The sequence below is a fragment of the Zingiber officinale genome, chromosome 2A (assembly GCF_018446385.1).
Source record: "Zingiber officinale cultivar Zhangliang chromosome 2A, Zo_v1.1, whole genome shotgun sequence".
NCBI lineage: Eukaryota > Viridiplantae > Streptophyta > Magnoliopsida > Zingiberales > Zingiberaceae > Zingiber > Zingiber officinale.
This window is the reverse complement of record NC_055988.1, coordinates 113,051,467-113,123,555: the sequence shown is the minus strand read 5'-3', so window position 1 is coordinate 113,123,555 and position 72,089 is coordinate 113,051,467. Positions and strand designations below refer to the sequence as shown.

Genomic DNA, 72,089 nt, shown 5'->3' with positions numbered 1-72,089 from the left:
TAGGGAAATCATAGAGCCATCACCTTCATCGACTATGCTCCATCCACCTTTGGCGCAAGGAACAACTCTGAAGACTTCTCCCTAAGCATCTCTTAACTCTATTCTTTGATTTGAATTATATGAATGCTTTCATTTGTGTCTTTGGGCTATAATTCTATTGTAATGGAGTAGTTCTTTAGATCTAGGATGTAGGAAGTAATTGTGACATATGTTTAATGTATGGACTATGTATTTGGACATTTTCTTGTGCTATGATATCACATGTTTATTGACATGTTCTATGTGTGTTTGTGTCTTGTATATATGTGTCTGACGAAATGTGTGTGAGGGGCAAATACATATAGATGTAGAGTTTTTGTCACCATACAGAGAAGGTGCTTTATATTATATAACTAGAAACCCTGTGATAGAGGGTATCCTTACTTTCTACAGCATCCCCTTGAAATGGAGGCCAATTCCCTACAAGGGAAGCTAATTAGAGTTGTAAGTTTTTCCCATATTAATGTTAAGAAATGATTTGTGTAATCTTATGATTGTATGACTAAGGAACCCTTAGTGACAAATGGTGACTCTTTAACCAGACTTTCTAGGTTACCTCTTCCACTTAATGTCATTAATCTATCGTTAAAAAGTAAATAGGATAACTCTAGCAATTGTATAACTAGGGGGCCCTCGTAACCCTTTAACCAGATTTTTTATGATTGCTTCTTTACTTAATGGCATTAGAACTTGGGTAAATTCTCCGATGCAATCTTCGTAAGGTTGTGCCGGACTTTAGTTAGAAGCCCTACAAGATTATAAATATGGAGTTAGGTAGATGAACAATATATAAGGGCATTAACTAGCATTATAATGAAACTAAAATCTTAGGTCATCCCCAAATCCAATTTCACCTTCTCCTACTGTTTATTTGCACTCACACTTTTTCCCTCTCTCTTCTCTCTCTACTTTATATTCTCTCTCTCTCTCTTTCCTTCTCCCTCTCTTCTCTCAAATCATAAGTTTTCAAACACTCGTGAACCAACCTTTGAACGTCTAGATAATTTAACGTATGAAATCAACTAGTGTTTAATCAACAGTCTTTGTGGATTGATATTTTATTACTTGATGACAGAATCATGTACTTGCGATTTACCACATCAAGTTTTTGACGTTATTGTCGGGAACTATTTCGATTAACATTAGTTGATTAGCATATGAGTTACTCTATATTTATTAATAGATTTTTTATTTACTTGTTTATTTTTATTTCTGTATTTTTCTTTCTTACAATTTAAATTCTATATTTTAGTTTTTCTAATAATTCTATTTAAGATACAATGAGCACTAACATGTTAAGCAAACCTTTAAGAGAATTTTTCATGCTCATTTCTAAAAGATTCAAATCTCTCATTATGCAACCTCAAATTGAAGCAAACAACTTTCAACTATACCCATAATTAATCTTCATGATACAAGGTTACAAATTTGGAGAAGAAATTTTAGAAAACTCATACATAGACTTGAGGTATTTCTTGAATTTTGTAATATAGTGAACTGTAAAGGAGTTTCAATAAATGTCATTCTGTTGATAACATTTCCTTTCAGTATCAAGGATAAAGCAAGGACTTTGTTGTATTCTCTCCCTCCACAAAATATAATAAGTTGGGAATAATTGGAGCAGCGATTTCTGAATTATTTCCCTCCAAGAAGAACTATGTACATGAGAAATTACATCACAAATTTTGCTCAAGCTGATGGAGAATCACTATTTGAAGCATGGAACAGATTTAAGGGCTTATTAAGACAGTGCCCCCACCATAGTCTAGAAAGATGGTTAACAGTGCACATATTCCACATGGGGATTTCATTCTCAGATAAGTTATTGTTGGATTCATCTGTTAAAGGCTCTTTGATGAACAAAAGTTTGAACAAAGCCCACACTTTAATTGATTAAGTGACATTGAACATCCAGGAATGGTCAGAAAAAAGTTGGATGGAATCTCCCCCAATAATTCTTGAAGTGAGAGCAACTGTCACACAAGAATTTGTACAAATTCCCATGCAAAGAGAAAACTTCATCAAATCATAGAATGAGGAGTCAAAAAGAATAGAAAAGTCCAGTACAAAATGTAATGTTACCAGGTTGAGTAGTGTCAAGAACTTTAAAGAACTTTTGGAGAATTCTCGATGTGGATACAAAAAAAATTATAGAAGAAATAAAAAAAAATCTAACCTCCATCATTCCAGAAAGTGTCTATAGGCCATTGATATCATTCTCTCAGTAGCTGATGCAATCAAATTTAGACAAAATATTTGAACCTCCACCAATCCCTTTTCCCTTAGTGGCTGATGCAATCAAATTCAACAGTGATGATAATTTGGTTGCATACAAGTTTGTTGGTTTAATTCAAGATGATGAATTTTCATATGATGATGAATTATCCACTTGCAACTTTATTGGACTACTTAATGATGAAGATTTTTCTAATAAGAGGGATCAATTTGAAATTTCTGATGAAGTTGTCAATTCTCCATCTGATGATATTAATGTTGGTATATTTTTTGATGTTTGCGATGAAGATGTTGTAAAAGGAAGGGTAGGGAACTATGTGGTGGAAGCAGTATCTCATGAATCACTTCCTATGTTCCCACAACCACTCGATAGGATGGAAATTACAGAAAATGATCAAGTTATGGATATAAGTATAGGGACTCGTGTAGAGATGACAGAGCCCAAAGAATCACCACTTTTGGTTAAGCTACTTGTAAGTACCCCGTGGTAGTTTTAATGTGATCAACCAAGTCAAATTAGGTCCTATTATCTTTTGATGCCTCGTGTCTAAATGTGTAGGAACTTAGGAACACAAAAAGTCTAGCAAAAGATGCAGCTAGCGAGAAGGACGGTACAGGAGAGAGACAACAAGCTTGGTGCTTCCGAGGGACGAGGTGCTATAGAAAAGTATGCTGGTGGACAAGAAGGAAGCACGTAGAGTTTCTGAGGGACGAGAAGCCAGAGCGGAAGACTGCTCGAGAAGGCCAGAAAAAGGGTTCGAGTGAGCCCTATTCTAGATGACTAAAATCACCCAAGTGAGCGGAGCCAGAATGGAAGCCCGACCAGAAAGTCAACTTTAAGTTGACTCTGGTGCAGGCACCCAGAGCTACTCTGGGCACCTAGACTAGTTTGGTGCCATCCGGGGCGCCTTGACCTCTTCATTGTTGTGGATCAAATTTGCAAGGATCCGGGTGCCCAGACTGGAATAAAATTTTATCTCGCGCTTATTCATAGCCATTTTGCCGATGATAAGATTTGCCACGTTGGAGGCGCCAAGGGATGGTCCAAGCCCCCGGACCATGCCACGTCAGCAAATGGTCGTTTTCCACCAGTGGACTATAAATAGAGCCCTAGTCTTCTCCTTTTAAAAAAATGCACTTTGTACTTTAAGTTTCATTCTATTTTCCATTTTTGAGCATTATTTCTATGTACGAGGCTTCTCTACATCTGACATTTTATTCGAGAAGGTGATCTTCATAGTGAGCTCAAGTGCCTTGGAGTAACAATCCTCTGATTGCCAACCAAATAAAGTGATTGTCTCGTACTTCTCTTTTATTCTATAATATTTCTTTAAGTATGTACTTGTTTTAAAGCCTAATTGTTTAATAAAGGTGTTTGCTATTTATCTGTGCAAGGTAGTTCACCTTCATCTTACCGATCGCACTGGACTTACAATTGGTATCAAAGCGAGGTCACCTCAGAAGGATTAATCGCCAACTAAAGCGAAGACGATGGTCGAAATAAGCATCCATCCATCGAAATTTGAAGGAGACTTCACACACTGGAAAAAATAGAGGTATATTTTAAAATCGATTTTAATATATTTTAAATTTTGAAAAATGGTTTTGCAATACCTACCGATAACAATGGCGAGTTGAAGAAAGAAGAACACTGGACAAAGAGAAACAAGCAGAATTTATGGCAAATGGAAAAATAAAATTCCATTTACTAAGCGCTGCCACCACAAGAGGTAAACCAAATCGGAGTCTACAAGTCTGCAAAAGACCTTTAGGAAAAATTCCTAGAGTTTCACGAAGGATCATCCGAAGCCAAGCTCACAAGGAGAGATCTACTTCGGAACCAATTGACGAATCTGCGACTAAAGGAAGTGAAGCAGTTCCTCAACTGCACGCCAAACTAAAAGAGCTAGTCACTGAACTCAAGAATCTCAGAGAAAAGGTAACCACTCGAGATTCACTAAGGTATGCGCTTAACGCTTTTCCTAGAACTTCTAAATGGTCAACTCTAATAAATGCATATTATATCTGTAGAGATTTAGATGCAAGTAATTTAGAAGAACTATTTTCTACTTTTGAAATTCATGAATCAAGATGTGCAAATTTAAAGGAGTCGAAGCACATCATTGTCTTGAAGGCAAAAATGGACGAATCAGATTCTGAAACATCTCTCGATGATGACGAAATGATGTTTATGGTAAGAAAGTTCAAAAAGTTTATTAAAACTAATAAATTCAATCAAATGCAGGATAAAAGAAGAAAAAGGAAAGTGAAGTGTTATCATTGCAATGAAAAAGGGCACGCCAAAGACAATTGCCTAAAACTGAAGAACAAGGACAAGGACAAAGACCAACCCAGAAGAAGCACAAAAATCTAAAGGCGACTTGGGACAAAACTGTTAGAGTGTATACTGAAAGCCTAAGCTTTTGTAGACATTTATTTTGAATAAAAAATCACATTTGGTCAAATTTATCTACATTTATTTGTAGTTGTTCAATTAATTTATATTGTAGATAACATAGTATGTGGTGTCACATACAGAAGATAATGTTATCAGTACCTTATAAATTATAAACAGTAGCTCACGACCAAGATGGAAAGGAACAAACCATTGGAAGGTCGTAGTGTAATTAGGTATTAGTTTATCTTAACTATATAATTACACTAGTACACTTAGAGTGTATTGAGTAGGACCATCAGAGGTCGTTTCTTTTATACTGACTTTATAAATGAACAAGACCTCAGTTATTATGGAAGTGTGTGCTCTTAATCCTAATATAATAACAAGCACATATATTTGATATTTATTTCTTTAATTTATCAATGGTGATATTTAGTTCGATAAATCAATAAGCCGATAAGTTGGGAAATGATATCACTTATAATGTGTGTTGTTGATTATAGAAGGAAACTGTGTCCTAGTGATCTAGGTTGATAATGTCCCCAAGAGGAGCTCATAATGATTGTCATGTTAAACCCTGCAGGTGGACTTAGTCCGACATGACGATAAGGTTGAGTGATACTACTCTTGGACTAAAATATTAATTAAATGAGTTGTCAGTAACTCACTTAATTAGTGGACATTCGACATCTTAAACATAGGGAGACTAACACACTCATAATAAGAAGGAGCCCAAAAATGTAATTTGGGATTGGTGAGGTAGTTCAATAATAGTTCTCTAGTGGAATTAATTATTATTGATAAAATTAAGTTGTATGTTCGGGGCGAACACGGGATGCTTAATTTTATCGGGAGACCAAAACCAATTCATTCTCTCAATCCCTATCGTAGCCTCTTAGTTATAGAGTACTATACCCACATATACCCACCTTTATACCCATGTTATAGGGGTCGGCCAAGCTAGCTTGAGGATCAAGCTAGGGTCGGCCAAGCCTTGGTCCATGGGTGGCCGGCCCTAGCTTGAACCCAAGCTTAGGTGGCCGGGCCTATTAAATAAGAAAAGAATTTTAATTTTAAATTTTTCTTATGTGGAAGATATAATTTAAAAGAGAGATTAAAAATTAAAATATCTCTTTTATAAGTTTCTACAAAAGATTAAGAAAAGAGATTAAATATTTTTCCTTATTTGTAGATTGAAAGGATATTTTATTTTTCTTCTTTGTAAATTATTCACATGTTGAAAAATTAAAATTATAGAAATTTCTTTTTATCAACCATGAAGGGATTTTAAAGGGAAATTTTATTTTTTAAAATTTCTGGAAACAAATAAGGAATTTTAATTGGTTGATTGAAAATTGCCTTGTTTGCTCTTCCATGAGGTGGTCGGCCATGACATGGGTTATTAGGAAATTTTATTTAATTTTTCTTAATTAATTCATGTTAAGGAAATTTTATTGTAATTAAATTTCCTTATTTGCCAAAGCTAATTAGGATTATGAAAGAGGGGGTTTTGGGTGCTTTCAAGGTGAACAACCTCTATTATTTTTCTCCCTCTTTTCTTCCTTGGTGTGGCCAGCCTCTTCCCTTTCTCTTCTCTCCATCTTTGTGGCCGAACCTCTTCATGCTCTTGGAGTCTTGTTTGGTGGCCGGATCTTAGCTTGGAGAAGAAGGAGAGAAAGCTTGCATCCCTTGGAGTTTGGTTGGTGGAAAAAGATCTTCTTCCTTTGGAAGTCTTGCTTGGCCGAAACTTGAAGGAAGAAGAAGAAGGTGCTAGGTGGTTCTCATCTCGGAAGATCGTTGCCCACACAACGTCCGAGATTAGAAGAGGAATACGCTAGAAGATCAAGAGGTCATTATCTACTAAGAAAGGTATAATTAATATTGTTTTCCGCATCATGTTAATTTTATCTTCATGTAAAAATACCAAATACAAGAGGCATGCGATTCTAGTTTTTTCGAATTAGTTTTCGAAATTATGTTCTTTTGTTTTTTTTCTTTTCCTTGTGATTTGATTGTTCTTAGAGGTTAACATAGGGTTACTATGGGAAGGTTAAATATTTAATTTCCTTAAAAGGCTTTATCTAGTCGGTGGTGGTTGCTCCCATATCCAAGAAGGTCATGTGCCTCACCATGCAGTACTGGAAGCTGATTTTGGAAATAGATATTTAATTGTCTTCGTGACCTAGGTGATTTGGATTGAATGTGTTAAGTTTCGCAGGATATCCAAGTCTAAACCTAAAAGAACAAATAAATTAAACTTAGGATCAAACGTGTTAAGTTCCGCAGGCGATCCAAGTTTAATTTTAAAGAACACATGGTACCTAGGAAAAGGTTCAGACCTTTGTACAAAAATTTTGTACAGTGGAACCGTTAGGTTTTCCAAGTAGCAACCAACAATTGGTATCAGAGCTAGGGTTTTGCCTCTGTGTATTTGGTATTAGTTTAATTATGCACATGTCATACATAATTTAGGCAAGATAATAGTAGGATGTGCTAACTTTGTGGATGCAGGATCCAGCTATTATGACTTATAGTTATTATGTGTGTAATTGGACCCTTGGACATGTCAAGGGTATTTTATTGTGTGTGCATGATTGTATTATAAATACAGCAGGAGCTGTATTTAGTTTTATTAGGATTTTATTTTTTGATTTAGATACATGTATATTCCTTCGAGGAATATAGGATCAAAAAATGTAAAATTCTATTTATGTCGCGAATCGAATCTTGCAAGGCGTGGAACCTTTTGAGGACCAGAGACGCAGCGGAACAAGGTGCAAGATGGATGCGACGACTAGATCCGGTGGCGGTGGCCAAAAATGGCAGCAGCTAGGGATGACGACATACGGAGGACAACAATAGATAAAAGTCATAATAGTTGAAAATTAGATTTTCTATTTATTGCTTTTATGTTGTGTTGTGTGTGCTTGTTAGTATACATGTTAAGTAGGCTAGCATAGTCAAAATTCCTCATTTTAAATAACTAAGTGGGAGAGGGATTTTAAATAAATTCCACGGTCTCCATTACTGGTTTGTAAGTGATGCAAACAAACTTGCGTGTTGGCTCTGAGTGCCTTCCTCCATATCGGATGAGTTTGTTTGTGGATCACTAGAACAAACTTCCATTTTGGATGACTATAGGAAATTAATTAAGAGTGTGTGATCTTCCCCATCGGAAGGGGCACAATCTTATTAATGGACTTAGTGTCAAGTAATAGTATACACTTAGGCACGTCTAATAGTATCCTCCCCATCGGAGTCACTGCTATTATTAGTGTGACCAAAGGAAATCAACTATTAATTTTATTTGTCAAAAAGTTAGGTTGACAAGATAATAAAATTAATGGGTTAAACCCTCCTTTTACAAATGTTGAATTTGTATACGTCCACACTATCGTGGCATACAAAATTCACGGTGTTTTGAGGTGTTGGTTAATTTAAAATAGTATTGTTTGAGGAATCAATATTATTCTAAATTTAGAGTTCTGACCAAAAGTTATTTGTGATTCTTAGGATGACTTTCAACCCACTGGCCATCATACTAAAAGATAACAGACTTACTAGTCCTAACTACATAGATTGGAAAAGGAACCTGGACATTGTTCTTACTGCTGAAAGCTATAAGTTTGTACTGACTGAGCCTTGTCCTGATGCACCCACTAGTGAATCTATCCAAGAGGAGATTGAATATCATAAGAAATGGGTAAAAGTAGATGAGATGGCGCGGTGTTACATTTTGGCTTCAATGTCAAATGTATTGCAACATCAGCATCAAGATTTACCAACAGCTTATGATATTATGAACAATCTCAAGGAACTCTTTGGTCACCAGGATCGGGCCTCTAGGCAAGAAGTCATGAGAAAGATAATGACGGCCACCATGCAAGAGGGTACTCCCGTGAGGGATCATATCCTAAAGATGATGATTTATCTAAATGAAATACAAATCCTTGGAGGAGAAATTGATGGGGAAACCCAGATCGATATGATCCTCCAAACGCAACCTAGAAGTTTTGAGCAATTCCGCCTGAATTACAATATGAATAAAAGGGTATATTCATTGGCGGAACTACTGACAGAACTTCAGGCAGCAGAAGGTTTGTTTCTTCATAATTCTCAGATTCACTATGCTGAAAATGGTTCTACTTCTAAATCGAAAGGAAAGAAGAAGAAGAAACAAGTTAGCTCAGCAAAGAAGGTGAATAAATCTCAGAGTACAGGAGTTAAAGCTGGAGTGAAAAAGCCGAAGGGCAAGTGCTTCATCCGCAAGCAGTCAGGGTATTGGAAGGCGGACTATCCTCGTAGGAATCAAAACAACAAAGGTATATCTCATGCTCTGGTTGTTGAAATATGTTTAGCGGTGTTATCTACCAGCACCTAGTGTGTAGATACGGGAACCACTGATCATGTCTTCAATTCTTTACAGGGGTTCCAGGAAACCCGATGACTATATGAAGGAGAGATAACCGTCTACATGGGCAATGCTACTAAGGTGGCGGCTGTTGCAGTGGGAGACATCTACTTATCTTTTGATAGAAATAGAAAGTTGGTTTTAAAAAATTATCTTTATGTACCCAGTTTTAGAAAGAATTTAATTTCAGTTTCTAAACTGTTTTTGGATGGATATTCTGTTTCATTTAATAACAATGTAGTTATAAAGAGAAATAAAGTGATTATCTGTTCTGGTGCATTAGTTGGCAATTTATATACTTTAAATCCAATTTCTCCCACAAAGTAAAATATAGAAATTTATAACACATCTTCTAACACTAATAAGAGAAAACAACATTCGGAAATGAACCAAGCATATCTTTGGCATCTAAGGCTTGGTCATATTAACTTAAGTATGATTCAAAGGCTTATAGCCGATGGACTATTGGGTTCATTAGAGTTGGAAAATTTTTCATATTGTGAATCTTGCTTGGAAGGTAAAATGACCAAGAGGCCTTTTAAGGCCAAGGGGTATAGAGTCAAAGAAGCGTTAGAATTGGTTCATTCTGATTTGTGTGGTCCTATGTCTATCCAGGCGAGAGGTGGTTTGAATATTTTGTCTCTTTTATAGACGATTATTCAAGATACGGATACATTTACCTAATGCACCGCAAGTTTGAGTGCTTTGATAAATTCAAAGAGTACAAGGCTGATGTGGAGAAACGACTAGGTAAAAGTATCAAGACACTACGGTCTGATCGTGGTGGCGAATACCTCTTAGGAGAGTTTAGGAATTACTTATCAGAGGCCAGGATTCAATCCCAATTATCCCACCTGGTACACCCCAATAGAATGGTGTGGCAGAACGAAGGAATAAGACTCTTATGGAGATGGTTAGATCGATGATGAGTTATTCAGAATTACCAAATTCGTTTTGGGGATACGCTCTGGAAACGGCAGCGCACATTTTGAACTTAGTACCTTCTAAATCAGTATCTTCTACTCCCATAGAATTGTGGAATGGGCGAAAGCTCAGTCTAAGACATATTCAGATTTGGGGTAGTCCAGCACATGTGCTGAAACCAGATGCTAATAAGTTAGAATCTCGTACAGAAGTTCGCGTGTTTGTGGGTTATCCCAGAGGAACGAAAGGTGGTTTATTTTATAGTCCTAAAGACCAGAAGGTCATTGTTAGCACCAATGCCTAGTTTTTAGAAGAAGACTATATAATGGACCACAAGCCCAGTAGCAAAGTTGTTCTAGAAGAACTTAGAGAGGACACGTCTACTTTAGTACCAATAGTACAAGATGAAGTACCACAAGAGACTGCAACACATGTCACACATGTTACACAACCACAGACGGTGCCTCGTCGTAGTGGGAGAGTTGTGAGGGAACCTGAGATATTCATGTTTTTGGGAGAGTCTTCGGACTTGATCTCAGGTAAATATGAACCTGATCCCCGAACATATGACGAAACACTCCAAGATATATATGCAGTATCTTGGCAAAAGACAATGAATTCTGAAATACAGTCTATGTACTCTAATAAGGTCTGGGAGCTTGTAGAACCACCTGATGGTGTAAAATCCGTTGGATGCAAGTGGATCTACAAAAGGAAAAGAGGGACAGACGGGAAGGTAGAAACCTTCAAAGCTAGGCTTGTTGCGAAAGGGTACACTCAGAAAGAGGGAATCGATTATGAGGAGACCTTTTCACCGGTAGCTATGCTTAAGTCTATCCGGATACTCTTATCCATTGCTGCTCATATGGATTATGAGATTTGGCAAATGGATGTCAAGACAGCTTTCCTTAATGGAAGTCTTGAAGAAAACATCCATATGAAGCAACCAGAAGGGTTCATTGAAAAAGGCAAAGAGCATCTAGTGTGCAAGCTCAATCGGTCCATTTATGGACTGAAGCAAGCTTCAAAGTCTTGGAACATCCGGTTTAATGAAGTAATCCAGTCATATGGATTTATTCAGTGTCCGGATGAGTCTTGTGTATACAAGAAGTGTAACGGAAATGTGGTGGTATTTCTTATACTATACGTAGATGATATTTTGTTAATTGGCAACAATGTCAAGGTATTATCGGACGTAAGGGTATGGTTGCCCAAACAATTTGATATGAAGGACTTAGGAGATTGTGCACACATTCTTGGAATCAAAGTTATAAGGGATCGCAAGAAAAGAATATTGTGTCTATCCCAAGCTCATAAGGATTGTCATGTTAAACCCTGCAGGTGGACTTAGTCCGACATGACGATAAGGTTGAGTGGTACTACTCTTGAACTAAGATATTAATTAAATGAGTTGTCAGTAACTCACTTAATTAGTGGACATTCGACATCTTAAACACAGGGAGACTAACACACTCATAATAAGAAGGAGCCCAAAAATGTAATTTGGGATTGGTGCGGTAGTTCAATAATAGTTCTCTAGTGGAATGAATTATTATTGATAAAATTAAGTTGTGTGTTCGGGGCGAACACGAGATGCTTAATTTTATCGGGAGACCAAAACCAATTCCTCCTCTCGGTCCCTATCGTAGCCTTTTAGTTATAGAGTACTATACCCACTTATACCCACCTTCATACCCATGTTATAGGGGCCGACCAAGCTAGCTTGAGGATCAAGCTAGGGCCGGCCAAGCCTTGGTCCATGGGTGGTCGACCCTAGCTTGAACCCAAGCTTAAGTGGTCGACCCTATTAAATTTGAAAAGAATTTTAATTTTAAATTTTTCTTATGTGGAAGATATAATTTAAAAGAGATATTAAAAATTAAAATATCTCTTTTATAAGTTTCTACAAAAGATTATGAAAAGAGATTAAATCTTTTTCCTTATTTGTAGATTGAAAGGATATTTTATTTTTCTTCTTTGTAAATTATTCACATGTTGAAAAATTAAAATTATAGAAATTTCTTTTTATCAACCATGAAGGGATTTTAAAGGGAAATTTTATTTTTTAAAATTTCCGGAAACAAATAAGGAATTTTAATTGGTTGATTGAAAATTGCCTTGTTTGCTCTTCCATGAGGTGGTCGGCCATGACATGGGTTATTAGGAAATTTTATTTAATTTTTCTTAATTAATTCATGTCAAGGAAAGTTAAGGAAATTTTATTGTAATTAAATTTCCTTATTTGCCAAAGCTAAGGATTATAAAAGAGGGGGTTTTGGGTGCCTTCAAGGTGAACAACCTCTATTATTTTTCTCTCTCTTTTCTTCCTTGGTGTGGTCGGCCTCTTCCCTTTCTCTTCTCTCCATCTTTGTGGCCGAACCTCTTCATGCTCTTGGAGTCTTGTTTGGTGGCCGGATCTTAGCTTGGAGAAGAAGAAGAGAAAGCTTGCATCCCTTGGAGTTTGGTTGGTGGAAAAAGATCTTCTTCCTTTGGAAGTCTTGCTTGGTCGAAACTTGAAGGAAGAAGAAGAAGGTGCTAGGTGGTTCTCGTCTCGGAAGATCGTTGTCCACACAACGTCCGATATTAGAAGAGGAATACGATAGAAGATCAAGAGGTCATTATCTACTAAGAAAGGTATAATTAATATTGTTTTCCGCATCATGTTAGTTTTATCTTCATGTAAAAATACCAAATACAAGAGGCATGCGATTCTAGTTTTTTCGAATTAGTTTTCGAAATTGTGTTCTTTTGTTTTTTTTCTTTTCCTTGTGATTTGATTGTTCTTAGAGGTTAACCTAGGGTTACTATGGGAAGGTTAAATATTTCATTTCCTTAAAAGGCTTTGTCTAGTCGGTGGTGGTTGCTCCCATATCCAAGAAGGCCATGTGCCTCGCCATGCAGTATTGGAAGCTGATTTTGGAAATAGATATTTAATTGTCTTCGTGACCTAGGTGATTTGGATTGAACGTGTTAAGTTCTGCAGGAGATCTAAGTCTAAACCTAAAAGAACAAATAAATTAAACTTAGGATCAAACGTATTAAGTTCCGCAGGCGATCCAAGTTTAATTTAAAAGAACACATGGTAGCTAGGAAAAGGTTCAGACCTTTGTACAAAAATTTTGTACAACGGAACCGTTAGGTTTTCCGAGTAGCAACCAACAGAAACGTCGTCATCAGATTCAGAAGTCGTAGCCTATGTCGGACTTGCACTGATGGCAAGTCACCAAGAAGATAACGAAGCCAGCTTATCCAAAATGAGCATCAAGAGCATCGATGAAGGGGGAGTCATTTCATAAGGAAGTAGCAATACAAGGGAGCATCAGATAATGAGATCGACAGGATAAGTCATGTACGATCTCTACCTCTTGATAAGTTATATAAGTTTATAAAAATACTTTCAAAAAATTCTTGTCATTTAGAAATTGAATATGAAAATTTGAAAAATGAAAATAAAGAATTAAAAATAACTTTAGCAACATCTTGTCAATTAGAATATTTCGATAAATTAAAAAAATTAAATGAAAAATTGAAAGAATAAATAGAACATTTGAAGAATTCTGCATGTTTGAATTTTACTACTTTTAGAAATTATTAAGAACTTAATTGATATTTTAGATATAATGAAAGCTAAATTAGAAAATAATTATCAAAATATGTTTCAAATTTTTTTAATTATTCCAATAGGTAGAAACTTATATTAGGATCTAAAATCATACTTAAATTAAAAAATCTTTATGCATGTCTTACTTTTTATTTGATTTAATATTGTTTTTTCTTATATCATATAATTTCTGGTTGAAATTAATTTGATTTTAATTTTTTCCAGAAATAAAAGTTCATTACTTCTCTATATAAAAGATTTTAAAATATTTTACCTTTGAATTATTTTTTATGAGTTTTTTAACAAAAATTGTATGTTTTTATTTAAAAATATTTCGCAAAGTTACTTTTGCAAACTTTATTTTCTGTGAACATTTATTATGTTCTCTATCCATGAAAATATTTTTAAAATTTTTTGACTGTTATTGAATTTTATATGATTTATTTATCCAAATGCTAACTTTTAATATTAAAAATTCTCAAAAAGTTAATTTTTTAAAATTTATTTTTTTCAAAAATAATTTTTAAAGATTTTTTGAGCTTAAAAACTATTTTTAAGTAATTTTTTTATAAATATACATCTTTTTGTAGAAAATAATTTTTTACTACTCAAATCATTTTCAAATTTTTGTAAAAATTTTATTACCCTTTGGATATATCTGTTTAACTGTTATAAAAATTTTAAAATTTTTAAATAATTAAAACTAATTTTAAAATTAATTCTTTTAAAATTACTTTATAAATAGCAAAAGTTCACAGTATTAAAATTTAAGAGTTCATAATTTTTTTATCAGATTCTTAGTAAATTTTTTTCATACAAATAATTTCATATATTTTTTTTAAAGTTATCTTCCAAGATTTCTTCTATTTTTAATATGATCAAAGAGGAGAATTAGATATTAAGTCTAGGGAGAGGGTATATTTTTTTAATTGCAAATTATGTACCTATTATTTTAAATGTTATTTGTTTTGATTTACCTAAACTTAAGTTGAGTTGGTCACATCAAAAGGGAGAGATTAGAAATACCCTGTAGTAGTTTTGATGTGATCAACCAAGTCAAGTTAGGTCATGTTATCTTTTGATGTCTTTTGTCTAAGTGTACAGGAACTTAGAAGCATAGGAAGTCGAGCAAAAGACGCAGCTAGCCAGAAAGATGGCACGGGAGAGAGTCGGTTGGCTCAGTGCATCCGAGAAACGAGGTGCTATGGAAGAGCACACTGGCAGATTTGAAGGAAGTGCGTAGAGTTTTCGATGAACGAGAAGTTAGAGCCGAAGACTGCTCGAGAAGGCCGGAAAAAGAGTTCGGGTGAGTCCTATTCTAGATGATCGAAATCACCCAAGCGAGCGGAATTGAAGCAGAAGTTCGGATAGAAAGTCAACTTTGAGTTGACTTTGGTCCAAGCACCCAAACCAGTTTGGTGCCATTTGAGGCGCCTCAACCTCTTCGGTGTTGTGGATCAAATTTACAAGGGTTCAGGCGCCGAAGAGGATCCGGGCGCTCGGACCAGGATAAAATTTTATCTTACGCCCATTGTGTAATCATTTGCACGACGATAAGATTTGCCATGCTGGGGGCGCGCGGACCATGCCACATTAGCAAATGATTGTTTTTGACTAGTGGACTATAAATAGAGCCCTGGTCTTCTCCTTTTTGAAAAACACACTCTATACTTCAAGGTTCATTCTATTTTTCATTTCTGAGTGTTATTTCCATATACGAGTCTTCTTCGCCTCCGACATTTTGTTCAAGAAGGTGACCTTCATAGTGAGCCTAATTATCTTGAAGTAGAAATCTTCTAATTGCCAACCAAGTAAAGTGATTGTCTCATACTTCTCTTTTATTCTGTAATATTTCTTTAAGTGTGTAATTGTTTTAAAGCCCGATTGTTTGAGAAAGATGTTTGTTGTTTATTTGTGCAAGACAATTCCCCCTCTTGCTGACCACAAGAGACCTTCATTACCACATGAGCCAAGGCCTGAACTATCATTTGATTGAGAAGAAGTCTCATTCACTTGTTTCGTACTTTCATGTACACTTCAGCAATGCAAGGCCAATATTTCTTGTGATCTTTCAGAAAATTTCATAGGGTATTTAAAATTGATTTTGTGGGATGTGATTCATTTTCTCATTCTTGCTATATTAAATTTAATATGGTTCTATTCTATCTTATATATTATGTTTGTAAGAGGTGTGTTTTTCTTTTGGGTATGTAGGATTTCACAAGTTTAGAATTTGGAAGTTCACACTGAACCATCTTTGACAATCAGAAAGAACTTGTAAGGAGATGAAGATGAAGAGAGCAACGCTACACTACACTAATCATATGATTATAGCTCCCTTCATAATAACATGGGTAATTAGAGGGAAAGTCCGGAAGTATTCTACTCCGGCCAGAGGCTGATTTAGATAAACTAAATAAGGGGTTGAACTAATGACCTAAAACAAACACTTTTTAGGAGGCACCCTAAGTTCTTTCTTATTCTCATTTCTCTTTTACATAACTCAAACTCTCTATTTAGTTTTTCTTGTCTATTATAGAGGATTCAAAGATTGGGAGGAGTGCAACCACTAGAAGGAGGGGTTAATTACTTAGGTATTTGGCACACACCACTTAGTAACCTCTCTAAACTTTCCCCCATAAGACATGTTGCAATTATTGAAGACATTGAAAGTTTAGATCTGGGGATTTGTACATACTTTGAGTTATTAGGTCTGGGCATGGGAGTGTTGCTCACAGAAGCAAGCACAACTAGGTCGTACCATCGGGCACGATCATGCCATGTCGCAAAAAGGGTTTTTAAACCCTTTTTCTCCTATGTTCTCTCCCACACCCAAGTTGTGCCTATCGTCCCCTCTCAAAATCTTCTTCTTTCTCTTCTTTTAAATTGAGATCAAGAGCTTCCAAGACTTCCCAAAGCCCTCAATTTCACATTCTTCCTCCTTCACATATCAAGAAGTTCTTTCAAGAACCCCTATGTTTCTCTCCTTAAATCCCTTTCCTTCCCTTTTCAAGCAATTACTCTCAAATTCAAGGAAGTGATCTTCTTCCTTGATTGATTTTGCCCACCCTTCTTGTTCTAAGCATTCAAGAAGAAGAATCTCTCTTCTCCTCCACTCTTTTCTTCTCAAGGAACCCCTTTTCTTCCATCCTTAAGAGAAGAGTCATCCTTCTATGTTTCTTCTTTTTTAACCCTAACCCATATTTAAATTTTTCTACTCCAATCCTTTTTACTAGAACTCAAGATGTGGAAACACCAAAAATGGGGGAGAAACCTCAAGCTTCAAGGACGAGGGCAAGCACAAGACATGCGACGAGGGTAACGACAATCCTTATGATATTATTTTTCATGATAATGATCATAAATTTCGCTATGAAATCCTTGCTAGTTGTAAGATTGTTAGCACTCGATACATAGATGATCATATCATGGAGACCTTAGTAGGGATTTGGGATGATGTTAATTGGATGATTAATAGAATAGGGTGGGATGACTTGAGGAGTATGAAATATTTCACCTATCCTAGAGTTACCCTCGAATTTTTAAGTTTCGTAGAAGTTGCTATCTTAATAGGTGAGGGGTTTGGTGAAGGGAGGATGACTTTTTAGATGTTTAATAAGGATTACACTTGGACTTTGGGGGGAATTCAATATGTGTTAAGAATCTCCATGTGGTTGAGAGAAGAGGATTCCCGGAAATTTTCATGGTAGTTCCTTTTAGAGAGAAATTGTCAACACAACAACCTACGACCCCTCCCGATCTAAAGCCTTAACCTTTCAAACCATGTTTTTTGATATCTCCATCGAGTTATGAATCATACCATCTTTGACTATTGAGATAGCAACGATGTGGTACAATAGAGTGAGTTATTATGTTTATGGCCATGATTAATAATGTAAATATTGATATAGGATTCCATTTTATTTGGCACCTTGTCAAAATTGGAAAAGCCATGATGGGGAATATTATTTTCTATGGACTGATCTCACACATAGCTATGACCTTAAGATGTGATCTTAATGGACTTGAGGTTGTTAAAGGTAGTTCGAGGATTGATCTTGAGGCTTGTTTGGAGATGAAGATAATTGTTAGGGAAAGAGAGAGATATTGTCTAATTCTAAGAGACTACCTACCCCTTCCATTGCCTAATCCCAAACACACCACTGTCCAAAACCAAGCAAATTGGCTAATGAATAATATCGCATCGATCCCTGCCCCATGGAGATTCCCGAACCACCGTCTGATATACCCGACCCTGCTAGGCATTCTTTTGTTTTTGGCGATTCTTCTACAAGACACTCTGGATTTGACTTTTCAGATTTTTGCACATCCATCGAGGTTATCCGAGCTGAGTATGCTAAGCATAGAGGCATTTGAGAAAAGAAGAGACATGTCTCACATGAGTGATACCATAGAGTGGAGCAGTACTTGTAGAGGGAGGATGAGTTCTATGAGTAGGCTGGCAAGTATTCATGCCGAGGTGACACATTGATGTCAAGAGGACCAATGAGTAGATCAACAACATATATGACTAAAACAAATATTTGGGTGATTGTCCTTAATTATCTCCTTTTTCCTCCTCCCCCATATTAGATGTATATATCATTGGGACAATGATGAGTTCAAGTATAGGGGTGTTTAGTTAGTTTATTTTGATAGTTTTTAATTAGTTTTATCATGTTTCTTTTTTCATTATAAAATTTTCTTTTTATTGCATTATCATGTCATGTCATGCATTATTTATTTGTTCCTTATAGCATGACATTAGCATGATAAATTTTATGTTTTTGTGATAGGATGTTATTTCTTCTATCAATAGCATGATTTGAACATTATTTAGTAGCATGATTTGACTTAGTGATCTGTTTTCTTATATCAATATTAGCATGATTCGAACATTATTTAGTTGTAAGAATTTTGATATTGGTCAACTTGTTTAGGATATCTTTTCACATCATGCTTGATCTTGAATGTTAATATATATTTGAAAATAATTATGATTTATAGAATTGGACTAGTACTCTTGTTTCTTAGGTGACTCCTTCACTATATTTTGGTTATTGGAGAAAATTTGGATCATGGTACTCATTAGAAAAAAATCAAAATCCTAAAAGAAAAAAAAAAAGATTGTGCATGTGATAGAAAAAAAAGATTCTCTTTGAGCACTATGAAAATAAAGTATAAGATAAAAAAATAATTATCATGATTGGAATAATACCCCTTTGAGACCGAGTTAAGTTATTAAAAAAATATCTATCATGTTTCTCTTGATTCTAAGTACTTTTTTAAGGTCATGTGTAGACAGTGCATAACACTTTAGGGGAACGAACCTTGTATGTGGCAGGTAAATGTCTATCATTGGAAGCATTAGGAGCATGGTTAGATAATGACTTACCTAGAATTGGGGTTGAAGCTTGAAAGTTAAGTTACTTTGTGCACTAAACATAGAGAACTTTTAGTTAGGCCGTATTAGGACAATTCGTTTGTCTTTGCTCATTAGTGGAACTATATAATAGAATTAAACTAATTTGTTAGGGATTATGACATTATTCACATACATAGATTTAGATTATATGTTTTTATTGAGGACAAGTAAAAGTTCAAGTCTAGGGGTAATTGATGTGTGTGTTTTGTACATAGTTTTTGGTATTGTTTTACATGCATTTTATTTCATCTTATGAGCATATTTTGCATACTTTTATCTCTTTTGCATCATTTTCATTCTTCTAGTTTGAGAATAGTTCTTTGTGCTTTTTTGATTGACGGGACATGAAACTAGAGCTAAATTAGAGCTAAAAAGTCTTGAAACGTGAATTCACAATAAGGAACATGCTCTAGCCATGTCCCATGACACGGGCGTGTTCCTCTAGCCGAAAGCAGACATGAAATGGAGCAACCATGGAGTTAAAGAGTCTAACACGGGCTGGTCGTGCCCACAGGCATGGTCGTGCCCCATTCTATCGTAGATCAACCTTAATTAGTCTCTAACACATCCAAGTTGTGCCCTTTGACACGATTATGTCTTCTGTAACCTATATAAAGGAATTTCCAGAGTCAGAAATGGTTTAGCCATGCCACCTAGCATGGTCGTGTCCGGCCCTACAATTTTGTTGAGTTAGAGTGGCATGCTAGGTCGTGCCTCCCAGTACGGTCGTAGCTCGTGGGTGGCACCCCTATACTTTTTGAAAGATTACAACGAATTTAGACGTATTTGGAGGGCTAGAAAAGGCCTGAAGAGGTTATTGTTTTAGAGAAAAAGTGTTTCCCTGTGACAGAGAATTCTAAGAGAGTCACTCATCGAAGTTTCCGTCCACTGTAGAGATAGGAGTTCTTTCGAAGACACCAGCAACCATCACGACTAAGCTTCCTCCCCTCTTTTCTCTTTAATTTGAGTTGTAGGATGTCTTACCTTTTGTATTTTGGTTGTAACTCCATCTTCATAGAGTAGTTCTCTTAATTCTAGAATAAGAGAGTAGTCTGATGTATTGTTGACATTTATTTTAGATATCTATTTGTCTTTTTTTTTCATATGATATGTTTATCCATAATCCAGCTTTATTGTGCATACATGATTATGATACTAACAATGCATCTTCATATCCCAAGGACACAGGGAAAGACTGAAGGGTGAACCTAATTCTTTGACCCATAAATCTCTAGACGTGAGGGGTTATTCACGAAAGTAATCCAAAACTTCACAAGAACACCATTGGCCATCACATGGCCTAATGGGTTTACCTCGATTTGGTGTCATGAAGTAGGGGATAGTACCTAGAGGATTGTAGAGCATCCTGATCAACCTCCCTGAGAAAATAGTCACTTTAGTAAGACTACCTTGACAGTAAATGTTTAGTTTAAGTAATCACACTGGTATAATTCCATAAGTTTATATTAATTACCTCAAGATAAACCACCTGCATGCGAATAAACATTGAGGTAAGAGAGTAAATAGTATTTAGAGTGTCAACAATTATCGTGGCGAAATAGAAATCCTAGAATTACTCTCTAAAACCAAATTTCTCCTAAGATTTCTCATGTTTTCTCATTTCATTCTTTCTTTCTCAATTCTTGTGATTTTCAATAGTCTAAATAACTTGCTTAGTGATTCTGAGTGACTCTTGATTTTATAATTCATGTGGAATCAATCTCTTATTACTTGACGATAATCGTGTACTTATGATTTTTGTTCATCATCAATCGTGATCCACTTGAACTTCTCTTTTACTAACTTCTAGTTAAACTTCCCCATCGTCAAGTATTTGGCAAAGCCTCAAAGTTAAGTTATGTTGTGATATAATGACTTAGATGAGTGTGCAGGAAGCTTAACTTGGAAAGTCCTAGTAGATCAGATGAACTAGATATTAGATGACAAAAGTTTTAGCAGATTAAGGGCACCAGACGTGAAAGTCCAAATGAGTTAAGGGACTGGCTATCTGGCAAGATGGATTTGATAGGTTAGTGAGGACCAGATTGTTGGGACTTTCGGGCCGCAAAAACTGCTTTTTGCGTTGCGGAAACCCCAAAGTCTTGCCACCGGATCCGTGCGAAGATTAAAATAAATTCATGTACTTGTTTCTATTCTAGATCTACATGGTAGAGATTTTATACCTTTGATGCGAAGCCCTTCACTTATCCCGCTCATCCAAGGTTGCCGGATCTCGAGAGTGTCAAGTGAACACTCCTCTATATGTATCCACACGAACAACGAGATGGAGAAAAGACACTAGAGTGTGATAGCACTCTTTGTGGCTCATGGCAATGGAGGAAGAGGGAGAGTAGAGAGGAAGAGATGAGGAAAAAGAAGGAGTGAATGAGCACACAATTGCATTCACTTGCAATCAAGTGGCCGACCACTTCATGGAGAGGTTATAAACCTCCATGGGATACCAAGAGTCATGGCTCTTGGTCTCCCTCATGAGGTGGCACACACATAAGCCAACCTTGATGATGTGGAACATCATCATTGGCCCACCTTATGCCAACACACAAATGATGTGGCATTGGTCAAGTTAAACTTGACCTTTCATCTTCCCTATCAAGTCAAGTCAAACTTGACCTCTTATCTCCCATGGTTGATCAAATCTAACCATTGGTTCAAGTCAATTTGATTTAATAAATCTCTATTCATTGAATTAAATTGACTCAATGAGTCCAAGTCTAAATTAGACTCATTTAACACATGAATCAAATTGAGTCTAGCTCAATTAGTTTAATTTGGATTACTCTTAATCCAACTTGGTTCATCACATGAACTTAATCCTCTTGGTTCATCAAATGAACCTAATATCCATCTAATTGCCCTTTGTGTGTGACCCTATAGGTTCTTGTAACGTTAGCAATGCTCCTAAACTCATTTAGAAGCATAAGTAATGAGTGGTATCTAGCAACACATCATTACTACCCAAGTTACAAGAATGTTGAGATCCAACATCACCTTTGTAACTACTAATTGTGACTCTCACAATATGTGACAATGTCCTTCTATCCTTGACATCTAGATTGATTAATATGAAGCATAGTCCGTGTCATCCTCTAATCAATCTAAATCTTGAACTCCAAGTAGACTTACTCTAATCAAATGAGTTCAATATCTCATATTGACTCATTTAGGTATGATCATGCACTTAGTGGTCTCACTCTATCAAGAATAATGATGTCACTCCCGTCATATAGGAGGGATATATCCCATCTACATCACTCACATCCCTCCACATAATTTGTTATATACCTAGTAATCGCCTTTATGGTCCACCCAGTTACGGGTGACGTTTGACGAAGCCAAAGTATGCAACTCCTTATGTAGGGAACCATGGTGACTTCAGGTCCAAGGACTAATAGTCATACTAATAGCCACATGAGAAAGTATATGACACTCATATAACGATCCATGATACTTTCTTATGGCGGGTCATTCAGTATACATTCTCTAATGCATACCCATGTGTCAACTTGATATCTCTATATCCATGACTTGTGAGATCAAGTCATCGAGTTGACCTACATGCTAATTTCATCGCATTAACATTGTCCCTGAATGTTAATACTTGACTAGGAATGATTAAAAGTAGTGTTCTCTATATCATCTCACTATCGATTCAACCAATCGATTGATATAGATAAAAACCTTCTACTCAAGGATACTATTATACTTAGTTATTTAGTACCAATACAAGTAAGTATAATAACCATAAAAAAAATATCTTTATAAACATATAGGAATATAATACATCGAGTCCGTACAACAATCATCATATGATTGACCCTAGGGCTCTAACTAACACAGATATCAAGTCAAAGAAAGACCTGACAAATCAAGTAATCGAACACTGAGCAGAGGAAGTCCAAATAGATATAGAGGACTAGATATTTGATAAATGGTAAGTGAAGGTAAGCTTTTGGAATGGAGAGGTTATTTTGAAAAGAAAAACAAGTAAGGTCGAGTCCTCGTTATGGGACAACCTTAGGTGATGATGATGTATGCCCAAAGGCTGAAGATAGGAGAGATCAGTTATCACTTCCAGAAGGCCCAATTACAAGACTACAGGCAAAGCGTTTCAAGGAAGCACTAAATGGGCTAATCAAAAAACATTGGGGGACTATGAGCAAGGAGAAACCAAGATAATCGCAACTGCTAGTCGTGGCCTAATCCACGTAATCGGGCATAACCATCCATGACTGGTCGCGCTTAACGGAAGAACGCTAATAAGCATGCAAAGCATGGGAATTCGTTCATGCATGAAGACTTAAGTATTTTAGATTATTTAATGAAGCATGCAACTTGGGACTCTAATTGTGCATGCATTTATTTTGTTTTGGGTTTCTAGATAGCTTGCATGAGGCATGCAACATTGGGACTCTAATTGTGCATGTACTTATCTTGTATTTTTCCCTTGTTCACTCCCATTATATAAGGGAGAGACATCTTAGTATGAAGCAACTTAGTTTTTTGGTGAGATTGTGTGCTCTCTTAGTTCTTGAAAGAACTTGCTGAACTTATCGAGTCTACTCTCGTGGCGTTCAACCCATCGAAACTTATCACCCCTAGGTGTGGCGTTTCTTTCCTTCGTAGGCTTGGTTCGTGTCAATTCTTGGTTACGGGTCAAGGCTCACACTCTTGTCGTTTAGTTCTTGGGGTTCTATCCACCTTTGTTTCGTGTTCCATCACATTTGTTGGTGGGGTTCGTATCATCTGGTATCAGAGCTTCGGTTCAAAGGCAAGTGCAAATTTATCTTTACTTGTTATTCAGCCAAAAGCAAAAAAAAAAAATTGTGGAAAAAAAAAGAAAAAAAAAAGAGTGCATCGAAAAGACAAAAAAAAGAAGAAGAAGAAGAAGAAAGCGCAAAAAAAAAAAAATTGCTTGTGAATCGAAGTAAATTGTCTTCAACAATTCTTTTCTTATTTTCCTTATTCTCAAACTTTTACTCTTTCATTTTCTCTTAAAATTCTGTCATCATAAGTTTTGGTGGTATCTTTTGAATTGCTACGTGATATTCTGATTTGTTCTAGAGTTTGATCAAGAACTGAGAGATATCATCAATTGAGAGCTACCACCCAAACGTGAGTTGAGTGCTTGTGAGGTTTTCTTTCATTTTGCAGCCATGTCCAACAACCAGGAGGATGGAGCAAATGAGGGGACTAGGCCACTTCCTAACCTGCAATTACAAGCATTGATGGGGGAGATGCAGCGGATGATGAGGGCAGAATTAGAATCTATCCATGAGAGATTGGATCAGGTGGAGGATGGGACACCAAGAAGACATCAACAAGACCGTATTACTAGACCACAACGAAGACATGCCCAAGGGATTGATGTCGAAGAAGATGAAGAGGTTATTGTGGAAGACTTTGATGAGCAAAACTACAATCGGGGCTGGATTGGACATCGAGGAGATATAAATGGAACTAGAAGAAATAATGATTTAGGAGGGATTAAGATGAAAATTCCAACCTTCCAAGGAAGAAATGACCCAGAAGCTTACTTGGAATGGGAAACTAAAATGGAAATGGTGTTTGACTATCATGAATTCTCAGAGTTTAAAAAGGTGAAGTTAGCTGCCATTGAATTCACTGATTATGCTATTGTTTGGTGGGATCAAGTGGTGATGACTCGAAGAAGGAATAGAGAGCAACCTGTGTCCACTTGAGAGGAGATGAAAGTGCTCATGAGAAGGAGCTTTGTACCCAACCATTATTATAGAAGCTTATATCAGCGGCTTCAAAGGTTATCTCAAGGCTCCAAAAGTGTGGATGAATATTTCAAGGAGATGGAGTTGTCCATGATCCGAGCTAATGTCAATAAAGATCGGGAAGCCACTATGGCCAGGTTTTTACATGGTTTAAACCCAGAAATTGCTGATATTGTTGAATTGCAGCATTATGTTGAACTGTCAGACATGGTCCACCAAGAACAAAAAGTGGAAGAACAACTCAAGAGGAGAGGATTGGCTAGGAAGGGACAACCAATGACTACTCACGGCACATGGCGGACAGCTCCAAGAAAGGAGGAACAACCGCAAAATAAGCCAAAGTTTGAACCCTTCAAGAAGCCCAAACCTACACCATCTACTACTCAAGGTAATCGCGAGCCCATTTCCTCCAAAACTTGTGATATCAAGTGTTTTAAATGTCAAATGCATGATCATATAGTTAGTCAATGTGTGAACAAAAGGGTGATGATAATAAACGCTCAAGGTGAACTTGAGTCGGAATATGAGAATGAAATAGTTGAAGAAGTGCCACAAAAAGAGGACAGTGATGATGAACAACATGCTGTTATTGGAGACTTATTGGTGGCCCGACGAGTTCTCAATCTACAAGCTAAGGAGGAAGAAGGTAATCAAAGGGAGAATTTGTTTCATACCCGTTGCTTTGTCAATAACAAGATTTGCAGTGTTATTATTGATGGGGGGAGTTGCACCAATGTGGCAAGTACTGATTTGGTAGAGAAATTATCACTACCAACTCAGAAACATTCATGACCTTATTGACTCGAGTGGCTAAATGATTGCGGAGAAATTAAGGTAACAAAACAAGTCTTGGTAGCAATCTCCATTGGCAAATATGAAGATGAGCTATTGTGTGACGTGGTCCCCATTCATGCATGCCATTTATTGTTGGGAAGACCTTGGCAATTCGATCGAAAGGTAACACATGATGGCCTCACAAATAAGTATAGTTTTACTTTGAAATGGCAACCTATTATTCTTGTACCGTTGACTCCAAGACAAGTTATGGAGGACCAGTTGAGACTACAAAAGGCAAATGAAAAGAAGAAAGAAAAAGAAATTGAGAAAAAAAAATTTGAGAAAAAAGAAGAAGAGGGAAAGAAAAATGAGAGGAAAGAAGATGAGAGGAAAGAGACAAAAGGAGTGGGCAAGGGAAAAAAAGGAGAGAGAAAGAAAAATATTTTTTATGCAAAAAAAAGTGAGATTAAGCGAGCTTTGTTTTCAAATCAGCTGCCCCTTATCCTTTTGTATAAGGAGGCACTCTTGAGCACTAACGACCTTAACAATTCTTTGCCTAGTGTTATTGTTTCTCTCTTACAGGAATTCGAGGAGGTCTTTCCTAAAGAGGTTCCACATGGTTTACCTCCCATTAGAGGAATTGAGCACCAAATTGACTTCATACCTGGTGCCTCCATTCCGAATCGACCTGCCTATAGAAGCAATCCGGAGGAAGCAAAGGAACTTCAGAGGCAAGTTAATGAATTACTAGAAAAGGGGTATGTTCGAGAAAGCATGAGTCCTTGCGTCGTGCCTGTGTTACTAGTTCCCAAGAAGGACGGAACATGGAGGATGTGTGTGGATTGTCGAGCCATCAACGACATCACGGTAAAGTATCGTCATCCAATTCCTAGGATTGATGATATACTTGATGAATTACATGGTTCTTGTGTGTTCACAAAAATTGATCTTAGGAGTGGATATCATCAAATTAGGATGAAGGAAGGTGATGAATGGAAAACTGGTTTTAAAACCAAACATGGCTTATATGAATGGTTAATAATGCCTTTTGGCTTAACTAATGCTCCTAGCACTTTTATGCGTTTGATGAACCATATTTTGCGTGCTTTCTTAGGAAAATTTGTAGTTGTGTATTTTGATGATATTTTGATTTATAGTAGAAGCTTAGAAGAGCATGTTACACATTTAAGGTTAGTTTTGAGTGTGCTAAAAGAAGAAAAGCTTTTTGCTAACCTCGTTAAATGCTCCTTTTGTATGGAGAAAGTCGTGTTTCTTGGTTTTGTTGTTAGTACTAAAGGCATTGAGATGGATGAGGAAAAGGTGAAAGCAATCCAAGAGTGGCCAACACCGACAACAATTAGCCAAGTGAGGAGTTTCCATGGTTTGGCCAGCTTCTATCGACGGTTTGTTTGTGATTTTAGCAATATTGCAGCTCCTCTTACTAAAGTCATCAAGAAAAATGAGTCATTCAAGTGGGGAGAGGAGCAAGAGAGGGCCTTCAACACTTTGAAAGAAAAGCTAAGTTCTGCTCCTTTACTAATCCTACCAGATTTTTCTAAAACCTTTGAAATCGAATGTGATGCTTCTGGTGTTGGTATAGGTGCTGTGCTTATGCAGAAAATGAGACCCATTGCTTATTTCAGTGAGAAGTTGAGTGGAGCCACTCTCAACTATCCCACATATGACAAGGAAATGTATGCATTGGTGAGAGCATTAGAGACATAGCAACATTATCTATGGCCAAAAGAATTCGTGATTCACACAGATCATCAATCTCTAAAGCATTTGAAGAGCCAACATAAGTTAAACCGACGCCGTGCTAAATGGGTAGAATTCATTGAGACATTTCCTTATATGATCAAATACAAGCAAGGAAAGGAGAACGTAGTTGCTGATGCACTATCTCGAAAGTATGCTTTACTGTCCACTTTAGATACGAAGTTACTTGGATTTGAATATATCAAGGATTTATATACTAATGATACTGATTTTTCTGAGGTGTTCAAAGCATGCGATAAGGTTGCATTTGGTAAGTTCTATAGGCATGATGTTTTTTATTTCGTGAAAATAGATTGTGTGTGCCTATGTGTTCGTTACGTGAATTATTCACTAGGGAAACCCATGGTGGTGGATTGATGGGTTATTTTGGCGTTACTAAGACTTTAGGGGTTTTACAGGATCATTTCTTTTGGCCTTATATGAAACGCGACGTGGAAAGAATTTGTGAGAAGTGTATCACTTGCAAACAAGCAAAATCTAAATTGAAACCCCATGGCTTGTATACTCCTTTGCCTATACCTAGTGAACCTTGGACTAATATCTCAATGGACTTTGTTTTGGGATTACCCCGGACCAAGAGAGGGAGAGATTCAATTTTTGTTGTGGTAGACAGATTCTCTAAAATGGCGCATTTCATTCTATGTCATAAAACCAATGATGCATCGCATATAGCTGAATTGTTCTTTAAAGAGGTTATTAGGTTGCATGGCATGCCTAGGACCATTGTCTCTGATAGAGATGCAAAATTTTTGAGTTATTTTTGGAAGACTTTGTGGGGGAAATTAGGAACTAAATTGTTGTTCTCTACTACTTGTCACCCCCAAACTGATAGGCAAACTGAAGTGGTCAATCGAACCTTGTCCTTTTTACTTCGTGCGGTCATTAACAAGAATTTGAGAATATGGGAAGATTGTCTACCTCATGTTGAATTTGCTTACAATAGGAGCATACATTCTGCGACTAAATTTTCTCCATTTGAAATTGTTTATGGTTTCAATCCCTTGTCACCATTAGATTTGATTCCTTTAGCTGTAAGTGAGCATATAAACTTAGATGGTAAGCAGAAGGCCGAATTCATAAAGAAGATTCATGAACAAGCACGACTGCATATTGAGAAAAGAATTCAGCAATACATGCAACAAGCTAACAAGGGGCGCAAGAAAATTGTGTTTGAACCAGGAGAATGGGTTTGGTTGCACCTCCGAAAGGAGCGATTTCCGGACAAACGTCGTTCTAAACTTCTACCTCGAGGGGATGGCCCATTTCAAGCATTAGAGCGCATCAATGATAATGCCTACAAACTTGAACTACCAGGTGAGTATGACGTACATTCTACTTTTAATGTTGCTGACTTATCCCCGTTTGATGCAGGTGATGATTTGAGGATAAATCCTTTTCAAGAAGGGGAGAATGATGTATGCCCAAGGGCTGAAGATAGGAGAGATCAGTTATCACTTCCAGAAGGCCCAATTACAAGACTACGGGCAAAGCGTTTCAAGGAAGCACTAAATGGGCTAATCAAAAAACATTGGGAAGACTATGAGTAAGGAGAAACCAAGATAATTGCAAGTGCTAGTTGTGACCTAATCCACGTAATCGGGCATAACCATCCATGACTGGCCGCGCTTAACGGAAGAACGCTAATAAGCATGCAAAGCATGGGAATTCGTTCATGCATGAAGACTTAAGTATTTTAGATTGTTTAATGAAGCATGCAACGTGGGACTCTAATTGTGCATGCATTTATTTTGTTTTGGGTTTCTAGATAGCTTGCATGAGGCATGCAACATTGGGACTCTAATTGTGCATGTACTTATCTTGTATTTTTCCCTTATTCACTTCCATTATATAAGGGAGAGACATCTTAGTATGAAGCAACTTAGTTTTTTGGTGAGATTGTGTGCTCTCTTAGTTCTTGAAAGAACTTGCTGAACTTATCGAGTCTACTCTCGTGGCGTTCAACCCATCGAAACTTATCACCCCTAGGTGTGGCGTTTCTTTCCTTCGTAGGCTTGGTTCGTGTCAATTCTTGGTTACGGGTCAAGGCTCACACTCTTGTCGTTTAGTTCTTGGGGTTCTATCCACCTTTGTTTCAGGTTCCATCACATTTGTTGGTGGGGTTCGTATCAGACGATCCAACTACAGATCCTACTCGGATTCTGAAGTTGAGATCGGATAGTTAAGTGATTATCTTAAATACTTTATGTAGTATCTTATCCTAACTTTGTCTTGTAGGATTCAGGCGGCCAAATGAGTAAACCAGTCAACTGAACAATCTAAGCAACCGAATGATAAGGTTTAATCAATCAGAAATTGAGATGGCACTGTGTGTGCCGTGGTAGCTGAGATGTCTTGTGTGTTGGTGTGACATCCAATGTGGAGAAGGATGAGTCTCGAATGGCTGACGTTGCACAGGATAAGGATCGTCTTGCTTATGTGGCATGAGATAATAATCGAATGGCTGACATGGCACGAGGTGCAGTCAAGGATAAGGGCTGTGAAGTTGACATGGTAGAGGATTGACGTCGAGGTGCTGACACAACGACAAGAGAGTGGCAAAATACAGGTTCGAGAGACCAAACCTATACATTGATCGCCCGATAGATCTAATCTGGATTCAATTATTGAGGGGATCGGACTACCAATCAGGCTTATTGGGTGACTGATCCAAGCCTATAAAAGTAGGCTAGACTAGACGCTTCAACATCAACTTTCATACATCCTCTTGCTCTTGTTTCGCTCAGATACTCTGATGCAACATCACTGTGCTACTCCGACCATGAAGTGCTACTACAATCTACTTTGTCAGTATCCTCTTTAAGTTGCATTCTTCGTGTTTTTGAATCTACGTAGCGGTAAACTTGTTAGCACTTTCAATCTTGTGTAAGAGGTGAATCGTTGCCTCTGAATTATTGTTAAAAAAAAAAAGAGATTATTAGTGGATTGTCGAATCGAGAGCGATTAACGATCGTGAGCCTTAGACTAGCAGCCAGAGGCTATGCCAAGTAAAAATAAACTGAATCTTTTTTCGTGTTTGAATTCCCACTGTGTATTTACTCTAGTTTGAAAAAAAGAATAAATTTAAAAAAAAACGACATGCGTTATTCAATCCTACAGTTCATTGCCTAGCTGATTGATCCACAAAGCAACAAGATCATCGACTAACTTTATAACCAATTCTAAGGTTGAGTTCTCATGTAAGCTAAGGTCAACTCAAAATAAAAAATATAGATCGCTCATAAAGTCTTATCTCACTTAGCCTTTCATGCCAAGATGGCATGCCTCTTGGACCTCCCTTGCCAAGATATCTTTCTTCTGGACTTTCTCGTCTTGCTAAAAGGCTTAACATATGAACCTTCTTATTTTTTTGGTATTTAGTTAGCTTGATCTACAAGGATTTTCGCTTGCTAAAAGGTTTTGCCTTCAGAACTTTCTCATCTTACCAAGAGGCCTTGCTTTCTAGACTTCCATCGCTAAGGGGCTTTATCTCCAAGACTTCCTTATCTACCTTGCATTTAGCTAACCTTAACCTATTAGAACTTTTACTTGTTAAGAGACCTTGCCATTAAGATTTCCTTTATTGAGCATCTAGTCAGTTTTAATATCTAGACTTTCATTTGTCAAATATCAAATGAACCTTGACTTGTTAGAATTTTATCCCAAGCATTTGATCAACTTTGATTTACAGGAATTTCATCAACTGCCAATAACTATTCGAGGTATTCCATTGCCAACACATATTGACACACATTGATCTCTAATGCCCACATTGAAGCAACCTAAATACTTAAGCAAAACATAACTCTTTAACAAACATAAATATCTTGCTCTAACAAGACTAAGCAATGTTATTTTAGATTTTGAATTCTTTAGAGTTATCAAATATTTGTTATAAAGAACTTTAAATCTAAAACAAAAGTATGAACAAACTCAGAGTAATATTAAAAGTGCAACGATATAATGCCCAATCAGTTATGGCCACAAAGCACTTTAGAAGTCTTCAATTTGGAAAGAGAAATCATTAATAGAATAATAATGCATATTTTTTAAAAAAAAATTAATCAACACTTCTCAAGTACCTTAAAAAGCAAAAAATGGAGGATAGGAAAAAAAAAAAAATCAAGTTGCAGAGAATATACCTAGATTCATTTTCACTAACTTGACATGTTGAAAATTTACATGGAAAAAGAAAGTAACATTTTAGAACTCACCGAGTGAATTGTGTTTGCTTGGAACATGTCATTGATGCAATGAAGAAAGAGAGAAATATCACTGGTAAGAAGAATAAGTTCTTTTTTCTGACTGGGTTGTTACTGGTGTTTTAAGTGGCTCTTCAAAATAAATAAATAAAATAAAATAAAGATCTTTTAAATTTTTTAAAAAGGACATTATATTTTTATATAAACACGCATTTAATTTTTAAAATACTTCTTCCATCTATTTCAATCTTAATTAGTTTTTTTATTTAAAAGAATCGATCGAACCAAATTAAAAAAATAAATAACAACTTAATTATTTCATTAAAAGATTTCATGACTCTAAAAAGTTTATTTTTTTTAAAAAAAATATATCATTAAATCCATAATGATCTTTTAAATTTATCCTTTTTTTAAATTTTTAAATCTTAATAAAAAATATTTTTAAAAAATATAAAAGAAAATATATATTTTTTTATTTTTCCATTTTTTTTGTTAATAGATACTTATAAGAGAAAAAAATTAAAAACTTATTTTTTAAAAAATTGATTTGATTTAATTTAGTTTGGTTCAATTTAAATAATTTTTTTTTATTTTAATTTAGAATTAAAAGACTGTAAGAATATTTTAGAAAATAGATTCGATAATTAAAATATGCTTTTTTAAAAAAAAAAAATCTAAAAACCGTGATGAAACGCCGATATTTTAGCCAGCGATTCAACTTCATCATCAGATTATAAAGGTCCGTTATTTGGCGAGTAAATCGGGAGGCTAAACGAGTCTGGGCGGGCTATTTTTGGAAACCTATTACATTATAAACACGATCGCCGTGAAAATTCCAAGAGAACTCCAGATTTCCCCCAATTTATACCGACTGGAGTAGTAGTGGGAACTAAAAGCGATGGCCACCTCCGCCGCCGCCCGGCGCCGCTCCTTGAACTCTCTCGGGCCGACCGAAACCCTGGAAATCGGCAGCGGCCTAGCTCTCGCTCCGCGCGTCAAGCTTCTGCTCACCTTCTTCCGTTCCGATCCCGCCGTCAAGCCCATTGACGAGTGGAAGCTCAAGGTCGCTCTTCTCCACTTCCTACGCTCTAACCCCCTCTCCCTCTCCATTCCCGATGAAGACCTCCTCCTCCATCGTCGCCCTGATCTTCATAAACGCAAGCGTGACGAACCTGTGGCGACAGGTACCCTCTATGTCCGTGACTTAGGGTTCCTCAAAGTCAAAAACGAACAAGGGCGGGAAGAGGACGAGCGGGCGCGCAGGAAGATTTTCTTGGATTGGCGGAGCTCCTTCGTCGACCGGCTTGCTGGGATCGATTTGAACTTGGAGGGCGTCAAGTTCAAAATGAGCGTTGAGATCCCGCCTGCGGATGATTTTGAGCAACTTAAGAAGTTGTGGGAGGACTGTTATGCTTCTAAATTTCTCGATTCCCGTAATTATGTTCTATCTCTAATCTTAGAACAATAGATTTTTTACTACTAGTTTCCTTTTGACATTGCTTGGGGATAATGATAATCATGTCTTCCATGTTTCATTTGCAGGAAGGGGATTTACTAGGAGGCCAGACACAATTATAATACGGGGTGTTCCTTCCAGATGGTTGGCTGAGCCAAGAGTATCATCGAAGGCCTCAATGCTGGTCACACATACCATTTTTTCCTCGTTGGGAAAGATAAGGTACATTTTTCTATCATCGTAATGGAGTTGGCTGATTATATCTGGACAATGGTTATTGCTTTATATACTCTGTCAGCAGTTAAAACATTTAAAATACAAACTCAACAGATAAGTGCTTCAAATTGAGCACTCTAGTTATCCTGTGTTGGTGAGCATTGTTTAAAGGTAACATGCTCCAAGACCTCGATGCACTAAAATTCCAACCTCTATTTGGATTTCAATAGAAGTGTCTAGATATACCTTACTAAGACAATTCATTACCACCATCGTTAAACCATGTTAGTCCTAACTAGGGCTGTAAATGAACCAAGCGTTCGTGAACAAGCTTGGTGTTCAACTTGGTAAGAGCTTGTTTATATTCGTTCAATATACATAAGATTAATTAAACAAACAAACTTGAATATCTCGTTAAGCTAAATAAACAAGCTTGAACACATATGTGTTCAGCTCGTTGATATTCGTGAACAATGTTTGTGAACAACGTTTACGAATCATATTCATTAATAAAACTCTTTTCAATATGCTAAATAAATAATAAAATAAAATAAAATAAAATAAAATAAAATAAATAAATTTAAATTATTAAGTTCAATAACCAATCAAACAACTAAAAATTTTAAACAATCAAACAATCTTGAATTGAGGGTTTGATAACATCTAAATGAACCAAGCTCAAACCAAGCTTGAATTGAGAGCTTGATAACATCTAAACGAACCAAGCTCAAGCCAAGTTTCAAACAAGCTATAAAAAATAAACCAAGCCAAGCTTGAACACTCATTTCAAAAGCTTGGTTCATTTTAAGCTCGGCTCGGCTCGGTTTGGTTACCTTATCAAACAAGTTTGAACACTCCAAAACTTGGCTCGGCTCGGCTTGTTTACTGCCCTAGTCCTAGCTATTTATGTCAATAACATGAATCATTCCTTTATTGAGCTTTATATAAAATTATATCCTTAAACAATATTTATATAAATTACATTATTTTTTATCTAATATTAATTGATGTTTCTTTGGTCTTTCTCTACTACATAGGGCTTCCACTCCAATTGATTTATTATTTAACTATAAAATCTATGGCTCTCCTTTGAGCTTATTCATACCATCCTAACCATTTTTTTTCTTTGTATTATCAATTAGAGTTACAGCTAAATGCTCTTTGGTAAGTATTTGTTTGCTTTATTTAATTATGGTAACTTTACATAACAATCTCATCTTTTCTACATTTTTTTTCTGTAAATGTTGTTTCCTAACAACCTAACACTTTAACCCATAATGTTTAAATTGGTATACTAGCCTTATAAAGTTTAACTTTTACTCTTAAGCACACATGATGGATATTTGAGACTACAAAAGCTTCTCTCCATTTCAAATACGCATTTTTATCCTATTAATGATGTCTTCATCAATATCATCTTCTTATTGAATTATAAATTGAAGATTTTTGAATGCTCACTATGAGCAAGATCAACCATCTTAACTATTTCCTCGGTACTTTTCTTGGTTCTAAAACTATTTTTTGTATAGTTCTTCATTCTCTTTAACTTAGAACCTTTGATTTCTAATTTTTTGTTCATAGTCCAACTGTTAGTTTAGGTACATTCTCATAATAAGCATATATTGTCTATAAATAACATACACCAAAAAGATTTTTCTTTAATATATTAATGAATCCATTTTCTACTGATGTAAAAGGATGGGAACTTCACACACACACACACACATTCGAATTTGCCAGGATCCTAGGAGATCTTGTGACAATAACCACATAATGCATCTCCTTTCATTGCATCAATGCAATTAGTTGATCATTTTTCTTATCTAAAACACTGCACAAAATTGTCTAGGTTTCTACCATTAGTTTTTTTATGTAAATAAAAATGATATGTGAATCCTTCATTTGTCTCTAACCTAATTAGGAAGTTTATAAAAATGTACTTATGAAAAATTGTACTAAATAATATGTCTCTTATCTTACTTTGGTTTTGTGAGTTTAAAAATACAAGCACACACTGAAAGAGTTCACTTATTTTAGGTAGATCAATTATTATTTCTTCATATTTTCCATCAGAATTGCTATCTACACTAAAGTTGACCATAAGCTTGTATTTTAAAAGAAACTATAGCTAGGAACTTTAGATCCTGTTTGATAGTGAGCATGTATATACCTCATCAATAACCTTTGAAAATATTTTGTCTCACATTAAAAACCCATTTTTTTATTTCAGAATCTTAGGGTTCATCCATTATGTGATTTTCAACATTTCAGTTATCAGTTACCTCTGTGTCTAATATTTCTTTAACACTGTTTGCTTCCATCAATTAGGAATCTTAATGTTTCTGGGGACAATAATCTGGGTAACAAAACAGAAGAAACCAATGAAATTATTTCAGGACTTAACTGCAAAGTCTGGGTTCAGTTTGAAAATTACGATGACTTCTATAATGCAATGAAGGTGTTATGTGGACGATCAATGCAGAAGGTAAGAATTTACACTGCTTTATACCATAAATGGCATTCTGCAGTATTTAGCTGTTAGTAGTGGTTTGATATTTTTATTTGTATGTCAGTGTGATTGACAGCACCTGTTATATGGTCTATATGTGGCTTTGTTTTCCCTAATCTTAAAAAAGAAACGTGGCTTATTCCACATTTAATTCCCCTGGCAATCATTCTGGAAAACATGGAGCTTCTCCAGGACAGTGTTTCCACCCAAGAAATACTAGGAAGAACGCATGGCTGGTGAAAGAATTCTCTACTAAATTTTCTCTCTTTCCTTCTTTCAAATGAAACACAAACTAGGAACTGATTTAACCCCAAGCACAATTCAACTGATCAAAAAGGGGAACATATCATTAATTGAAGGACTACTCAATGCAAAGATCCTAACCCATTTTATAAGCCAACAATGAAACCAGTTCATCGCAAAAATATAATTTAGTTACCAACAACTTTAGCAAACTCCCAAATAAACTAACAATCTTTTAAATCTTCTAAGTAAATTTAAACAAGTTTTTTAAAAAACTGTAATTATATCATTCCCCCCATTAAGAACTCAAGTTTGTCAAGTAGAGGAGTGATCAACTAGGGGAGCACTGTTGCAGAATGTTCTGTTAAGGCTTATGATGCCTTGCATAGGTGCAGAGTGTACGATCAAGCTACATTTGTAGAAGATGATTCTGATGTTGGATTTTTCAATCTCAACAAATAAGCCAAGTTGCATGCATTGTAGTTCTTGTTTTGTGATCCATACATCTTCTATATCTATCTCTGTATCTATGTGACTTTTCCAATGTAGTTTCTTCTAGTGTTTCCATTGGGAGCTAGCATTGTTTGCGTATAGATGACACTCTCAATCATATTAATTAACTAAGTTGAAGTGCTAGGAGTACAACCTATGGACAAATCAACAAACAAAAAAGACTTAAATGTGTCTCAATAAAATATTTGATTCTTTAATTCATAAGTTAAAACTATAAGGATTATGGTTTATTTTTCTCACCATGCAAAAATGACTAGTAGAGTAGATATAAAATTTTGTACTGTGTTTTAAGTAGCTTCTTAACGTTGGGCAGACTAGTGTTTTTTTTTGGAGATTGACTTTTACAGAAGAATTTCAGAGAAGACAAGAAATTGTCAAACGCAGAGACACTGTCTCTAGGTTTAACCTAATAAAATTGATTCAAAACAAAAGATAATGCCCTAAAATTAACTAAACAAAGGTTTAAATAGTCTCAAAATCTTAACAATGCAAAAGTCAAAAATAACCCTAAAATAATGACAAAAATTATTTGGAGCCTCAAAAAGGCTTTAACCAATTGTAGATCTCTAAATGAACTTCAATTTGATATATTAAAAATCCTGTGTTCAACCCAAAGCTTGGATCCTCCTGCAATATAGACTTCTTCGATTGACAATGTGGTTACATATAAATTTTATAAAGTTTATTACTTAGTGGAAATTTTCTTCTCATGGATATATTGACTACACATAGAAAATCTCTTAACTCATGCAAAAAGGTGATAGGTAAGGGAACAACTAATAATGAAACCAAATTGACTAGGTGACAAGATGTAGACCTATAGACAATATTGAATAAACTTTTACCTCTAGTAGAATGTTTTATAGAAGTATTATAAGAAAGATCAATAATGGGTAAAATAAAATCCAAAATTCCTAGTTTTTTTCTATGAGACACTTAGTAGATATTCTAAACTACCATTAACTGCCTCAATTTGGTCTTGAGTCTATGGATGTAATGCGGATGGAAATATGAGTACTCCTAGATAGTTTTCATAAGCACTTCTAAAAACAATTAAGAAACTTGACATACCTATTTGAGACAATCAATGTGGGTATTCCATGCAAATCTAACAAGCTCCTTATAAAACAACTTAGCTATCTTAGATGTGTCATTGGCCTTGTTGCAGGGATTGATAGGGGTGTATAGAGATTTATGTTTTGCTTGGTTGATTTTTTTATTTAACATGTGCAACACTATGCTATGATCTTAACTATTTCTCATCTTAAAGATGACTAACATAATCTATCTAAAATAAGGGCTATTATTTTGTCCTTCTCAAGTATCCTACAAGAGCTCTTGTGTGTAGCTTCTATATTAAGAAGACTCTAAGTGATGTATGGGAATACATAGATTTGTGCTTTTGTATAAGTAATCATCTTTAATTATAAAGTTAACCAAATTATGATGATTTTCATCTTAAATGTTTTGAAAAATTATTCTATAGTTAGGGCATGTAGGTTACTCACCCTTTTAGCGTTCAAATCTTATTTTCATGGTTCCTATCCTATATTGGGTTAATGTGTTGATAGGTTTGCTATCCTTACCTAATTGTTGTTTTAGGATAAAAGTGTACACTTTGAGGAACTCAACTTATCTAGCATGTTCGATGCTTAATTTTGTTTGTGATTGAATGTAGCTAAGTGCCATATGATTAGGGTGCAATATGAATTCTTTCAGTAATGAGTAGTGTTGTCAATACTTTAGAACTTGGATAATAGCGTAAGCCTCCTTATCATACTTGGAATAATGTTGTCATGTGACCTTCCTAGCTTATAGTATCTCAAATTCCTTCTGCAAACACGTCATAAGCTACCTCAACTGGTTACTAAAGGCTTTGAGTGTAGGACAGGCGTTAGTCCTTTTTTTGTTTTTTTGGAAAGTCTAAGAGGCAAACTTTGTCCAATGAAACTCCCATTTTTAAAGCAATTTATGGCCAATGGTACTAAAATTTCTAATCAAACATTTGTATAACACAATGGTATTAAAGTTGCTAACAAAATATTTATACAATGTTATAAACTCAAGGAAGTTTCACGACATCCTAATCTATAGCAAAGTGCATGACACCCACCTAGCACACATTTGTCTAGTCCTTGAAACCCTTGAGACCAAGAAGCTATTTGTCAACTTGGAGAAGTTTAGGGCTTGATTCATTACCGTCTTTATTTCCCTCATGATTATGTTTGGAGCATATGAAAGCCCAAAGGGCATGACCATCAATCATATAGTCCATCTTGTCTTTTAAAGGTGATTGTCACTAGTCCCATATCTGAATATAATGGTATCTATCCTCTAGGTCAACCTCTGACTATAGTCGAGTATGTTGTCAAGTCTATAGGAAATCTATACATGATAATGATTTTGTTGATAACACAATTGGCAATATAATTCTTCAAGAGACATCCTTCGATATCAGAAATGCAGAGACAACATAATATTTGACGTTTCTCCGATAAAATCTCTCTCTAGAAGTTCTTCAATTTGTCTATATAATTCGGTGGCCCTGAGGGCTTTATATGATAGTGTGGGAGGATTGTTAGTTATGATTTGGAAAGAGGTATATTGCATGCTATTCTGTGTAAAGGTAACTCCGTAAGTCACTCTCCAGGAGTTGGAGTTATGTCTTGATAGTCATTTATGCTCTTCCTAACCTTAGGGGATGGTCTTACGATGGTTAGGTTGTAACAACTTGATATTTTTCTCATTATATTTAAAGACATAAGTGATTTATCTCTTGTAGTGAGTTATGAAGAGGTTGTAAAGGTAGGGCCTATTGAGGATGATATGAGCAATGTACATGGGAATGATGTTGCACTAAATTTTATCAGTGTACAGGTTCATCTCAATAAGGACTAGATATCTTTGCGTGATTGAGAATGAAATTTGGGTTCAAGTGAGGTTTCAGTGTGAGTTGAATTCTATAAAAAGCTTGCTTGCAAATTACATTCATGCAACTCCCACAATCTATAATAATTATTTTGCATTTCTATCTCCACACTTGCATAAGTATGAAAATACTAGTGTATTTTCATGTGTTACCCATCGTGGGCATGAATAAGATAAGGCAATATATGAAGTCTTGTAGTTTCTCTTTCACCCCTTCCAATAGATTTTCCCTCGCCCCTTTTATCTTTAAAGTTTTCATTTTTGAGTTCAATGTCATCATCCCTAATCCCTTCATGATCAAGGTGGTGCTAGGATTTTATAGATATGACTCTATGTGGGTATTTCAATGCTATGTGATGCCTCCGTGACATTTGTAATATTATAGGTTTTGGTTCAATTTGGTTAGATCTCTTTAACATTCTCTTGTTTTGTGGGTTGGCTCTGCCTATCGGATGATAGTTTCTTGATGGGTTGACTTAATAGTTTTCCGAATTAAGATATTTTATAGGATGATATGATTCTTGTGAAAGGAATACGTTTGAATGTGGAGGCGTTGATGATCTTCTCAAGTTCTATGGATTTATGGTAGGCTTCTTTAATGAATTAGAAAAAATAACCTAAGAGTTCTCTCTGTATTTTTTTTTGCCTTATTCCATCAATGAAGTGAATAAGGACAACTCTTGGGTCTTCTCTAGCCTCACTACACATGTGGAGTTCTTCAAACTTACTTAAGTGTTTCATTACACTTAGGGATAACTATTTTAAATTATTTCATTTATTATAGAATTGATTCCTTGGCACATATTTTCAGTTAATCTTCCTCATTTAATTCTATATTGTAATTAGTTCAATCCATGTGTTGTTGATTAACCAATACATTTTATAAAAATTTCTTAGCAACTCTAGTGAGTTTTATTTTGACAAATTGGGGTTATAAGTAGCAATCTTATGCAACAACAATGACAACAACCAAGTTTTATCCCACTAAATGGGGTTATGCTATTGGGATTTATTCCCTACTATATCATCATCTATATTTAAATAAATTTTATCCAATTTTATTGTTGCTAATTAAGTCTTTTTTTTTTTATCTTCCTCTTGTTTAATATGCGTATATGTCTTAGTTTCGCATCATTTATTAGGTATCTAAGTATATGTCCTTATCATCTTTTACCCTTAATAGACACAATCTCAATATTCTTTCTAATATTCTTATTTTTTATTTGTTCATCCTCGTATATTCTCATATTCACCTTAAGATCCTCGTCTCTATGACTCTCATCCTTTGCTCGTGTTGAGCTCCATATAACATAACAGGTCTAACTGCTTATAGAACTTTCCTTTACGTTTTAGAGGTATCTTACTATCACAAAGAACATCTGACACTCTTCTTTATTTTAATCATCTTGCCTGTATTTTGTGTTGAAAAATACATTTGGTTCTATCTTATTGTCAAAGCTAGGAGCATCTACCTTAACATGGATATTGATGTCTCTTTTATCTTGCTTATCCCTATGTCTGTAATTGTATTCAAGAAAATAGTCATTCTCACCTCTAGGTATGGATTGAGGATTAATGGCAATTATTTGAAATGCGTGGATGCATGCCCTTTGGATAATCTAGTAATTCAAAAAAAAAAAAAAATCTTTATCCATATCACCTTGTTCTTTAATCTTTCAGATCCACTTGAGTTCTTAGGGTTTTTAGCTCATTTTCTAAGCCTTTACATCTGGTTTCTAGAATCTCACATCTACTATATCTTTGATAGTAGAGTTTGAAATGTCAGGCTAAGAGTTGAAAGGAATGAAATTTATAAAATTTGTAGCACTAGTAAATTATATATATACATATAATAGAAATGATTTTCAAATGAGGAATGTGGTTACTAGGCTTTCTGAGCCTATTATGCTGCAGGTGTCTCAACTCTCAATGATGGGGATGATGGTTTTCCTCAAAGCAGATAAATCTGGAAAATAAGGACTAATTTTAAATTTGCATGTTTGTTGGGGCAATTTAAAAAATGCAGGTTTGTTGCTCCAATTTGAAAAATGGCCAACTGTGGAACTTAAGTAGGATTGAATGATCAGATAGAGCAGAGGGTCGCAATGCAGGCCTTGGCAAGATGTGAACCACCAGTGTTTGTTGTAAGGTTTTGTAGCATCAGGTGGTCATTGCAAGATGAGGCTATGGGCAGGCTTGTGTTCTCCTTGTTGTTGCACATTAAAGGTAGACGATGTGAATGAGGATGTTATGGCAAATGAGAGTGAGAGGACAATAATAATGCAGGCATTATGTGATGACAGATGACCGTTATGCGAGCATTATGACAATGTAGGATTGTGACAGACAGTTTCTGAGGTAAAGGTGGGAGGTTGAATCACATCAATGGAAGAAGTGTTGTAACAATAGCTGAGTTTAATATAATTTGAATCTGATATCTATTGATATTCATTGCTCAGAATTCCCTCAAACATTGTTTTTAGAATATGGTTTTTACACATTTCATTCAATTCTCTCGATTTTGAATATTTCACATATTTTGTAGGAAGGGTCACGACTTAAGGTAGACTATGAGATTTCCTGGGACCAAGATGGTTATTTTAATGTACAGCAGACTTCCAGAAATCATAGGCAGGATATGCAAATCAGTATACAGGCTACAACAGACATTGGTTCACGTCGTAAAAGATTCAGGGTATATTGCCTTCTCCATTGCCATTTCCTAGTTTGCCATATATCTTTTAGCATTTGTAATAGTTGCATAGAAACATAGCAATGAAATGCTGCTATATTTTGTTATCGAGTGTATTAGTTTGGCATTGAGTGTATTAGTTGTCATTTTATGTTGCAAGACAATGATATATGATACTTTTGGGGTGAAAGAGCTTTCGGATGCATACCTTAGGTTTGAAATGATTGCCCCTTTCATTCATCATAAATTACACCCTGATATCATTCTAGTTTTGCCTATTTATCTTTAAGTGTTTTTTGATGGATTTCCCTTATGAACCTTTTCTCTGAATGTGCAGGAATAAACCAAACGCTTGGAACTCGAAGCCAGACTGAACTCAAGACGCAGAAGTGGCAATGTTATCTTCTTTAGATTCACTAGTAGATTGCTTTTGATCTTAAACCTTAATCATCCTTATTTGCCGTCAAGAGAACAATTATTATTATTATCATTTGAATGGCTTTTGCATATCTATTGAGCAATCATTTGCTCTAGATATAGTGAATAATGAGAGAAAGATGGTATCACGATGAGAACTGAGACTACGTAGGATTGATAGAAAAAAGTATCATTTTACCCAAAAGAAGGCTGGCATTGTGTTTATTCTAAGGCTGCCCACCCTTGGGCCACTCACTCATTGTCTGCTAAGGCCCGCTGCTGTCCCTACGGTATTGGATGTATTCCAAGGAGCTCTCTCTATATTTGCACCTAATTATCCAGTTTGTCTGTAAATGCATGTTGGATTCCACTCGCGTGGGTTGTGCTTTTGGAGAGGTATGGGATGTTTCTCATGACAGCCTTAACCTTTTGTCAATGCCTATGATGTCTGCCTTGTCCTCTTGACGAGGGAACCAATCCACTCACCAAAAGTCAAGGGGTTATCGTCTTTTGGCCTCTTAAGGATTTAGTTGGTCGACCAAGACCTTGATGCGAAGTGCAAACTTGATAATTTGGTTTATTCAAACAAAGCTCGCTTGAATCATCCGACCAAGAAACAGGAGAGAAACAAGTAAAATTTTAGGACTCTCCAGCCAAAGTTGAAGCATCAGATGTTATAATGACAATTTTTTCCTAGTGTTTAGACACCGTTTTCCATTGGTTAATTCTGTTTCTTATGTTGTATATTTTTTTGTCAAAGAAAATGTGGAATGATTACCATATCTATCTCAATGCTTCAATTGATTGTATCAAGATTTTGTTGTGATAGGAGAATTTATTTTGGAGTCATGATAAAATTGAAAGTTTTCTTAATCCAAGTAATTTTCTTATTCAATTAATGTTTTTAGGTGTTCATAATAAAGAGATTAAAGAGATTAATGATGTGATATTGATAAATATTTTTAAAAAGAATATAATAAGTACTTGTGCAACTAAAACGATTAATATTATTATTAGAAATATTGATGATTCATTATTTTTTATTTTAGTTGATGAATTTTATAATGAGTTAATAAAAGATTTAATGTTAGTTATTTACATAACAAGTTATTTTATGTTATGTGGATTATAGTGATCATCTAAATGAGTGTTTTATCAGAATTGAAAATGTTATCAATATTATAGTATTTTCACTTAAAGTTATCATTGATAATTTATTTTTTTTTTAATATAGTTTGAGCATGTCTAAGTTGAGGGGATTGGATTTTGATGAAGTAATAAGTATAATAAATTTAATAGTTTAAAAGTACTCATTTTAAAGGGGATTAGATTTTGATGAAGTAATATGTATAATAAATTTAATAGTTTAAAAGTACTCATTTTAAAGGAGAACTTGTGTATTTTACATATATTATTTTGCCTATCAACTTTAATTAGCTCTGGTAGATATGGTTACTTTTTTTAAAAAAAAAAAATCATGTTGTTGGTGATGTAATAAATATTGTTGAATCATCCTATAAATGTTCTGATCTTCCAGAGAAATCTTCAAACTTTATTGTTGAGGCATTGGAGAGAAATGAAATTTCAAGTAGTTGGGGATTTAATCAAGAAATTATTTTTCAAAGTACTAGGGATATATGTTAGATGTCATATTATAATTCTTTGATCAACTTAATTTTTATGTTCTCTGATATTAGTGATATGCTTGAAATAATTTCAATTCTTCTGATAAAAATTTGAGACATTTAATTTATTGAAGTTAATAATTTTATTTGATTTTGCATTTCATCTATACATGATAAAACATGTCTTAGGATTTTGAGTGAATTATCAACGACATTACAATATAAAGATAAGGATATTATTAATGCAATGAATCTAGTATATGTAAACACTAATTCCAAAATATGAGAGATGGTAGTTGATATTCTTTTTTAAAAAAAGTTTATTATTTTTGTCAATAACATTATAGTGATGTTCTTAAAATGGATAATTGCAATCCATTAGAAGTGTTAAATTTGTAATATTATCATGTTAATTTATTCAATAGTGTTATTGATATACAACTTCAAGAGTTAAAAGGATTGTTTCTTAAAGACATGTATGAAGTTATTTCTTTGTGTCCATAAAATTCATTTTTGACTTTTTAAAGAATAAATTAGTGCAATTAGTTGAGTTTTATCTATAAGTTTTCTCAAAATATTTTGATCTCTTCGAACTTGATGATTAATTTGAAATTTATATATATGATATGTGTTATTTGTTGGTTTTAAAACTTTTGATATTGACATTAATTCTATCGACTGTAATTATAGAAAGTGTGTTTTCTGTCATGAGAAGAATTGTGAAAGTAAGATTGCACAATTGAATGAGTAATGAATGTAGGAAAAATATATTTTTAATAATTAAAATAAAATTTTTTACAAAGGTTTTAAAATATGAATATTTTAAAAAACAATTGTAAGGTAATTAATTCGTGGTGCTTGATGATTATAAGATTTTATATATTTTTTACTTTATTAATTATATTATATTTTTACATACATTAAGTCAATATCTTAATTCCGCCCCAATCAAAATTGATCAAATATTAGTTAAAATTATTTCAATTTGATTAAAACTAATCCAAATAATATATATATATATAATAATTTTGATCAAAATTGTTATATGATTATTTTGTTTAGATGTGTATTAGATTCTTTGGATGACTAGACTATTGTATGTGAAGATGCATCATGTTGAGTAGAACAAATTTGATAGAAAAATATAGGAGACAATCTCTTTTTGGTTGATAAGTTAAAAAGGATCTAATGGGGTGCTTTTTAATTTATTACTTTTCAATAACAAAATTTAAAAATTGAAGCAGGCAAAAGTTAAATATTTATCATTTTCTCTATATGATCGAGGCCTGCGAGAGTTGGCTGTGCTTCGAGGTTTAGACTCGTTTGTTTCTCAGGATATAACGACCGACCGTAAACGGCAAGCTGAGTAATACTCGAATGCTACCAGTGGCACTCCGCCAAGCAAGAGATGAGGAAGAAAAGATCTACGTGGTAAAATGTTAATTGTTCTACTTGGGTAAATTTTTGCCCCGTCCGGTCCAACTTCATGTGTGCAGGTCTCACTCGCACACGAGTAAACTTGGTTCAGTGCAATCAAGGCCTTAGATTTTCACCCCCCCCTGCGCACCCACGCGTGAAAGAAAATCTCTCCTCATGTGTTTGTTTACATCCTCAATGTATGTGAATCAATATAAACCAACAAAAATGCCTTGAAACTTTCAATGTGGTACTAAAGTCCCATTCACAATGGAGCCTCTCTCCTCTTCCATTTCTTCTCCATTCACTTATATTTAACAAAATCTAATTGGAGAAACTTTCTATTTACAAGTCAAACATCTAAGTTAAGTATATAGTTGATTAAAAACTCTAGTTGACTTGTATTCACCTTCAATTGATTGAATCATTAATTATAATTGGAGTAAAAGATGATATCATTCATCCTAAGTGACTCAATGTCATTGGCCCTATGATAAACTATTGACAAATAAATTACGAGGGGCATTTTACTTTATTGTGACAACCCTCTTTTATACACGGGAGAATCATTGACTACGATTAAACTGTGGTTAATGGAGTCCTCAACTAAATTAAAGTCTACCCAACTCAAAGTACAAGTAACTCATATACTTTCACAAATCGCTTAGAATGTTACATATCAAGAGGCCTCACCTCCAAATCTTCCTAGTTTACCATGAGATCTTGTCACTGAGTCTTCCAAGTTTTCCTCATTTGGTAGGACCTGTAGGTTAAGTGTTTGAATGATTAGGGGAGGGGGTGGGGAATAGTGATTGATCTACAAATATAAATTTTCACTTTAGCTAATGCTTAACCAGGTTACACAGATTTTGTATTGGAGAAAAACATACCATTGACTGATCTCCAGTCTTCAATCCACCAACAATTATCTCAGTTAACTAGCTTCCACATCAATTAACTGATCTCCTTTAGACCTACCATCGTATCATTGTAGCTTTAGTGTTAGATCAAAGACTACTCTTAGCTTTCTCATCGTGTCATCAGTTATTTCAATATTAGTTAACTAAACTCAATTAATTGACTGGTTAATCGATTAGATTTTAAAGAGAAGTTTTCTTTTCATGGACCACCAAGTCTGAGTTGTCTCTTTAGTCGACTCAGCTTATCAGTTGACTAGGAACACCATATAATCTACTAGAGCCTCAACTATTATTATCTTAATGATCAAGTCTTCTCCTAAATTGGAAACTAACCTCGCCCAAGATTACAATCTCTCAACTCTCACAATTCACTCATGACCTTGTCTTCCATAGTTTGACTTCGCCACCATGACCATCTGCTTCTTGATTACTCATTCGTTAGATCCACTTAGCCCTTAGCTAGTTCTATGTTCCATCCTCCACGAGCTCCATGTGCGTTCCACCAAGTGTTGGACAATCTACTGGAGAAATTACACAAAAGCATTTCTAAGTTATCTATTGTGATGACCTGAGCGGGTAATCTCATACTGTTAGCAGGACTGGTTCTGCCAAGCTTCCGGTTGTCCTAGTCCTAGAGTAGATGCAGTGTGCAACCAAATCAAGAAAGAAATTCGTTGAGAAAGATGTTGAGGCCTACGCTCAATGTAGTTTCCTTAAAACAGATTCGCCCCACCTCCGACTGTGCTTCGAAATTCTCTTGGGTTGTCTGTTTCTCAGGATACAACGACAAAACCACGCACACAACCAAGCACCGGTTGTTCGTGGTGAACTGAGAATGTACCTGAGTATTATCACGAGTAGTTCAACCGAGCGGATGCACGACTAAAAGAAAAGAATTGGGCAACAATGGTGGAGGAATTCTTTTGCTATTGCTCTCACTTTCACTTTCGCTTATCTTCCGCTTTTCTCCTCTTTATTTAAGATTCAACCTCCTTATACAGGAGCTCTCACCTTGCCTATAATGAATAACTAAATTATGATAATTTAATATTGGATTTAATATCGTCATTAATGAGTTTAATATATTTATTAATGTCGAGATGTTACAAAATCATTATTAATGAATTTAATGTCGTCATTAATGCCGAAATATTATGAAATCACCATTAATGAATTTAATGTTATCATTAATGTCAGGACGTTATAAAATTGCTATTAATTTTATATTAATGTTTCTATTACACTCTTGAGCAGGTAGCAAAAAGAAATTCAGGTGGTAAAATGCCTATTCACTCTTTTGGGCAAATTTTGCCTCAATCCCTCCGACATTCGACTCGTGCAGGTCGTGCTCGCACATGAGTCAACTTGGTTCAGTACAAATCTGGGTTCTGGACACCCCTTGCGCATCCACATGTGAGAAAGAGCCTCTCCTCATGCATATGTCCACATCATGCATATGCCATAATTTAAATCAACAATAAAGCCAAGAGACTCCCAATGTGAGTCTAAAAACTCATGCACAATAGAGTCTCTTCTTCTCTACCTTTTTATTCCATTCACATTTCCAATATCCCCCACATGAAAGAAAAACAGGGTATGTGATACCATTCAGCAGTTGAGTCAAGTATATAATAGGTGGATTTTATCCTTTGAAATTTCCCTTGTGAAGATCTATTTATATATTGGTTGACAGTAGACATGATGTCCTTAAACTGTTCTGCCATCTGTGTAAGCATTGACATATCTCACCCATGACTCTCCCTGATACAACTCAATTCTCATGAATGTGTTCGTTCTTGGCCATGAACACACCTGGTTCTATGAAAAACTCTAAGAATTGTGTCTTCAATTCTCTTCAAAGCGGCCCCACTTCTTTCTCACATAGGCGATCTCTTAAGAGTATTCATCATTACTCTACTGAATCATTAGAAGTCGTGTGCTCAACCTTCATCCTTCATTGATTCATTGGGTTGTTCCCCCACAATGAGCACTTTGTCAGTTCAATTAAGTTGTCTCTTTGAACCTAGTCGTTAGGATCTCCAGTCTGCATAGGTTAGGGTTTCTTTACATCAACATCAAACTCATCCCTCAAGATAAACTTGCAACTAATTCTCTGTTTGAGCCCTTGGTTAACATATCTGCTACGTTATCCTTTGACTTCATGTAGTCAATAGTGATAACTCCTGTTAAGAGTAATTGTCTAATGGTATTATGTCTACAACATATATGTTTAGACTTACCATTATATAGATAGTTCTGTGCCCAGCCAATTGCTGATAAACTATTGTAATATATGTAAATTAGAAGCACTAATTTTGGCCATCTCAGAATATCTTCTAAGAATTACCATAGACATTCAACCTCTTCACCACATTTGTCAAGAGTTACAAACTCATCTAGTTATAACAATTTGCTTGGAAGATTTTCAAGAAATGATCGCACTCTAAAAGTGAATACATATCCACTCTTAGACTTAGAGTATTTTATGTCAAATATGTTAGGATCCTTCGTACTCGGCTAGAGAGGGGGGTGTGAATAGCCGCCCCAAATCGCTCGTTTCTTCCTACAATTCGTTAGCACAGCGGAAAAATAAACTAGAAACAAAAGGAAGAATATCAAACCTTAACACAGCTATGTACGAGGTTCGGAGATGATGCTCCTACTCCTCGGCGTGTCCGTAAGGTGGACGAACCCAATCAATCCGTCGGTGGATGAGTCCCCGGAAAACCGGCTAATAAAAACTCCTTCTGGGTGGAGAAACCTCGTCACACTTATTTGCAACAGCAAACAGGAGTACAAGTACAAAGAATAAGCAAGAAATACAATAAGAATACACAAGCACTCTACCAATCTTGCTTTCTCGTCGACTGGAGTCCAGATGAAGCAGCAGCTTCAAGAAACCCTAACAGCAGCAGCTGTTCCAGTCGGGGAAGCTCACGCGAAGCTTTCGGAAGAACTCAACAGAGCTCTTATCGCAGCCCACAAATCTTCAGCAGAAGGGAGAAAAGAAGGAAGAAGGAGTTGTATACAGCAGCAGCCCTCGACCCCTTTATACCTGCGAAGAAGAAACAGCGAAACAACGAAGAAACTAGCGCGCGCAGCTAGAACCTGATCGATGCGTGGACCGATCAGTAACATCTCGATCGGACCGATCGGAAAGAAGCTTCGCTTGTTCCATCCTGATCGGTCCATGGACCGATCAGGAACCTCCTGATCGGTCGGACCGATCAGGCCTGATCGGTCCCGGACCGATCAGCCCCTCTTGCGCCTCGATCCTGTTCGGCTTCGATCGACCGATCGGTCACCGGACCGATCAGTACCACAATATGCTACTGATGTGTTACTGATCGGTCACCAGACCGATCAGAATATTCTCGGTATCACTGGATCGATCACCAGATCGATCCAGCTCATGGTTTTCGCCCAAACCAAGTCCAAACCAACATCCGGTCAATCTTGACCTGTTGGTACATTGCGCCTAGCATCCGGTCACTCCCTTGACCTGCTAGGACTCCCCGCTAAGTGTCCGGTCAATCCCTTTGACCCACTTAGACTTTTCTCTCCGTACCAAGTATCGGGTCACTCCTATGACCTACTTGGACTTCCCATCACCAGATGTCCGATCACCCTCGATCCATCTGGATTTTCCCTTGCCCGGCTTCACTTACCAGGACTTTCACCTGGCTTCACTCACCAGGATTTCCACACTGCCTAACATCCCAGTTAGGACTTTCTCACTGCCTGGCTTCACTCACCAGGACTTTCCAACTGCCTAACATCCCAGTTAGGACTTTCCCACTGCCTGGCTTCACTCACCAGGACTTTCCAACTGCCTAACCTCCCAGTTAGGACTTTCCCACTGCCTGGCTTCACTCACCAGGACTTCTCCGTGCCAAGTCTCCATACTTGGACTTTTCCCGTGCCAAGTCTCCATACTTGGACTTTTCGCGTGCCAAGCTCCCTGCTTGGACTTTTCCAGTGCCAAGTCTCCATACTTGGACTTTTCCAGTGCCAAGCTCCCTGCTTGGACTTTTCCCGAATCAGATCAACCAGGTCAACCTTGACCTACGGTTGCACCAACAACCTCCCAAACATCTATTCTTGTCTCATATCAAGAATAGAACTCTCTCACGAGTGTCAAACATCAACATGCAACTCAACTAGGTCAACCTTGACCTAAGGTTGCACCGACAATCTTCCCAAGTCAAACATCAAAATACAACTCGAGTCAAGTCACCTCGAGTCGGGTCAACCAGGTCAACCTTGACCTAAGGTTGCACCAACAATCTTCCCAAGTCAAACATCAAAATACAACTCGAGTCAAGTCACCTTGAGTCGGGTCAACCAGGTCAACCTTGACCTAAGGTTGCACCAACAATCTCCCCCTTTTTGATGTTTGACAAAACCCATAATCAAGTTAGGTTAACCCGATAACCTAACTTAAGTTTTCCATCCATCTTCCAATGTCCAATGTTCTTTCCTTGAACATTCTCTGGACATTCTCCCCTTAGGTTAACCTGATAACCTAACTTGGGTTCTCCAATAATTCTCCCCCTTTTTGACACACATCAAAAAGAATTCCAATGTTCTTCCTCGAACATTCCTTGACATTCTTCCCCTAGCTTAGGTTAATCCGATAACCTAACTTGGGTTCTCCAATAATTCTCCAATGAACACTCTCCCCTTTTTGACACACATCAAAAAGAAAAAGGAGAGTATCAAGGTCAAGAGTTTCTTCCTAATGAAAGTCTTATACCTTTCATTGAAACTCTTAATTTCCCCCTTGATACTAAACTTAACAATCAACTTAGTGATAATCCCATATCACTAGTCCTCAAAAGTCTTAAGGAGTAAAAACTCCCCCCAACAGTCAACTCCCCCTTGACAATTAGGTAAAACTCCCCCTAAAGGTTAACTCCCCCTTGACCATTGCACCAACAATGTCTTTATGAGTTCCAAACCTTTAGAAATCCACAAAACCCAACTTCCAGCTGAAATTTCAGACCAACAGCTGAAAATCAGAAACTGGCACGCTCTGATCGGTCCCCAGACCGATCAGGCCTTCACCAGATCGCACCAAGCTCTCTGGTTCTTACTGGATCGGTCTGCAGACCGATCCATGCTTCACTGGATCGGTCCACAGACCGATCAGGACTTACCTGGATCGGTCTGGGGGACCGATCCAGACTCTGATAGGCAGATTTCTGAAATTTCCTTCCCGAAATTCAGAAACTCCTAGAAAATTCCAGAAAATTCGAAAAATTCTGAAATTTTGAGGATACATTCCTCATAACATATACTATCATGGAAAAATAGTTTTCTATGAAAATAACTTCCATTTTTCAATCTTGATACAAAGTTCAAAAACTTTGAAATAGTTCAAGTTTAACTCAACTTTGTATCACAATGTTCAATGATGAATGCTATCACTAGGAAATCTTCATCAAGGTTTTTCAAATCAATTTTAAAATGCTTTTAAAACCATTTGAATTTAGGACCATAATCTTAGGGCTAGATGTACATGACTTGTACACAAGCTTTCCCTATGATCCTTAATTTCTTGAATTAGGGTCATCTAGGTACAAGGACAACGCACCTTGATCCTAACTCATGATCCTAATATCTCACACACATCTAAGATGTATCAAACCACATTCAAGTCAATTTGATGTGAGATATGGGTTAAGGTCAACTTAGACTAAGTTCTCATGCATTTTCTAAACACCAATTTGATCTCAATATCAAAATGTGCTTTTATCCTTAAATCAATTTCATTGATCATTAATGCACAAGATGATGACATGGCATATAATGATTTCATAAGTAAAAACATGTGCCAATGTCATGATGTCATGGCATAAAGTGTGAAACTTAAATAAAGCATGACATTTAAACTAACCTAAGCATTATCATGACATTTTAAATGATCATAAAATAAATATGATGTCATGGCATGACATATGGCAACCAATCATGGCAAGTTAGCACAAATAAAATACCTAAATTCCCTATCTAAGTATCCTTAGCCTTAGCTAACTTAAAATCTAACCCTTGATTGCCCTAAAATGCCAAAATCCTAATTTTGACACTTCTTGAACTCTAGATTAATTCATGCCACTTAAAGATCAAATTTATCCTCAAAACTTGGCATGTTTCATTTTTCCTCGAGAGTTCTCTAGATTTTCCCAGATTATGCCAATTAAAATCATTCTTTTCAATAATGGCACATTTTACTCTTCCAAGGAGTAAATGATAATTCCATTTTATTTTCAAAGGTTCACAAAACCTTGAAAATGCTCCTTGAGTGTCAATTTCCTCAAAGTTGGGTTAACTACCCTTCTTATTGGAGTTGACACTCTCTAACCCATTTATGGGGTAGAGAAGATGTTCCTAGGAACCCAATACCTATTTGAGCTCATTGGGTTCACTAAATATTCACTAGGGATAACTTCCCTAGCAACCCTCCTAATGACCCTCTTAGGCTTTGAAGCCTTGGTCATTTGGGACTCATCAAGATCAACTCTAGGGGTGACTCCCCTTGTGACCTTGGTGGTGGTCTTCCTAGCCCTAGGTTTTGTTCCATAATCGAATGGAACATTGTGATAAGTGGGCTTGACCACTTGGGACTTAGATTTGTGACCCAAACCTTTCTTGTCCTTGGACTTGGGTTTTTGACCCTTAGACCCTAGAGTTGACTTCTCTAAATTTTTGAGGGCCTTTTCCAAAGTATCAAGTCTTGACCTCAAGACTTGATTCTCCTTCTCTAATACCTCAAGTTTTGATTTATCATTTTTCTTTGAGGTATTCCTAGGCATATGTCTAGTAGTTTTGGGATTTCTACCTAGATTATCCTTAACCTTAGATGAGTTATTCCTAGGGTTGACATTTCTAGAGTTGTCCTTATTCAAGCTAACATGTTTAGCACCTAAGCACATATATTGATTTTTATAATTAACATGCTTATCATTATTAGCAATTGCAATCAAACTACTAGCATGTGTTCTATTTGAATTGCAAAAGTGAGCCTTAGAGATTACCTTAGGGTTTGCCTTAGCTCCCCCTATCGATGTGCTCGTCTTCTTGTCCTTGTGAGGTTGCCTCCCCTGGACATTGGCTCCGATAATGTCCCCTTCGCTTGCATTGGAAGCACACCACGTGCTCCTTGTTCTTGCGTATCGGGACTCCGGCTTCCTTGATCTTGGGCGCCGGTGGAGTCTTTCTAACCCTCTTTGGACATTTACTCTTGTAATGTCCAAATTCCCTACACTCAAAGCACATTATGTGTAATTTGCTAGAAATTAAAATGCTCGAGTTACCTAGGTTTGAGGATGGATGAAAGCTCTCTTCTTCATCCCTTCCGGAGGTAGAAGCTTCTTCTTCTTGCTCCGTACTTGAGGAAGAACTCTCCTCTTCTTCTTTAGATGTTGAGTGGCCCTCAACTTCTAAATCCACATCTCCATGAAGTGAGCTACTTAGCTCACTTGACTCCTCTTCATTACTTGAAGTGGAGCTCCCCTCATGGAACTTGGCCAAATTATTCCACAATTCCTTGGCATTGTTGTAACCACCTATCTTACACAATATATCGTTAGGTAATGAGAATTCAAATATTTTCATTACCTCGTCGTTGACTAGGGATTGGTGGACTTGTTCCTTGGTCCACTTCTTCTTCTCTAGGGTTTCTCCTTTCTTGTCCATCGGAGGCTTGAACCCTAATTGAACACAACTCCAATTTTCAAGGTTAGTCATAAGAAAATATTTCATTCTTACCTTCCAAAACGCGAAGTCGTCGCGATCGTAGAAAGGTGGAATTGTGATGTCTTCTCCGAGTTGATCCATCTCTAGCTCGTGCTCCCCCGGGTGTTGATCCAACGAAGAGCGACCTTGCTCTGATACCACTTGTTAGGATCCTTCGTACTCGGCTAGAGAGGGGGGTGTGAATAGCCGCCCCAAATCGCTCGTTTCTTCCTACAATTCGTTAGCGCAGCGGAAAAATAAACTAGAAACAAAAGGAAGAATATCAAACCTTAACACAGCTATGTACGAGGTTCGGAGATGATGCTCCTACTCCTCGGCGTGTCCGTAAGGTGGACGAACCCAATCAATCCGTCGGTGGATGAGTCCCCGGAAAACCGGCTAATAAAAACTCCTTCTGGGTGGAGAAACCTCGCCACACTTATTTGCAACAGCAAACAGGAGTACAAGTACAAAGAATAAGCAAGAAATACAATAAGAATACACAAGCACTCTACCAATCTTGCTTTCTCGTCGACTGGAGTCCAGATGAAGCAGCAGCAACAGCAGCTGTTCCAGTCGGGGAAGCTCACGCGAAGCTTTCGGAAGAACTCAACAGAGCTCTTATCGCAGCCCACAAATCTTCAGCAGAAGGGAGAAAAGAAGGAAGAAGGAGTTGTATACAGCAGCAGCCCTCGACCCCTTTATACCTGCGAAGAAGAAACAACGAAACAACGAAGAAACTAGCCGTTGCGTCGCAACGGCTAGAACCCTGATCGGTCTGTGGACCGATCAAACATCTGATCGGTCTACGACCGATCAGGAAAGAAGCTCGCTTGTTCCATCCTCGATCGGTCCATGGACCGATCGGACCTCTGATCGGTCCGGGACCGATCAGGCTTTCCTGATCGGTCCCGGACCGATCAGCCCCTCTTGCGCCTCGATCCTGTTCGGCTTCGCCCGATCGGTCACCGGACCGATCAGTTAACCCCTCTGGATCGGTACCCGATCTCACCGGACCGATCAGAATATTCTCGGTATCACTGGATCGATCACCAGATCGATCCAGCTCATGGTTTTCGCCCAAACCAAGTCCAAACCAACATCCGGTCAATCTTGACCTGTTGGTACATTGCGCCTAGCATCCGGTCACTCCCTTGACCTGCTAGGACTCCCCGCTAAGTGTCCGGTCAATCCCTTTGACCCACTTAGACTTTTCTCTCCGTACCAAGTATCGGGTCACTCCTATGACCTACTTGGACTTCCCATCACCAGATGTCCGATCACCCTCGATCCATCTGGATTTTCCTTTGCCCGGCTTCACTTACCAGGACTTTCACCTGGCTTCACTCACCAGGATTTCCACACTGCCTAACATCCCAGTTAGGACTTTCTCACTGCCTGGCTTCACTCACCAGGACTTTCCAACTGCCTAACATCCCAGTTAGGACTTTCCCACTGCCTGGCTTCACTCACCAGGACTTTCCACACTGCCTAACCTCCCAGTTAGGACTTTCCCACTGCCTGGCTTCACTCACCAGGACTTCTCCGTGCCAAGTCTCCATACTTGGACTTTTCCCGTGCCAAGTCTCCATACTTGGACTTTTCGCGTGTCAAGCTCCCTGCTTGGACTTTTCCAGTGCCAAGTCTCCATACTTGGACTTTTCCAGTGCCAAGCTCCCTGCTTGGACTTTTCCCGAATCAGATCAACCAGGTCAACCTTGACCTACGGTTGCACCAACAACCTCCCAAACATCTATTCTTGTCTCATATCAAGAATAGAACTCTCTCACGAGTGTCAAACATCAACATGCAACTCAACTAGGTCAACCTTGACCTAAGGTTGCACCGACAATCTTCCCAAGTCAAACATCAAAATACAACTCGAGTCAAGTCACCTCGAGTCGGGTCAACCAGGTCAACCTTGACCTAAGGTTGCACCAACAATCTTCCCAAGTCAAACATCAAAATACAACTCGAGTCAAGTCACCTTGAGTCGGGTCAACCAGGTCAACCTTGACCTAAGGTTGCACCAACAAAATATTCAACTCGCATCGTTGTATCCTTTAATCACAGCAGAATATTTTGTATAGCAGTCCATATTCACGAGTACCCCTCAAGTACCTCAGTACTCATATTATCCCTTTCCAGTGCTCAATACCGGGATTACTCGTATATCTACTCAATTTACTTATTGCGTAGGCTAAGTTTGGTTGTGTACAATTCATCAAGTATATCAGACTTTCAAACACTCGAGAGTACTCTATTTGAGAGATACTTTCTCCTTGATTTTTTGATAGATGTTAACTCGTATCTATCAACGTTTATGCTAACGTAGTATCACCCTTGGTGAATTTCTCAAGAATCTTATCCACATAATAGAACTGACTAAGAACAAGTCCTTCTATTATTCTAAGAATTTTGATTCCTAGAATTACATCAGTTAGGCTCATGTCTTTCATGTCAAATCTTGAGTTCAACATATTTTAGTGGATTTGATTAATTTATTATTACTCTCAATGATAAGTATGTCATCTACATAAAGGCACAAGATAGCATAGTCATTCTCTGTCTTTTATATAACCACATTTATCGCATTCATTGATCTTGAATCTACATTCCTTCACGACATTATCAAATTTCTCATGTCACTATTTTGGTACTTGTTTCAAGTCATATAATGACTTCACCAATCTACAAACCTTATTTTTTCAGTCCTGGCATAGAAAATCCTTCAAGTTGCTGCATGTAGATTTCCTTTTCTAAATTCTTGTTTGGAAAGGTTATCTTTACATCCATCTGATGTATTTTTAGGTTCTACAGAGAGGCAATAGTAACAACACTCTAATGAAAGTTATTCTCGACACCGGAGAATATATATCAAAGTAATCAAGGTCTTCTCGTTGTCAGTATCCTTTGATTACCAATTTAGCCTTGTACTTATCAATTGTGCCATCTGATTTCATTTTCTTCTTGAAGATCCACTTGCAACCTATTGGTTTACTTCCCGAAGGAAGATCCATAAGTTTCCAAGTGTGATTTTGTAAGATAGATTCTATCTCATATATAATTGTCCCTCTCCAGTGAAGCTTACTGCTTCTGAGTAACTGTGGGGCTCACTTTCTAACATGAAAGTGATAAAATTCATTCCATAGGATTTTTTTCACCCAAGCTCTTTTTCTCGGTCTAAGCTCAACCTCGACTGGTTCCTCATAATCTTCTTCTTGTGTTTCATATGCCCACATTGAGGAGCTAGCATCCTTTCGAGTCTTATACGGAAACATATGGTTGAAGAATGAGGCATTTCTTGATTCTATTATCGAGTTCTTGTGTATATCTAGTATTTATGACTTATATACAAAAAAGTGATACACACCGCTGTTATGTGCATATCTAATAAATATGCAATCAATAATTTTTAGTCCTATCTTAATCCTTTTTGGATCAGACATCAAAATTTTGACAAGACACCCCTACATTCATAAATATTTATAGGACAGTTGTCTTCCATTCCACAATTCATAAGGACTCTTATTTATTTTCTTTCGGTGCATCTTATTTAAAAAGTAATTAGTTGTTAACACAGCTTCCCCCACATGAACTCCGACAGTTCAGAGTTTAATAGAAGAACATTCATTATCTCCTTTAGAGTGCAGCTCTTTCGCTCAACAACATCATTTTGTTAAGGTGTATAAGGAGCTGTTGTTTCATGTTTGATCTTATGTTCAACACACAACTTAGCGAATGGTGATACATATTCACCACCTCGGTCATTTAGAACTACCTTAATTTTTTTATTAAGGTAGGTTTAAACCTCATTCTTATAGAGAGTGAATTTCTCTACAGCTTTATCTTTATTTTTGAGAAGATACATATAACAGTATTTTGTGTTATCATATATAAAAATGATAACGTATGTATTTCCATCACGTGTTGGTGCACCTTTGAGATCGCACACGTCGGTGTGAATTAACCTAAGCGGTTCTTTTTTTCTCTTAATATATTGAAAGGATGACCTAGTCAATTTCACTTTAACATAAGTCTCACACTTGTGTTTTAAGTCAAGGTGGAATGTAGGCATGTTTTGCATATTTATTAATATAGGCAACACATCATAGTTAATATGTCCTAGTCTATCCTACCACAAATATGAAGACTCATGCATATAAGTAGAAGAGCTTTTATCTTTATTTATCTTAGGCTCAATGGTCATTACATTGAGCTTGAACAACCCATCAGATACATAGTTCATTCCTACAAACATTTCATTCTTGGATAGTACAACTCTATCTGACTAAAAAATAATACGAAAGAGTAGTTTTTTTAACTAAAAAGATTTTTTTAAAAAAAACTAATAAAGTAGGGGTGAATCTAGGATTTCAAGTTTGTGGGGGCATATAACGAAAAGCATCTACTCCTTTGAACCCAGAACCTACCCGAAGCCACTTATCAAGGACCTAAGTATAATCTTAAATACTTGAATGATTAAAAAAAAAGAAAAAGAATGATCAAAGCCTAAATTAGCATTCATAGTCCCTAATACAGAAATCTAATAGCATAATATAATCACTACCTGAATATTAAAGGAATTTATCATATTTGTTTTAAACAAATGAATAGCAGTATGGTTAATTGTAAATTAGTCTCATAGTCAAAGAACAAACTATGATTGGTTGAATGCATGAGCAATTACGGAAATATTTTTACATCAAACTATTGGCAGTATTGTGAAGGTCCAAAAAAACCCGACTACTACCGGTCCATATACTGTGAGGTGAGTAATGCACATTAAGTTTCCTAGTATAAGGCCTTATTAGGTAGATCAATGTCATAGAGTAATTGTTACATATGTTTATTATAAGGAATATTCCTCTAAATATCCTAACTAATACAGTATTAGAGGATAGTTTAAAGGAAAAAAGTCATAATAACAACATCCTAATTTTCACCATAATTCAAGTGTGATCAAAGCAATGCCTTTGTCTTTACTGTAACATTACATTGTTGATCCTTACCACAGACTTCTTCACTGCACACACATCACAGATCCACATGTTGAATATGTTGATCTTACATATATTCAAGAAAGTTTTTCTATAATGGAGCAATGGGTCAATTCCCGTCGGGCGTATGCCCTCAAGAAAAAAAAAATCCATCTCACCCTCGAGTCACTTGGTCGTTGGCTATAAGTTTACTTTGTGATTTACCTCCCTTCACATAACCTAGAGATGAGCTATAAGGAATGCCTGGGATGAGCATAATCACCTATTTTGAAAGCTATTCATTCCTTGGCATTGTGATGAAGTGTGGAAAAGGAAACAATCAAAATTCTTTTACTTAGATGGAGTTGCAAATTGCAAGGGTAACTTGAATAAAAAAGAGTTGCTAACCTTAATTGCAGCCATTAGACGTTTTCTATTGTTGCATTAACAATTTTGCTAAATTCTTCCTTGCAAGAACTAGTACAAATTTCAAAGTCAGAATCACAATGACCTACCAGTAATTGTTCTCTAATACTAATAGAAACCTGACCCTATATTCTAGTTGCTATTCTTGTATAGTTGTGTGATGCTACTCTCAAAATCTATAAATTATTGTCAAAATGAAACATGTTTAGTTGTATATAAAGATCTATTATGCAGAAACATGAAGTTAATGTGGATTCAATTAAGTATCAAATACAATTCTCTAACTAAAAGGAATTTGGTATTTTTAAAATATTTGAGTCTTCAATGATAGCTTCTATACTCACATTTCTAGCAATTTCTCTCTCAATATATATTCTGTAGTAGCAGTGTAAAGTGAAAGAGTGAGCACAAGTACGATCACTCTAAAAATGATATTGTATGTAACTAATGACTTGTTAGTCTTCATCAACCATTGCCATAATTTTGAAATAGTTGATAGATTTTTGTAATCAGACTCTTTGACTATATTATACTCATAATGCTTTAATTGCATCTCCAATTGCTCTTTTTCATCTCTTGTAAAAGCTTGAGCATAAAATTTTTCAACTAATTTACGTATATCCACAACTCTAAAAGACTCCATCGCATTTTGAGGATTTAAGACATTTCTAAGAATGATCAATTTCATAGCATCATCACTAAAGTGCCCATTAATTTCTTATAACTATGAATCTATCGAAGCATAAAAGAAGTTTACTTGATAATGATGCTCAATGGTAAAATTGACTTGACGAGCGCGAGCTTGACATCATCTATTAATATACAGAGCATTGAAATTAGGAATGCTAATCTTTGGAAGTTCACAAAAAGATTTCACTTTTATAAGTCAATCATTCCACTTATTATCCCTCATCTGTTGAAGTAAATTCTTGATAAATAATACAAGCTCTATTGCATTTATAATATCATGTGACTTACTTTGTAAAGCCTAACAAAGGATATCTATGATCCCCATAATCTCTTTCATAAGATGCAAGATGAATGTAAAAAAAAAAAGTCATTTCCTCATAAACAGATGTTGCATCTGCTCATTGAGAAGGAAGCTCATCATCCGTAACCTTGACCATTACCATACACAATGCTCTAAACTTCTTAATTCGGCCTTTCAACGATCTCCAATGAGAACATCAATGTGTATCAACAGCTCATTATAAAGTACATATCTGATTAAATTCACACCTTATCTCAAGTTCATTAATAACAATCAAATGTGCAATGTCATTCACATCAGCATTCTTTAATTCATCATTATACTTACATGAAAAACTAATAATATTAACTATAAAAGTTAATCTATCAAAAAATTGATGAATAAGTGTCACATTTTTTTTCTACAACTAAAGCCAATTATAACTTATAATCAAAGTAATGAACATAATAAGCACTCCTTCAATCTATTATAATCAAAGCTTGTAATCCATTAAATTCGCTCCTCATATTACTAGCATCATCAGAGCCTTGAGTTAATATTTTGAACATCCAAATTGTAATAAGCCAAAGCAAAATATATAACTTCCTTTAAAGTCAAAGTCACAGTATCAAATACATGAACAAACCCAAAAAAGCATTCTTGAATGAATCCATTAGTATCCATGAACCTTAATACTATAAACATTTGCTCTCTTTTTGACTCATCTCGAACTTCATCAACAATTATACAATACTTGACAACTCCAATTTCTTGACGAATTATATTTTTCTCCTAGGTGGAGAAACCTTACAAAAAAGAATATAAAAAGTTTAAGCGCAATAAAACAAATAAGGCAACACTAAAACAAATAAAAATATTACTCTAGGTGTTGTCGATCAAAAATGAAATGCAAGTCATAGCATATCACAGCACAAAAGGCGAAGGAGCACTTAGAGCACGAGTATAAGGGATTAAGAGATGAGTGAATGAGTGATTTTCAAGATCTGCCTCAAAAATCCTTATATAGGACTCCATCGATAACCTGGAGCCTTCCCGGTGCCTGCAAAGGTGCTGACGTGGCTACAATTTCTACCCGTAAGATAACATTAATGAAACTCTCTTGTCACCCATGCAGCCTTCGGTCGCTTGGGTAGGGGTCAATCTTCATTTGACCGTCTTGTTTGGATTGCTACTAGTGTCATCTCTCAGTCGCTTGGAAGCTGTTCCGGTTGCTCATATGCTCCGGTTGCTCATATGCTCCGGTTACCCCCAACCTAGCTACAATCGCCTAGACCCTCTGAAATCTTTTCGTCAAGAGTTATCACCAGTCAGTCTTCTCCTAACTTCATCTGATTGCCTAAAATCGTTAAACATGCTTCCCTACAGTTGTTACACGTCATGAGAAGGGTATAAAATTACTTGCACATACATTGGATATAGATGTTCAGCCTCCAGCCGACTCATCTAGAGTAAGTTGCCAAGCCACAACACCCAACTACTTCCAGTTGGACTTATTTGCCAAGTCTTTATCTTCCAGCTTACTCCACCTAGACTTGAGTCGCCTAACACCCAACTAGAAATTTGTCAGCCAAGATTTAACCACTTGGACTTGATTTGCCTAACCTCTAGCTAAAAATTTTATCTACCAAGCCTTAATCACTTGGACTTAATTCACCTAGCGTCTAGTAGGAATTTATCTACTAAAGCTTAATCACTTGGACTTGAGTCACCTACCCTCCAACTAGAAATTTGTCTACTTGGTCTCAACCAAAAGTTAATTCATGCCTGACTTTCAATTAGGACTTTTGATGTCTAGATCCACTAGGACTTAGTCACTACCTGATTCACATTCAAAAATTTAACACTATCAATTTTCCTGCACCTGGAAAATTAACACAACTGGTTAGATCATAACTAACCTAACTTTAATTTAACCTTAGTCATATATCAAAACTTTGAATTAAATGTTGTGCACCTAGCACTATCAATCTCACTCTTTTTGATAATATGAAAACTAAGTTAAAGTTAATAATCAATAATAAAAAAATTAGTGAGAATTTTAAATTTATATTCAATGTATGAAAGAAGATAGAGTTAGTATAGTCATACATGAATATAATAAATGAATAAGTAACTTTCCTTAATTATTTCTCCCTCTTAATCAGATAAGGAATTAAATATGAATGTTAATAAACATTTGATTGTTATCTATTCTTTTGTCTCTCTCCCCATTTTTCATATATAAAAAAGGGGTTAAACTGCAAATGAATAATGGCATAACAAATAAAGCATTGCTCCTCCTTAATCAAATAATACTGGACTCTAATAAGATTAAACTAAAGCAAAATACAAACCAAGCTAGTAATGAACAGTAGAATCCAAGTCAAATCAAACTAATAATCAATCATAGTTAAAAGTAAATTGTAAGGATAGTTAAGCAACTATAATAAAATCAAACATAAGTCAAGTGTAAGTCTAGATCTAAAATACTACAGAAGTAGCAGAACTCAAAATACTATAGATCCAAAAACAAGTCAACCATAAGTCAAAGAGAGTCAAGATAAGTCCACTAAGCAAGTAAGTTGGGATAAGTCTAATCAAAAGGAGGAAGAGATTGGCTTGAATACTGGGTCCTCATCATGCCCATCATTTCTCATATCTGGCCCTAGTATCTCGAGACTTAGGAGCGAATGTCTCCTCGAGTCAAGTGACTCAATTCTCTAATATCAACGAAGATGGAGGTGTTAGAGGAGCTGGAAGAACAACCCGTATCTGGTTAAAGCCTTGTCCTCCTTAATCAAATAATATTGGAGTTTAATAAGATTACACTTAAAGCAAAATACAAACCAAGCTAGTAATGAACAGTGAAATCCAAGTCAAGTCAAACTAATAATTCAATCATAGTTAAAGGTAAATTGTAAGTCATATGCATAGTTAAGCAACTATAATAAAATCAAACATAAGTCAACAATAAGTCAAATGTCTAGATCCAAAATACGATAAAAGTAGCACAAGTCAAAATACTACAGATAAAAAAAAACAAGTCAACCATAAGTCAAAGAGAGGCAAGATAAGTCTACTAAGCAAGTAAGTTGGGAAAGTCTTATCAGAAGGAGGAAGAGGAGGTTGGCTTGAATACTGGGTTCTCATCATGTCCATCATTTCTTGTATCAGGGCCCTCGTATCTCGAGACTCATAAGCGAATGTCTCCTCGAGTCAAGTGACTCGATCCTCTAATGTCAACAGAGGTGAAGGTGTTAGAGGAGCTGGAAGATCAGCCTATATCTAGTCAAGGTCAACCTCGAACTCAGTTATGATGTCATCAATATCTGGAGATTGAGGGGAAGTGTTCCTCCCATCCTTCCAAACTAGAATGTTCTCCTTGAGGAGTATCTTAACTAATGTGAAGTTCCTAAGTCCTATATGATCAAACTCGATCAATGGTTCTAGAAACATCAATCCTTAGTAAGGCAAAAAGATGAGTCAAATGTGACAATATGACATATGAACTCGATGACTAGTGGATATGTTGGAGTGATAGACAATGGATCGAAAAATCTTCAGACTAAAATTGATGTCCAATCGTTGATGGGCAAGATGCACATGCAGATGACTTTGTACAACACAGTCTTTAACTTTGAGTTGGCCAGAGTTGAATTTGAAGGCAGTCGGAGTCTACCCACCACCTAATAGATAGTGTAGATATGGTCTAGAGTGATGTCAGAATGAAGCTCAGTAAAAGATGGAGTAGGACATGGAAAACAATATAACTAGAGGCAAAGGGGCGCAACTTGAGTCGGTCCCTAATCAGATTGGGTGTGAAGACGATGTCACGACCTCCAACTCTAGAAGAAAAGGTAAGATGATCTACCTTAGCCAAGTTATTATAAAACTCGGCACACAAATTGATATTTACTAGTTGAATGCAATAAATAAATGTGAAAATACCATAGTAGACTATGATTTATAGAATGTTAGGGCAGTGATATGTGAAGAACTTCCTACCTAGATATTTAGAAGGCATAGGTGAATATGTATGCTCATGAAATCTACATCGATAGTCCTCAGAGAGAAATCTCAAGTCAGCTGAAGGATGCTCGAGAGTGTTGGGCTTAGTGGCTCTATGTCTTGGTCTAACAATATTTACAATCGGCAAATAAGCAAGATATATTTGTGTAAAGGAATGATAAAAACTTGAAATAGCATGGTAAAAACATACTGAGGCATGATGAAAGAGAAGAAAACTCAAACTCAAGCTAGAATGAGGAGTTGAAGATGGACCTGAGATAGACGCAAAACGAAGTTATAGGGAGGAGAAAGAGATTTTCGAATGGACTTGCGGGAGTGGCCCTATGGTCACTTATATAAAGACTGTTATTAATATTGACATATACTAATTGCACTGAAATTATTAGAGTGAAAAATACTATAAGCTCATTATTTAATTAAAGCCAAGAACAAAATCAAGCAAGATAGTAAAACATAAGTAAAAGCATATAAATGGATGCCTCTTTACGAGATACCAAATACAACATTACAGTTTACTCTTTACTCTAAAATATAATTTGTTAATGATACTCTCTAATATAACTTAAACTTTAATTGGTCATATAATGTGTCATTCTTTGAGCTAGCACATTATGAACATAATTAGACACTTTAGTTCTTTAGTTGTAAGATTGACCGACATATTTTGTGTATGATCTGAATAAAAAATAAAAATTTATTCTTTAGTTGTAAGTTGTCTTGAACATATATCTTAGCATAGATATATGTCTATTTACACAAAATGCATTAGACCTATTTAAGGTGCATTCCTTTACACCGACACTAGGGGTGTAATCGAGCCAAGCCGAACCGAACTCTTGAATGTTTGAGTTTGGCTCGTTTATAATCGAGCTGAGCTCGAGCTTTATTTAAAGAATATATTCATGGCTCACAAGCTTATTCGAGCTTTTATCGAGCCTAAACGAACTTAATAAATATAAATTATAAATTTAAATATTCATTAAAAACTAAATTATATATTTAGAGAAAATTATAATATTCTTATTAAAATTTATAATTTTATTCTAATAAATAAATTAATATATTTGTCTATATGTTTCATAAGTAGAGTGTAAAATCTTTAAATTTAATATCAAAACTATTAGTTTTTTATTTAAAAGTTGATTCATGAGCTTAACGAACATGTTCACGAGCTAATGAGCCGAATATTGTGAAGCTTGAGCTTGATTTGTTTATCTTAACGAGCCTCATTAAATGAGTTCAAACGAATTTTTATTGAATGGAGCCTCGAATAGCTCATGAGCGACTTAGTTCATTTATACCCCTAGTCGACACAATAGTTCAATTTAGTGACATATGTGTAAATTGACCTAAGAAATCCCTAGGAACTTTAATCAAATAGATCAACATTTGATTAAGAAATAGTCTTACCAATTGATTGATATCATAGTATCAATCAATCGATTATCATAATCGATTTAAAAGCCTATTGTATATGACTTTACGACCATTAATAGATTGAAGGTGTGTGTCAATCGATTGGTATCACCAATCGATCCCGCTAGTCAATTACACAATACAAATATCAATCTATTGTTGAATCATGGCAATCGATCGGTTGTCACCAATCGATCCGCTAGTCGATCCTAGAGCCATGTGCTCAATTTTAGTATTGGCAATTCATCAATTGGTAACTTTAGTCGATTATCCTGATCTATTACAATTGATTTTGTCCCCGATTTCAAAATTATCAATCGGTTGATGTAAAACGTCGATCGATTAGTAACTTTAATCGATCAAGATGATCGCTAAAAATCGATTCTCTTCGACTTCAAGGCACTCAATTGATTGGCAAAATTGGCCAATCAATTGGTAGCTGCAGTGGATCCGGCCATTCAATCAAAATCGATTTTGTGCCCAACTCTTCAACTAGTATTTGATTAGTGTATGATGCCAATCGATTACTAGAAGCAGTCGTATAGGAATCAGTTGAATTAGTTGACTTGGCCACTTGATTCTCATCGATTCTGTTAGCTAATTTTGGCTTGGCAATCGATTGCCAGAGCAAGATAATTAATTGAGTCATCCCAATTTGAATAAAATTAAATTAAACACGACGGCTTTCTATGAAAATAACAGCTAGTTTCTGTCAGTCTTCATGTTCTTTGTGAAATACGAAAATAGGAAAAAGAAGTCTATCTTAGGTTTTCTTTTACAAGATTTTTGACGATCAAATATTAGTAAAATCTTAAACTAGCATAAAAACCATCTATCAACAAAAAAACCTTACTTCAGTATCGTACATTAGGATGAAACAACAAGATCATTCTGATACCACTTATTAGAAATTGTGATTTTCTAATCCTCATGAATTCTAGAAGCCATAAAGAACTCAAAACAGAGAAAAACAATTTTAAGCATGAGATTTAGTTTCGTCAGAAAGCATGGCATAGCGAAATAAAAGCATAAACTGCACTAACGACGATTGAACTTGAATGCAGTGGAAGAAACATCATTGTAGAGCATCGTCTAAAATCCGAAGCCTTGTGAAAGAAGAAGAGGAAGCACAGTGATATATAGTCTTCCTTCGGAATTAAGGTCACGGTGTTGCACTTTTTACATCATTGGGAAAACAAAAATACAATCAATCTCTAATCCAATGAGGACCTCACCCTTAAAAAAAGATTTCACATTTGTTATCAACCCATAATGAATCGAGCTAAGATATTTTACACATCTAACCCATGTCCAGTAAACTGAAACCCAATAAACTAGACTTGGATCATTTAAACGGTTCCGTTCATATTCGCATATATAAATTATAAATAAGTCCACTTAAAAGAGATAAAATCCAACACTTTATGTTTTTTTTTTTGTCGTGTAATCCCTCAAATATCTCATTTCATCCCTCTTAAAAATTCAACAAACTTTAAACCACTACCAAGTCAATCAACCTGATCATCCTAAGTTAGCTCCATGAGCTACTCCAATACCAACTTTAAAATTTTTCATCATATAATCCCTCATGTGATCTACAAATTCCATTGACTTTTAATTAGTCACATCATCATCATCTTACAAATTCTTAGACTTCTAATTAGTCACTCCATCACCATCCACACTCCACCTGATCAAGTCTCGTGTAATTTTCCCACAAGTTCCATTCCGCAGGTGCCATTTGCATCCTACAAGTTTGACTCAATGTACATATTAAGGAAGCGTTTGGTTAAATGATGGAAATAATTATGAGTATGGATTTAATAATAGGATAGAATGAAAATAGAAATGAAAATGAAACCCATCGTCAAGTTATATGAATTTGGTTGATTCCTATAAATCTAATAATTATTCCCAAAATATTATTCCCAAACCCACAATCCAAACACTATCTTTTACTATCATTCCATTTTCTCATTCTCAAACTCATCAACCAAATACCCCCTAAATTTATATACAAAATTTAACTTAATACTTCAAAATCCATATATCATAGACTGTACTAATATCATTGCCCTACTAATACATCCAATTAACCAGCTTAATCTAAATTAATTAAGTCATGACACATTAAAATACATCTTAAAGTCGACCAGTGCATGCTGAGACTACTAATTTTGCCTGTCCAGACTTTTAAGCTGAAAATAGTCAAGTAGCCCCTGCAGTAGTAGATACATCACACTATACATCGAGAGATACATTTTATATATGATGAAGGTACTTAATTATTAGCTTCTCCAAAACCCTCAGCACTTACCTGCTGCGGCTATGGCTGCTAGCTACTAACTGCTAATTAAATTAATTGTACATGCCAATGCTAGCCACAAGAACGGATGCAGGACTCGTGCAGTCGTCGTCGTGTTCTGCTTCTCCTGCTGCGGCGGCGGCCTTGCAAGTGTCGAATCTCCACGCCAAGAGATAGTCGTTCGACTCGCAAAAGAGGCGGATCACGCTGCATGGCGCCGTCACGCAATTCTTCCTTCCGTTGCACGCCCACTCGATCCTCGCCCTGCACGAGAACCCCGCCGCTGTCTTGGGCATCGCTGACTCTTCCACGTCCAGCATCACCTCCCCGCTGATCCTCCTTGGCCGCCGCCTCGTCGCAGCTGGCCCACGCCCTACGTCCACGCCCATCACCATCGCGTCGATCCAGGGGCACTCCGGTTGCCCTACCATCTCCCTGTACGCCGAGTTCACCAGCCGCACCCGGTTCCGCCAGTCGGACACCACCGCCGGCAGCGCGTCCGATTCCACCTCGGCCTCTACCTCCTCGCGCCGCCGGGCGAGGGGAGCAGGGGCAGTCTCGGCTTCGACGCGTCGGCTGATGCGCGTCACGCTGATGCTGGAACCCACAGGGCGCAGCGGCTGCGGCGCGATCACCTTCGGCTGATCCTGCAGCTTCTGGAGCAGGTCCTGCTCCACCAGTGGCGGCGCGCCGTCATCGAACGAACGAGGTCGGAGGCAGAGGGTCAGGAGCTCATCGGCACTCTTCTCCGGCTCCACGCGGGGAAAGGGAACCGCCGGAGCCGGGCGGTTATACGAAGACGGCGGCACGGCGGCCGGTAGGAGCGGGAAGATGGTCCTCTGCCTCTTGTTAGAGGGAGCGCCGAGGTGTCCTCTGCCGCGCTTACGGGAGCGACAGGGACGGGGAACGCAGCGGTAGAAGGAGCTCGAGGCGGCATTTTCCGTGGGAGAGGGGGCATCCGGCGGCAGTGGGGGAGGATGGGAGGGTCTGGGGGCGATGGGGCGGAACCTGGCCAAGATTTCGTGGGTCTTGGCCATCGCCGTGTGTACGGGGTCAAGCATGGCCGCGATGTGCCGTGACGGTGACAATGGGAGTAGCGGGGGTTATAGAGAGGGAAGAAGCCAATGGGCTGGGGGCAACAGAAGGAGCGGAGGCGGTGGCACGTGGGCTGGTGATGTGGTACGTGGAGTGGTGGGTCGGGTGAGGGAGACACGTAGGGGGCGCTCGCGCTGTCGTCCGGCGTTGGAATTGGAAAGGGAAAGGAGAAGGGGAATGGGAAGGGGAAAGGATTTTGGTTGGTTGGGACTCAGGAATGGCGTGACATTTATCTGGCGCGGAGGAGAAGTGCCAATCAGAAACGGGCAAGTGGCTGCGCGGCGTAGCATGCGGCCCGCACAGGTGGTGGTAGGCGCAACCGGGTGGGCTCGGCGGTTTTGAACGACAGGTGACGTGGAGACGACGCGCCCGAGGTCGTGTGCATGGAGGAGGGGCGGTTGTGGGTTGTCGAGTGGCGGGGCATGAGCAGCGAAGAGACCGGAGGAGAAGACGGCGAGTTGGGTCGGCGGTCTGCGAGAGATGTCAGAGGCAACGAAGGGGCATTCGGGCGGCGAGCCGCGTGTCGGACAGGGAATTTGCGGGGGACGGGTTGATTTTCCGAAACGGGGACAACATGGGAATTTGTTATAATGTTTAAAAGGTACATTTATTTTAAATAATATATAAACATCAATTTATTTTTTAAAAAATTAATTACTATTTTAAATTTTATATTTTTAAAAGTTAAAAATCAATTCTAATAAAATAATTGATTTATTTAAAATTTAATAAAGTGAATAATTTATTTTAAATTTTAAAAATATTATAGAATAATTTATAAAAATATTTTATATATATATATTCATTTTACCCTTATATAAAAATTAATACATTGTATTCAACAATTTTTCTCTTTCATATTTACTCTTTTCTTTTCTCTCTTTTTTACATGCATAAAATAATCACTATGGTACGTTATCAATAAACTATATCAATTTCTAACTGGTGTTAAATATCAATTAATTATCTCTGTTAAAATACTCCGACGAGTTAGAGGAAGGGTGATTAGCTCAAATCGCTTCTTCAATAATTTGTTGCAGCGGATAATCGAAACAAAGATTCTACAATGCTAACGCCCTTAATTTTATTTGGTATCCACTTCCTTGAAGTAAATAATCCAAAGGTCCACTCCTCCTTACTCACAGATACACTATGAAACCCTTCTTTGTGAAGACGGAAAAGCCTCGTACAAACTCAACCATAAAAGTACACAAGAGAATACAACAATAGATGTAACAAGAATAAGTAAATGAATACAACAATATGAAACATTGCTCTTGATCTCTTGTTAATCTAGAAACACCTCTTGTAGACACAAAAGTACAACAACACTTCACCCTGAATCCTCCAAGAATCAATAGTGAGTAATGGAGAAGTGTGCTTGAATATTTGTAGTCGACTTTATATCCAGTGGATTAGGGTTTCCAATCGATTGATCTTACCTCTAATCGATTGCCACATCAGATCAGAGTGCATCCAGCCATCCAAACCTCGCAACAGTTCTTTTCTTCGTCACTCAATCGATTAGCCAATCGATTATGGGTCTTCTTAATCGATCACCCAATCGATTACAAAACCTTCTATTCGCTCGCGAGCTACTTCCAATTGATTATCCAATCGATCAAAAAGCTTCAATCGATCATCTTATCGATTCAGAAGCTCTCTATTCGTTTGTAACCAAGCTTAATCGATTAGCAAATCAATTAAGCCTCTCGTGATATCGTCAATTGATTATAATTCATCCCAATTGATTCAGCATTGTGTAATGCACCGTGCTTCCCGAAAACTACCTTCCAATGGATCACATGATCGATTGAGCCCAAGGTAATCGATCACTTGATCGATTCACCATGCACTTTGTGAAGAAATGCACCCAATTGATCAGCTAATCGATTGACACAGGTCTCAATCAATCACCTGATCAATTACCCAACCCTAACTTGTTTAACCCAAGTATAGGGTTCCCTTGTCCAATCTCCGGTCAACCATGTCCTATTGGGACATCTCCACAAGTGTCTAATCAACCTTTTGATCTACTTGGACTTTGTCAACTTTTCGTTGGACTTCTGATCATCAAGTGTGGTCCTCCTTGATCCACTTAGATTTTCCTCTTTCTTAACTGCAGTTAGGACTTGTCCTTACCAACGAGTGGTCCCCCTTGACCAACTTAGACTTCCCTTTACCTAATCACAGTTAGAGTTTTCCTTTGTCAACGTGTGATCATCCTTGATCCACTTGGACTTTCCTTGCCAACATGCAGTCCTTCTTGATCCACTTAGATTTTCTTTTGCCTAACGATAGTTAGGACTTTCCTTTGCCAACGTACGATTCTCCTTGATTCACTTGGATTTTTTTTGCTAATGTACGGTCCTCATTGACCCATTTAGACTTTCCGTTGCCTATCCACAGTTAGGACTTTCCTTGTCAACGTGCGGTCCTCCTTGATCCACTTGGACTTTTCTTGTCAATGTGTGATCCTCCCTGACCCACTTAGACTTTCCCTTTGCCTAACTCTCAAGTTAAGACTTATCTTGCCTAACCTCCGTTTAGGTTTACTAGTCAAGTATCGGTCCTCCTTAATATACTTGACCTTTCTTACATATTATCCAATAACATATTGTTTAAACATCGAAATTCAAGCTCAAAT

General features: G+C 36.6%; 2 protein-coding genes and 1 non-coding gene across 3 annotated transcripts; 1 reads left to right on the top strand and 2 right to left on the bottom strand.

Annotated features, from left to right (window-relative positions):
* Positions 1 to 1,698: 1,698 nt before the first annotated feature.
* LOC122044633 lies at positions 1,699 to 1,806 on the bottom strand. Its single transcript, XR_006129664.1, has one exon. It is a non-coding gene; the product is annotated as a small nucleolar RNA R71 (small nucleolar RNA).
* Positions 1,807 to 32,354: 30,548 nt separating this feature from the next.
* Positions 32,355 to 42,616, top strand: LOC122041962. The gene is made up of 5 exons (XM_042601863.1): positions 32,355 to 32,983; positions 33,093 to 33,228; positions 35,551 to 35,707; positions 41,961 to 42,110; positions 42,445 to 42,616. The coding sequence occupies exons 1-5, from the start codon at positions 32,449 to 32,451 to the stop codon at positions 42,448 to 42,450; spliced, it is 984 nt and encodes a 327-aa protein (XP_042457797.1). The 5' UTR covers positions 32,355 to 32,448; the 3' UTR covers positions 42,451 to 42,616.
* Positions 42,617 to 68,134: 25,518 nt separating this feature from the next.
* On the bottom strand, positions 68,135 to 69,956 carry LOC122039897. The gene has a single exon (XM_042599313.1). It carries the CDS (start codon positions 69,406 to 69,408, stop codon positions 68,401 to 68,403), a length of 1,008 nt encoding a protein of 335 aa, XP_042455247.1. The 5' UTR covers positions 69,409 to 69,956; the 3' UTR covers positions 68,135 to 68,400.
* Between the last annotated feature and the right edge of the window lie 2,133 nt (positions 69,957 to 72,089).

Bases quoted from the DNA above. Each gene is read 5' to 3' on its own strand.
- LOC122041962 (XM_042601863.1), top strand. From the start codon at position 32,449: ATGGCCACCTCCGCCGCCGCCCGGCGCCGCTCCTTGAACTCTCTCGGG. The intron at 32,984-33,092 runs GTAATTATGTTC...TTTCATTTGCAG, and splicing joins TTCTAAATTTCTCGATTCCC to GAAGGGGATTTACTAGGAGG. The intron at 35,708-41,960 runs GTAAGAATTTAC...CATATTTTGTAG, and splicing joins GTGGACGATCAATGCAGAAG to GAAGGGTCACGACTTAAGGT.
- LOC122039897 (XM_042599313.1), bottom strand. From the start codon at position 69,408: ATGCTTGACCCCGTACACACGGCGATGGCCAAGACCCACGAAATCTTG.